Source organism: Scleropages formosus, chromosome 10 (assembly GCF_900964775.1).
Source record: "Scleropages formosus chromosome 10, fSclFor1.1, whole genome shotgun sequence".
In the NCBI taxonomy this organism is placed as follows: Eukaryota; Metazoa; Chordata; class Actinopteri; order Osteoglossiformes; family Osteoglossidae; genus Scleropages; species Scleropages formosus.
In genome coordinates, this window is record NC_041815.1 from 28138176 (window position 1) to 28210264 (window position 72089).

The following is a 72089-nucleotide window of genomic DNA, read 5'->3' on the forward strand; positions in this document are numbered from 1 at the left end:
CGCACCCGAAGTCCTCGTGCGGAAACAACCTACGTGGGTCGGGATGTTCGAAACATCAGCCTCCCGACAACCGGCCTAAAAACGGCCTACAAATACATCGATAGAACAGCTCCGAGATATCTACAAGACGAGATCATCCGCTACACCCCAACCAGACTGCTACGCTCTTCCACATCTGCCCGCTTGGTGGTCCCACCCACGAAAGGTAAAGAATGGAGGTTCTCGGTTCTGGCTCAACTGCGGTGGAACGACCTCCCCCTCTCACTCAGAACTGCTGAATCTCCATCCACATTTAAAAAGGGTCTGAAAACTCACCTCTTCCAGACCCACTTCGCCCATCATCTCTTAAGTTCACGTAAGGTATAAATGCTCATGGACCATACGTTTAAGATCATCCCCGGATCGATCCTTTACACAGCTACTCCTGTAACGTAACACAAATGTTAATATGTATCTCGAAAAAAAAGCTACTAGGAAGGTGATCAGGAATCGTAGATATTTTGAGTTCCATGCAGCTACTCGTGTGATGAACGTTGGTTCATACGGTGGAAAGAAACTAACCGCACTTGAGAATCACGCGTCTGCATCTGAGTGTCTCTTCCTGTTAATGTAACGAACACCTTGTATTTTCTATGAGATGTACGTCGCTTTGGGGAAAATCGTCTGGTAAATGAACACATGTAAACGTAACCGTAAAAGAACCACAACGATACCAAACCCTGCACAATATCTTATAAATATCTACAAATAAAGCATAAATTCTATTTTCATTCTTCCTTCCCACACTTTTTCTTCGCTTACACCCACCGAACACGAGGGGGGAAAAGCCATGTACGCCTCAGCGTTAGTCGGTTAAAATGTTTTCCAAATTATACTCGTTACAACCTTTGAGCAACACGCACGTTTATAAGCTTAACGGTTGCCTGTTATTCGAACGAGTGAGCGTGCGCCACATTGCATTAACGTTCTCCTTCCCAGGGTTCCCCAATCCATGACACCCATTAACGTGGTTTGTACGTGTAAATTTACCACCTGATGCGTGCTGTACGTTACCGCGGTTAGTTTCGGCAAATCGGGATGATCATTTGAGCAGATGATGGCTCTATGTAGAGAGCGTACGGTTACACACGTCGCTTTATTCGGCTATTTTGTCCATTATATCTCCATGTCCGGTGTCTCCAGTGTCTCAATGAATGGAGTAGAAAGGGAAGCTTCACAACATTTCAGTGCCTTCAAGTCCATGACGACTCTCATGGGCCAGATATGCAGAGTTCCTCCAAAATGCTGCGTCCTCCACACTGCGTCGGAAGCGTTTGAGTCCATCCGTCCGGTCGCTGCTCTTCTTCTTCTAGTTCCTCCAGCTTCTCCAATCATCCCCTTCTTTTCCAGAGAACCCAGTCTCCTCAAGACACGCCAAAGCGCGTCAACCTCGTTCTCATCGTTCCTTCAATTAGAGCTCCAACCCGATTTGATCCGACGTCCATCTTTTGCCTTTCCTGTGCATGGTGTCTCCAAAAGTCAAAACCAAAGGACCTGAGTAGAAGCATCTAAGATGCCGGGAGACCTTTGAAAAGAAGGTTCTTTTCATCAACTTCTTCCAGGCTGTGCAGTCAGTGTGCGTCACTTCGTTCCAGCAGTCCCCAGCAGACCCTACACACCTGTAATCCCGCACACCTATCGATTTTCAGCAAAGTATCGGCAAATAATTCATCGTTTTCTCACCACTGAATGCCATGAGGCAGCCTCTGAAACAGGGCCAGTGAAGCAGCGTTAGAAAACCATGAATAATGTAAAATGATGCGGCGCACGGAGGGGACGGGTCCACGTTTCCTGCCAGCTGTGGATCATCTCTAACCTTCTTGGGCTCCAAAAACAATACAGAGTCAGTTTTTACACATTAATTTTCACTCCTCATATCATCCCAGAAGGAACCGTCACACCAAAACCAACTCAAGTCTAAGAAGCCATGGGTCCTTCATGCACTCGTGGTACCAACAGTGCCTCGAGCTGTGACCTGGCACTCAAGGTCACAGGTTCGAATCCCACCTTCTACTATAGTACCTACGGTCAAGGTACTTACCCTGAATTGATACAATAAAAGGACTTAAATAGAGAACAGAATAAGACTTAAATGGAGAACAAACACACATGCCAAGTCTGAAACCGCTTGTCCCAAGGATGGAATAAACGCACACACACACACATTTTTGGAACCGCTTGTCCCATACGGGGTCACAGGGAACCGGAGCCCAACCCGGCAACCCAGGGCCAGAGGGGGAGGGGACACACCCAGGACGGGACGCCAGTCCGTCGCAAGGCACCCCAAGCGGGACTCGAACCCCAGACCCCTCAGAGAGCAGGACCCCCGTCCAACCCACTGCACCACCGCATCCCCAGGATGGAATATATACTTGAATAAATGACATATATTAAAAGATGTTTATTCAGAAAGTGCTAAAAAAGACAGAAAAACGGTCACGTTTTGCTGCCCAACGGGTTTGTTGACAGCGGTCGTTCTGATGGCGACCACCCAAGTATCAAAACAAATGTTTATTTCCATTTCTGTGCCATTGGAGAGTTGAACCCAGGGCTGAACGGTGAATATTCATAGGGTTTCGGTCCCCCTCGTGCTGCATAATGACGACGTGTCCAACATCAGAATCGCGAGTCCCAACACAAAGAACAACGTGTGAACCGCAGCCCACGGAGACCGTTACCCAGGTGCCGATGCAGCGCCTCGGTGGAACGCGATCGTCTTCAACTCCTCAACTCTCATCCCATGAGGGCAGGGAGGAGGGATTCTGGCAATGAGGCGCTCAGCTTCACCGCTTGGACCATTTCTTTGATTTATTCACGTGCGCAGAAGGTGTGTGAGACCACGAGGTCTTAGACGGCCCGCCAGAGCGACCCTAACCCAGGCGCAGCTGGTACTGTGGTGGTTACAGCTGCTGTTTTTGGACCTGAAGGTTGCAGGTTTGAATCCCACCTCCAGCTGTCGTACCCTTGAACAAGGTACTTACCACCAAAATTACCTCTCTGTACACACACACACACACATTGCCTGAAACCGCTTGTCCCATATGGGGTCGCGGGGAGCTGCAGCCTAACCTGGCAACACAGGGTGTAAGGCCGGAGGGGGAGGGGACACACCCAGGACGGGACGCCAGACCATCGCAAGGCACCCCAAATGGGACTCGAACCCCAGACCCACCAGAGAGCAGGACCTGGTCCAACCCACTGTGCCACCACAGGCCCCCCCTCTCTGTATAAATGGGTAAATAACTGTAATTTAAATGAATTGATGTCAACGTAACACCAGGCTCCTTGTCCCACAGCAGCGTCTGTTCACCTGCACTTTACCACGAAAGTGAGTACAAACATTGTGGGTGTAGAAAAGCGAAAGCGTCAGTGTCATTTCAGACCCGTCCGCTATTATGGAAACGCCCTCGGGGGGAATGTGGCTCCATGTAACGTTCCACCCAACTGTCGGTCACACCATAAAATCAAAGCAGGACACTTTTTTTTTAATGCCAAGCTATTTACATGTGATATTCTTATTTCGGAAAGAAATAAAACACGCAAGACGGCCAGGAAAGATCAATACTTGCAGTACAAAAAGGTAAATCTCAGACAAGCAGCTAAACATTGCAAGGCATCCTGGAGAAAATCATCAGTAATAAATATTTTTTATATTTTTTATTTATTTACGGGAGACGTTTCTCCGAAATGACATGATTTACCCATTTATACAGTTGGATCAATAGAATAATAATATAAAACATGAATAGAAAATAAAAAGCGCTGTGGTCGATATCCCCGTGACGTGACCGGGTTCCAGCTGATTCCTTCAGGGACGCAGCGCTGCGAGAGTGTGAAAAGGCCCATCGGCGGCAGCGGCATCGCGGCACTGCCGGTTCGAACCCAAGGCGGACAGCGGCGCAGAGCAGAGGACGCATCGAAACGGCACGGTCTTCATCGAACATCCAGCGGCCAGATTATCAAAACGGTTCTGAAGAAGAGCATCTGCCAAGAAAACTAACAGGAACTCTGAAAGGTCAGGAGGGTCGAACCCGGAAACGTGAGGCCGTCTCGGCGCTTTGGCACATTTGCCTATAGTCGATCTCCGTGAACCACCAAATTCCCTGCCCGCAAGCGCAGGGATCGTGCTAAATGGCACGAGGACGCCGAGAAGGAGAGCGCCGGGGGGGCGGGGCTACGTCCGTTCGACCTCTATTCGGGATGCCGACCTCCGGCGCGGCCTCAAAGTCACTTGCGCCCCAGGCGGAGCGAGCGGAGGCATCGCCTCCGACACATGTACGCAGGCTGTTAACGACGTGTCGCGGTCATTTTTTATTGAGATTAATTTTTCACGACCGGCGTGATATAATGAGGAGAACGAGGAACCGAGCGTTCGGGCAAAGTGCTCAGTAGAGGCTCGGGAAGTAACATTAACATTTAAACGCACCTTGCCATTGAAAAAACATAACGCAAACCTGCACAGGTAAAACCATGATGGCCAGCAGGTGGCGTAGTGGTTAGAACCGCTGCCTTGTACTTCAAGGACTTGGGTTCAAATCCCCCCTCCTGCTGTAGTATCCTTGAGCCAGGTAATGACTGTAAAGTGATACAGAAAAAAAATTTCCCAGCTGTATAAATATGTAAACCTGGTATTTAAATTTGGGTTTATATTTACCGCAATCAACGGTTGCGATTGGCCGACACAATCGGCGTCGTACGGACAAAGTAAACGTACAATAGTGGGGTTTTCGGTGGTTACAGCACCTCCTTGCGCTCAAAAGACTTGGGTTCAACTGCCACCTCCTGCTGTAGGACCCGTGTTCAAGATACTAACTCCAAAACGAAAAAGTAAAAATTACCCCGCTGTATAAATGGGTCATTTATATGTTACGGGTCGTTATAATCATTGTAAGTAGCCTAACGATGTATAGTGAAGTGTTATTAATTAGTTAAATTAACAAATAAATTAATAAACAAACGGGGAGTGGTTAGAGCCGCTGCCTTCGGATCCAAAGGTCGCAGGTTCGATTCCCACCTCTGCTGTAGTACCCTTGAGCAAGGTACTTACCCCAAATTACCCAGCTGTTTAAATGGGTAAATAATAGTAACCTTAACATCGCAAGTCAGCTAAACGACCAAATGTAGGTGTAAATGGAGCCCCCACAGAGGCAGAGACGTCCCCCGGTGCAGATCCATCCCCGCCGCAGGGCAAAGTCCCACCGGGTGTGACAACCCGCTGCCTCATGCCTGCGCTCCTCTCGCGACGCCATCCGCTCGACCCTTTCCCTGCGGCGCCCAGGCTGTTGAACCGCAGCCCAGGAACTTAAGCGCCGCGGCCAGACCGCGTTCCAGCTGGGTTCCTCTGCCGAGGAAAGCCGAGTATGAGTGGCACGGCGCCCTCCGCGTTCCATCTGGAGCTCCGCGCCCGGGTTCGGTCCTCCGACTTGGGCACGGTGCGTCCGCGCGCCGTCCAAACGCCCGGGGCGAACGCGGAAAGCGGTTACATCACCCGGCGTGCGCACACGAGCGGCACGAGTGTGGCCTCTTCATGCTAATCGCCGCCAGCTGCGGGCGATTACGTGGCATCCGCACGCGCGGGGGCATCTTGTCGGACTGTTTCTACCGCAGTAAAGCACCCCTTTGTTTCCCAGGCCGAAAAGGTGTTTGTGTTTAAACTCAAAGTGAAGCGAAGACCTTCCTTACATCGGTTTGCACCGCGTGCCGCGTGGCGCGAATGAGGAAACCGGGCCCCGATCGCTCCCTGGCGCGACACCGTATCATTCCCATCGAGTGAAAAAAAACAGGAGTCCACTTTAGCAGCGGAAATTTCCCACAATTAAAGCTGCGATTGTTTCGTTCTTTACCGCCAACAATTCGCACCGTTCTGTTTTGGCAGAGGGAGTCCAGCGGTTATTAAAAATGATACACGCTCCCTGGGGTGGCGTTTGGGTAAATTAGCACACGCTCGGGGATGGCGTTTTGAACACGGTGGAGGTCCAGGTGAATTTGAGCACGGCGCCGATCCAGGTTCAAACCCCTCACTATGCTGACCATCTGTTGGGGGGAGACCAGGGACCACAGGCTGGACCGCATTCCCTTCGGTGGAGTCCAGGGACCACAGAGTGGTTTCCTTCGGTAGAGTCCAGGGACCACGGAGTGGACCGCGTTCCCTTCGGTGGGCACCATGGCTGAAACCTTTTTGCCAATTAATTCACTGCGAGGCTGGAATTACTATCACAATTTTTCATTTATCTCACACTTTCCACCAAGGTGACTTACAGCATGAGGTTTCTACACTAAGCTATTTACACTCATTTACCTATTTATACAGTGAGGTCATTTTTACTGTATCAATTCAGGGTAAGTACCTTGATCAAGGGTACTGCAGCAGGAGGTTGTAATTAACACAACGCACTTTGTCCGACTTTCCCCACCACCTTTTCAGCTCTACCTGTGGTCACATGACCGCTGTCCCCAACACGGTCTCCCACATATGATGGCCTCATACACCACGAACGCACTGTGGTTACCGCCCACAAGACAGCCAAAAGACCTGCCCCCTCCCTACGCCCCAGTAGGAGCACTGTGCTCCTCTACCTGTGGCCTCTTGGTGGTCCCAGGTTCTCAGTTTTGACTCTGATGTGGTGGATGGAGCTCCCCGTGTCCCTCAGAGCTGCTGAATCCCTGTCATTATTCAAGCATTTCCTGATCTCCTGACAGGTGGTGAAACAGCATCGCAGCATCTGCCACGATCAGCTCTGTGTTTCCTAGGTACTAACGATAAATTAATAAAGTAAAAATTACCCGTTTATACAGCGGGGGAACCGTGTATTTCTATCCTACATTGTGTAATGTACACCGGTAAAAACAGAGGTGCCGGACAAACCGACAGCTTCCAGAATCATCCGTCTGTATCAAAGCTTTGTCTCCCGCCAAACACGCTCGAGTTCACTCTCAGCCGCGTGCGGTTTTGGAGGAACGGCACCGCTAAACGGATAAATGTGAGCGTAAACGAGGTGACCGCGGCGCTGCAAACCACGGTCCAGCTGAGCGAACACGGCCGCGTGGTTGTCCTTCGCCGCAGCGTGAACAGCGCGGGCGCCCCCCCGCTAGTGCGCGGCAGACGGCCTACTCCGGCGTCAAGCGCGCGTGCGCCTCCGCCCTCCCGCCTGCCGTACCGTCGGGTGTCGCCCTCAAAAGGGACTCCTACGCAACTCCGAACACAGCGCGACCCGTTCGCCCCGAGCGGAGCGTACCACGCTGCCACCTCCGCTCAGCCTCGCCTTGCTCTTCACCTCCGCCGTTCGCCTACTCGACGCGCGCCCCCAAAGGTCGGGCGGGGGAGGGGCCCTCGGTGCCAACACAAAGAGCGGGAACCGGGAGGCGACGGCATACGTTCGGCTGACTTTCCCTTCTTCTCGAACCCAAAAGCGGCAGCATAAGGGAGACATTGTTCCGCACGGCGGGGAAGGATTACGATACGGGTCACATACCGCGGTCCCGCATACATCTGGACCTTGTTTGAGTCCCCGCAATTCACAAAACCCGATGGAGAACGATTTAAGTTGGAGAAGAGCGCCTCTACAAACTTCTCCATTTCCATGAGAAAGGAAAACGCCAGAGCGGCGAACGGCAAAGCCCAACGTTCGCATCCCGACCGGCAGCTGTTCGGAAATCAAACGCGCGCTCGGCGCCTTGCTGGCGTTAAAGCCAAGTCGGGCTGCTCCTCAGGGGACAGTTTCCATGGTTACGCCGTACTTAACCTTACGGCAGGGCACCGAATTAAGAGCAGCCTGACGGCCCCGCATATATTTGTAGCCGAACAGGTACAGTCCTTCTGACACATAGGTGCACGGTAAATTAAGGTAAAATGTTAAAGTCAATGTGAAATGATGACGGTCGTAATAAACTGTGACGTTACTAATTGCCACCAATTATTGCTAATCGTATATATGAATTGCCAAATCATCTCCATTTTCATTTCAAAATCATTTTCTCGCAATGGTCAAAAATAAAGCGCCAGCTGTTGCAGCAGTTCACTGTTTTTATTCCAGCATAACTAACTCGTAAATGCCGATTCTGTTCTTTATACCGTTATCGATTTTTTTCGCGGTTTAACCGACTGCTTTGTTGTTTTCTGTCGTATCTGCTGTCGTATCGAGCTGCTGTGTGTGAATTTCCCGGCAGGGATTCATCAAGTATTTTTACTATTTTGGGCGATTTCTCTATGCTGAAGCCCTTCGGTAAGAGCGCTTCCTCTCCCGGGAGGCCCCGACCACCTCGATTTCAATACCATTAAAAACATGTGAACAACAAATGTTTGTGTTCAGTTCCTGCCCATTAAACGACACTTTTAAACTTGGACAGTCACTCGTTTTTTGCCTTTTTCCGATATTTTCCAAAATTTGACAGCACATTTATTTATTTAGCAGACGCTTTTCTCCAAAGCGACTTCCGATGAACTCTATGTAGTGTTATGAGCCCGCACACCTTATTCACCGCGGTGATTTACACTACTTACACTGGGTCACTCATCCATACATCAGTGGAACACACACACACACACACACACACACACACTCTCTCTCTCTCTCTATCACTCACACACTATGGGTGAACCTGAACAGCATGTCTGGAGTATGGGAGGAAACCAGAGCACCCAAAGACTTACACTGCTAGATACACTACTTACACTGGGTCACTCATCCACACAAGAATGGAACACACTCTCTCTCTCTCTCTCTCTCTATCACTCACACACTGTGGGTGAACCTGAACAGCATGTCTGGAGTGTGGGAGGAAACCAGAGCACCCGGAGGAGTTTGCATGTTCTCCCCGTGTCTGCGTGGGTTTTCTCCAGGCTACTCGCCGTGTCACCGTGCCGACAGGACAGGTAAATTATTAAACGGGCCCTGCCTTGCTAGGGGGGAGAAGCTCATCTCGGCAAACGACCTCGACGCCGTTACTTTCCCTCCTTTTCGAAGACTCGACTCCGAGCGAACGGCGCCGTGTCTCGAGGCAGCGACCTCGCCGCTCGTCAAGCCGCCGTTGTTCACAAAACTCGGCCGAACTTGAGGGGAAACGAGGGGAGGGCTTGGAAAAAAAATAGGAGGGAAAGAAAGGAAAAGAAAACCACTTTGTAAATGTGCAATTTTTGAAAAGATCAACGATGCCGGGAAAACGTCGCACAGCCGAGACGTAACGACCCCGTTTGAGGCTCCGCAGAAGAAAGGCCATCATTGTCTCTCCGCAGTGGCGCTTCTTACATCGGGGAACAGTGTTTACCTTGGCAGCGCGGTAATAACACGAGTTTACGGCGCAAATGTTGACCTCAGGCCGCGCAACAACTCCAGAAACTCCCGGCAAATGGAAGGGAAAAAATTACGCGCTACGACTTCCGAGAGATTAAATTGATGTTGTATTTTCAGCATCACTTTTACCGCCAAAAAATAATATGTATTTTCCACGAGCGAACAGAAAGGATACGGCCGCTTTAGCAAAACACCGGACGCCCGCCGAGGTGTATTTACGGTACCTTTCCCAAAATTTAGCGAATGGCAGAAATTTGCATTTAAATTAAAATAATTCTGACAGCAATGAGAAGCATTTTCAACCTTTAATTAAATATTACGCGAAAAGAATGTTAAAAAGGAAGCTGTCACTATGCATTTCTTTAACATTGCTTTAGTCCACAGCTCGGTTTTTTTTTTTTTAATACCTAAACCACCACATGAATTTGGTTTCTGCAAATATTAATGGAGTGACCATGTGACATTTAAACACGCTGTAGAGGTGAGAACGAGCGGAGGATTGTTGGAGAGGACAGCGATAGCACGCTTTCCGAAGCCCTTGAAAGGCATTCACGCGCCTACTTGGGGTTGGGGTCATAGGTTTGCATCCCAAACAAAGGACGCCATTCTTACCCAGAAACAAAGACATCATCACACACACACACACACACACACACACACACACACACACACACGATCTGAACCACCTGTCCCATGCGGGGTCACGGTGAGCCAGAGCCTAACCCGGCAACACAGGGCGTAAGGCTGGAGGGGGAGAGGACACACCCAGAATGGGACGCCAGTTCGTCGCAAGGCACCCCAAGCGGGACTCGAACCCCAGACCCACCGGAGAGCAGGATGAGGGCCAACCCACTGCGCCCCCCCGGAAACAAAGACTTTCTTTATAAACTTGGAGACCAAAGGAAGAAATTGAGTTATGCAACAGATTTACCAACAGATTAAAAATCACTATGATCTCAACTATCATAATCAGAGTTATTATTACGTTCATAAATGGGCGTTGGGGTTCCAGTGGAGAGGCCATGCTTGTTTACTGAAGATGAGGCAGCGGAAAAGACTCACACCTCAATCTGTATACATATAAATAGTTGGAGATGAGTAGACATATAAGCATCTGCATTAAAAATGCTTTTAAAGGCTGAAAAATGTCATCTGGATTACATCCTATAAAGCAGCCAGGGGATCCGCACCCTGATTCCTACAGGTGCCGATCACTCCCTACACCCCAGCGAGACTGTCGTGCTCCCCCACATCTGGCTGCTTGATGGTCTCATACCCGAAAGGTTCAAATCCAAAAGTCTTTAAATTCTTGGTTTTGGCCCTCGGAGCTGCTGAATCCCTCCTACATTCCAAAAGGGTCTCAAACCCATCTCTTGGAAAGCCACTTCTACACCCATCTCCTGATAGCTACATAAATGAGTCCAAAACCATCTGCTGTGATTACGTACGTTAGTGATATCCGAACGTCACTTATACAGTACTGTGCAAAAGTTTTCGGCACCTGGTTGAGGAAAAAACAGCTATAAAGTGAGAATGCTTCCAGAAATAACACTCTTAATTAATAAACTTCCTACAAAGCCTAGTCACCATCCGTCGTCAACAACCGCCTTTCCCGAGCGGGGTCGCGGCAGGCTTGGCTCGGTCCCACTCTCCGGCAGGTCTGGGGTTCGAGTCCCGCTTGGGGTGCCTTGCGTTGGACTGGGGTGTCCGGTTCACTGCGACCCCACTCGGGACAAGCGGTCTCAGACTGTGCGTGCATACATTAAATAACCGTCTAAAACAAATATTTCTGTGAAACATCTAAGCGCCTAAGACTTTTGCACAGCACTGTAGCTACTGTAGGGATGTGAACCAGCAACATGGCGGTGTCAGACAGACGAGCTGTGTCCATAATCCAGCGTCCGCGTCTAAAGCTTTTCATCTGTTGCTGGAGATCTCATTTACTCTGAGTTATACCTCACTTTGGACCTTGCTAAATGAATAAATGCAAGTTGTAAATTGCTGAGTAAAAGGGAGGGGGCTGAGCCCCTGCACACTTGAACAGGGTGCAAAACGGGGGGCAGGGCAACTTGCGGTTTATTGCAGTGGACAAAAGTGTCTGCTCAGCAAATTAATAATTTAAGTTGCTCCCAATTTGAATGCCACTTAAATTGGGTTACATGCTCAATACACAGAATAGGGAGACAATGCAGATGCGAATTGCATTCGGGAAGCGTGACAGGACCGCATCCCGGGTCCCGCTCGCGAGATCGGACGGCACGGCGATGGGACGGAGCTCCTCGAACCGAGACGGAGCGGGTCGCGCGATTTCCCGGTGAAGCTCGTCGAAACAGTTCCGGTGCCGTTAGAGATCCCAGCGCTGGGTCCGCGTCGCCCGCGACTCCCGCCCCTAACAGCTGCGCCTTCGGAAGAAGGACGGTCGCTTGCGGAAAGGCACGGACCCAAGTGCGATTTCCCGACAAACGAGAGCCTCGATGGCTCGGTTCCGGCCCCGGGTGCAACGTCAAACGTGCAAGAGCCATGTAATGGGCCAGGGAAGTGCCCTGGCGCGTCTGGGAGAAGGGCCATCGGCACCCCAGCACATCAATATTGAATGAAACAGAGTTAAAACGGCAGCTGGCCCGGTCAGAACCTGCTTCCAAGAGTGGGACGTCCCACGGCTCCGTGGCACCTCGCATGTCGGGGGCGCAGGAGGAGCCTCGGTGCCTCGGTCATCAACCCACAAATCAACACTTACGGGACTAACACGCGCTCTTCCCTCACAAGATGGTATCCATGGAAACGGGGAAAAGTGCAACTGAACACAGCTCATGGAGATAAACACCATTTTTACATATTTATCGGACACTTTTCTCCAACGCGACTTCCGATGATCTCCACGTAGTGTTATGAGCCCACACACCTTATTCACCGCGGTGACTTACACTACTTACACTGGGTCACTCATCCATACATCAGTGGAACACACACACACTCTCTCTCTGTCACTCACACACTATGGGTGAACCTGAACAGCATGTCTTTGGAGTGTGGGAGGAAACCAGAGCACCCGAAGAAAACCCACACAGACACAGGGAGAACATGCAAACTCCACACAGACTGGGGATCGAACCCATGTCCTCTCGCACCACCCAGGTGCCATGAGACAGCAACGCTACTTGCTGTATCAGCATGCTGCCCATTTTTTTATACAACAGGTGTATTATTCAGTACAAGGGCATTTTTTTCCCAGTAACATGGTAATTTCACACCCACAACAGGTATTTCATTCACTGCCTACTGTGTGTTTCACTCGGAAAAAAATGCCGACGCCATGCCCAAAACCTGCTTCCTGCTTCCTACTTCCTGTCACATTGACGCTCTCAACCAATCACATGATCGATGACGGTAAACCTAATTCACTCAAACGCACATTCAACACCAACTTGTAGAAACAAAGAGTGTAAGCACTACCTCAAGTATTTCAGCCTTAAAAAAAACATTTTACAACAGGAGCGCATTATAAATAAAGTGTTTCTCTTGCGGTTCATGAGTTCCAGCCCAAATGTGACACTAATGGCCCAAATATGATTCACTCTCCCGCACAATTTGCGGTACCAGTTTAACATAATTTGGATAAAAAGTGATAGGATTCCATAAAGGTGTCACAAATAAAATATGCTGTAACTCTTGCTCTGCATTAAGATACATTCTTAATTTTTTTTTTTTAATTTAGAAGACAATTTTTTTCATCTAGGAAACAATTATTTTTTCCATTAGAAATAATGGTAATTCGACCCCCTCAAATCACATCTAATGTGACGACTTCACGTAAAGAATTACCGCGGTTGGGCGAGAGGTAGGTGTACGCGCACTTGGACAGATGGAGAAATCGTACAGTATGAATGTATATTTTATGTCTAGGTATAGTTTAGGAGCCTCTGCTCGTGATGGATCCTTAGAGTCCATCTCAGCAGGACTCGGGACACCTTTAAAAGCCCCTTTTTGGCAGCGTGGAGGCGGCAGATCGTTACACGCTGAAGCCAAGCAGATCTGAAGTGTCCGGCCCCGCGACACCTGCTCCCGCCATCTGCCAGCTACCCCGGCGGGATGTTGTGCGGACGGACCTCTTCCTTTTGCGTGCCCGCTTTGTGTGCACGGAACCAGCGGAGCCGTTAGCGGGTCACGCCGACCGGCCCGCTCTAATGCGAGACGGCGTCTCGGCCCTGTGCTGACGGAGACCCCGACGGCCCCCGTCGCTCTCTGGCGCGGCGAGGTCGCCGGGGGGCGGGCGGCGTACAAATTGCCGAGCTAACCTGGCCTCGGTTAAGAACTACACCTGTTCCAGCTGTCGCTACGCTACGGAGGTTCACGAAATCCACCCCCGGAGCGTTTCCACTCGCGTAAAAAGCCTCCAGATGCTCAAAGGTGGAAGAAAAGCAGCTTCTGCTAAACGCCAGACCCTTTCATGCAGGTTTGAACCATTCGCGTCCATGCCGGTGCGAGGACAGGGCAGCAGGTGGCGCAGCGGTTAGAGCCACTGTCTCCGAGCCCGAAAAACCCACATTTAAATCTCATCTTCTGCTGTAGGACTCTTGGTCAAGATACTTACCCTGAACCGATACTGCAAAAATCACCTTGCTTTATAAATGAGTAACTTCATTTCAAGTAGATCATCTAACACCGGGAGCCTTGGATAAAGACGGAGGGTAATTAACCTGTAGGGGGCAGAAGGTGGGTAATAAACACTGTTTATATTATAATTTACTGCTATTCATTAGTTAGACGTGTAACTGTACAGCTGTAGCCTTTTGATCTGAAGGACTCGGGTTCGAATCCCACCTCCGGCTGCTGTGCCCTTGATCGTGGTACTTACCTTGAACTGATACAGTAAAACTTATCCCGCTATATAAAAGGGTAAATCAGCGTAAAGCTGATTTTCCAGCACCGGCTCCTCGAACACTAAAGCTGGGAAAAAAGACTCCGATTTCGCCTCCAAGTCCCGCATCGTGTTCCGAGAAACTTTTCCCCCGTTTATATTTTCGTCGAAGGTGCTGTAGAGCAGCCCCCCGCGTATCGAAGCGTCCCTCTGCGTTCGTGTGAGAGCGAGCGGGTCGTCCCGGCGCATCTCGCACAGACAAATACAACAATTCAGGGACAACGGGACTAGAGGTTGTCCCTCAACGACGTCTGCTTGCGTTCCCCGACTTCCGCCGTGTTCTTACTTTCTTGCCATTTATTTCCTTGGCAGACAAGAGGCAGATGGGGTTTGCAGCGCATGAGATGTGGGGGGGGGAGGTGAGTGGGAGAAACGGCACTAATAGGGACTAACCAGCTTAAATTGCCTCCAACAGGCCGGACCGCACTGCAGTCAACGTCAAAACGGAAAATCGTGCTGACGCTCGAGGCCCGAACCCAACTGACGCGGGACGCGCGCACGCACACGCACGGCAGCGCGCGTGGATCCTCTGCGCCTAATTAAATCATCGAGAATAAACGGTTATAGCTTATGGCTCCGAGTAAAGAGGGAGATGGGACAAAGCGCCGCTGCCGTCCGAGAGGCACGTGAACGACGTGAAAGTCACGGAAGGGATGAAAACGGAACCTGAACACACACCCTTGCGTTTCCCGAAGCTGTGTTAGAACAGAAAGGAGCAGGAACTGCTTTCTGATTTCACGGACACTTTCTTTTTTTTTTTTTTTTTTTTTTTTTTTTTTTTTTTTTTAAACAGATGCTTCACTGATTTACCCATTTTTACTGTACCAGGTCCAGGTGAGTGACCAGATCAAGGGTACGACAGCAGGAGGTGAGATTCAAACCTTGGTCCGTCGGAGGCCAAGCGACAGCTCTGAACACTGCACCACCACGTACGTATCTGTCCGTTCATTTACTAGTGACATTTTTATTTCATTTAAAATTTTCATTTTATTCTAATTTCAACTTTTTAAACAAAAAAAAGTTTTTTTTTTTTTTTTTTCCCCAATTTACACAGTTTAGTAAGCGCACATTCCAGACCACAAGACCCTATTTGTGACATATTATGCAAAGACACTAATTGTGTGACACACACCTCCCATTTGAAGTTTAAATTATTACATATTTTGGTCTGTTGTGAAAAACACTTTTGTACACTCTTTTACATTGTTTTACCTGAGTTTTACGACGCTTTGGAGAAAAGTGTCAACTAAATGAATAATTGTAATAGTACATTTTTTACTTTACTAATATTTACCCTGATTGTTCCAAGCTGTACTGACTATGGTAAGGTTTTTTTTTTTTTTTTAAAGAAAATTTAACATTCTACATCACAATCTGTTTTAATTGACTTTACAATTATGAGACAAAAACCTGTCTGCAGGGAAAATTCAACTTACATCAGAACAAGTTTGAGGCACCCATTTTTAAGATCCCCCCCCCCCGAGCACTAATGGGTCAATGAATGTCGGTGGGCTGTCATGTGTGAACAACTGGGTTCATGACACCTGTGAGCTCCTCTGCCCCATGTGCTGACCTGACAATGATGTGCACCTTGCCCTGTCTCAAAGTGTCCATCCATCGGAGTAGAACCGCCATCTAAGAGGTGTTCACAAACCCCTCTTCTGAAGGAAGGGCCCCACCGACTAACTCTTAACCATCAGCAGCGTTAACAGGGTCTCCGAACAAATTAGGCATGATGGAACGTTGGGAGAGCGTGACCTGGCATGTGGGCGGTGTGATGACACAGCGAACAGCGTTGCTGTCTCACAGCACGTGGGTGGTGAAAGTGGACATGGGTTCGATCCCCGCTCAGTCTGTGTGCAGTTTGCATGTTCTCCTCGTGTCTGTGTGGGTTTCCTCTGGGTGCTCTGGTTTCCTCCCACACTCCAAAGACATGCTGTTCAGGTTCATCCATAGTGTGTGAGTGACAGGGAGTGTGAGTGTGTGTGTGTGTGTGTGTGTGTTCCACTGATGTATGGATGAGTGACCCATTGTAAGTAGTGTATCTAGCAGTGTAAGTCACCGCGGTGAATAAGGTGTGCGGGCTCATAACACTACATAGAGTTCATTGGAAGTTCCTTTGGACAAAAGCATCTGATAAATAAATGTAAATGTGACAAGCAACAGCCGAGGTCGCCACCCTGCAACCGCGGTAAAAAGCCAGCCAGCAGGAGAGGAGCCAGGGCCACAGACCCCATTAAGCCTCCGGATTGCCATAGGAAATACGGCTCATCTCCATAACTGGGTCCAATATTATTATTATCATTATGCTCAGAACTCAGCAATACCACTGCAAAGGTGGAAAAGGAGGGACAGACTGGTGTTGGAAAGTTCAACAGTCTACCATGTTATTATACATCTCTAGAAGGTCCTGGCCACTCGGCCCTGCGGGATTAGAAAACACGTCCACCCGCTGCTGAAGGCCCACACGCCCCAGGGTAAAGTCATCGGAGCACCGGAACGCCTTTCGAGTGCGGGGTCCACGCAACGCCTATTCGCAGAGATCACGGGTCATTCATAACCACGGGAAATGAAGTGAGAGACACAGTCATCGCTGTTTCGTAACGGTGTCACTGAGGATCCCGCTGTTCGGCGCTTCAGTCATAAATATTAATCCACACAGGAAATAACACAAAGTTAGAAAGAGCATTTAAAGACTGACGCTTATTCGTACCACAAATTAGACACTCAAAACGCGCTCTTTTTAATTACATTTAATTACCCACCGTCCGAATTTGGCACCAGGCTCAAACTGTGCTGAGTGGTGTGTTGTGTTAGAGGACAAAACAGCTGCACTTTCCTCTAATGGGACCCCCCCCACTCCCCCCACGCTAACAAAGGTTACAAGACAAATGTACCCTTACAAATCATCACCCGATGTTTTACCGTTCAGTAAAAATACAGTAAAAACATCAGCTCTTCCAGTCGTGTATACTTGAACCAAAAGTTTGTTCATAACTTGCTTTGTTCATAACTCCAAAGCCACTCTGACCAATAAGTCAGTCAATAAAAATTCATGAATAAAGAGGTCCCTAAATCAATTTTATAGTTTGTTACTTTTTTTTAAAAAACTTCAGGTACAATAAATTTAAAAAAAAAAAAAAACTTTAAAACTTTAACTAATTAAATTGAAATTTTTTAAAATTGAATCCATTTTATTCACTAAACATAATATTGTCTCTGCAAACTCCTATTCAATGAGACTGTTGATTAATTCCTCCCATAAGCAATGTTCCATCGTATAGTTTCTCCAGATAAAAGAAAACATGTTTATTAAAAAGCATTAGATGAACGACAGCCTTTTCCGCAATGTTATTTACCGCTTTTCTCGCTCAAGGACAAAACTGCACATCTTGACGTGGGATTTGAACCCGCGATCATCAGCGGACGAGCAGAGATCTCCGCGGCCTGCCGACACGATGCGCGAGATTTAGTCTGTATCCAAAGTGGCATCGTTACAATTATTTTGCATCATTCTCGGGAAAAAAATCCAAGATTCTAGTCTTTAATTAAATTAACTTAATTAAATTTATTACAGTTGATGAGGCCAGATATAAAAAGCCAAATTAAAGCCATTCATTATAAGGCTTTGCAACAGCTGGCGCTTGCAGCTATGGTGCGGTTCATCACCCGGCGAGATCATAATGTGCCGCATGTTACACGGCACACGCTCCGCACGCGTGACCGAGGGATGGGGGGGTGACCGTGGGTCCCGTGTCGGCCGAGATGGAAACCCATCCTCCATGTGCATCTTCTCCAACACCGACCGCAGGTGGGGCAGTGGATAGCGCTGTCCCTTTGCAATCAGAGGACCCGGGTTCGAATGCCACTCCTGCTGTAGTAGCCTTGATCAAGGTACTTACCCTAAATTGATGCAGTAAAATTTACCGTGCCGTATAACTGATCCTGACTCCTGGGATCCCTGTGCGTTCAGATTTTTTTTCTACTGTTATTATTATTATTTTTACTTTTACTAAAATATTGTCTCATTAAACCGGCTTCCTCAAGCTGCGGATCAAGCTGTGAAATTTTTGACACATCTTGACATTTCTGAGCTCTTCCTCGATTCCCCGCTGTGTGTTTGTACTGATTAAAAGATAAAACGGCTTTTTATTTTCTTTTTATGTGCACCTCTTAAATGAATAATTAAACTTTTAAAAAAAACATTACCAAATTATTACTTAATATTTCATATCCCTGAAAAAGTACTTTTCCGAAGGTCACAAATGAACAGAAGGGGGGGGGATAAAAATTAAAGCCAAAGTTAGGATTAAAAAATGAATAAAACCACACCTTTTACATGTAATGGGAATGAAGACTTTATTATTAATAGATGTCGCATTGATCTTTTTTTAAAGCTCGATTAAGTAAATTAAGTTTAATTATAAGAGGTTGGCTGAACAGGCCTTTTCAAGGACCAGAGAGTTTTTCGCTCAGACTCGACTAACTTTACCCTTTAGTGCCAGAGGGGGGAGAGAGGAGAAAAAAAAAAAAAAAAAAAAAAAAACAACCTTTAACTGCGCTTCGCACCAGACGTGTAAAAAGCCGCTCCTTTCCCTCAAAGTCGTTCTGAGAATCGCGCCGCTGAGGTTCCTGGAAACACGGGTTTGAAAGGAGAGCGGCACCGTAAAAAAAAGCCAATCACAGCCATTATGGTTTTACAGGTAGGTGGGTGGGGGGGTGGGTGTGTGTGTGTGTGTGTGTGTGTGAGCGCGCCGACTGTCTACAGACCAAAAAGCCACCAGGTCACCAAGAATCACGAAAGCTAATTATCCCGTTAAATATGATACATGTAGTGCAATTATTCCATTTTTTTTTCTAATTAAAACCATATTTATCGGCTACTTTAACGGAGACAACAAATTGGTTTCAAACCCTCTGCAATTTTGAAAAAACAATTAAGAAGCAGCCTTTAATAACACGCTGCCGCCTTGACCTTGTCCTTCTCAGAGGCCGTTTTTGTTCCGTGGGGATGAAGAAGAGGAGGAATGTTCCCAAATGTAACTACTGTTACTTCCTGCTGGGGGCAGCAGGGGGAGTAGCGGTCAGAGCTACTATCTCGCCTTTAAAACATGCAGGTTTGAGTGAGTGGGATTCAAACCCAAGTCCTTCGATTGCAAGGCGGCGACTCTAACCACTGTGCCACCTGCTCCTGCAACAGAAGAGGAAACAAAGTCCATCCTGACTTCTCACCGCAGGTCCAACAGCAGGACCCCGGGCTCAACGGACGCCCCTCCCCCCCAGCCCCACAGGGTCGGACCCCGTAATCGCCCGCTTTTCCCGTTTCGGCTCCGAGACGAATTAAGGGAACTCGGGAGCACCTGTCGTACCAAACGGCATCGATCTCATAAATAATATCACGTATTGACAACTGCCACAAAGAAAATATTTATTACCGCCCAAGGAGAACATGACACTTCAGTACCTGATTCAATTCATCCAAAGATAAAATGCCTTTCAGAGAAATATCTATATACATGTTTAAAAAAAAGCTGTTTTATGAACTTCACATCAATATTACAGAGCAGATAAATTCCCCTGCATTAAAATGAAGGGAACGCGGTAAATTGATTGGTACTGATGAGAGAAAAAAAGATGTGGGAGCGAGAGGAGCAGCAGCCCTGAGGGAGGCAGGAGGAGGAGGAGGACGGTGCTGCGCTCCGTCACATCGGGACCCGCTCGAGCGGTTCTGGGCAGCCGCCCATTTACCGCGGTAACGTGCAAACGAAAGGTTTCGGATCACACCGGACTGCGAGGACAGCAGAAGCGTGTGGTATCACAACCCGTCCAAAAAAAGACCACTGACAATCTCACCATTCATCACTTCTGTTAATTTGAAAACACTTCATTTAATAAAGTTCTGCGAATTTCAACACCCATGGAATAAAAATATACGAATACAGCTCACAGATGAATGTCTCGCGAGGGGTGCCTAATGAAATGCATTTGAGCATTGAGCAAATTTGTTTGGTGGTTTCCATAACAACCAAAGTACGGCGGTCAGCAAGGTTCACTGCGGTGACTGTCAAAGAGGGGTCTGTGCCATTGTTGCACCAGCCAGTAGGGGGCGACAGAGAAAGAACATCACACCAACCCTGGGGCGGTTAAATCCTCCCATTAGGCCAAAATGCCAAACGGCACACGCACACACACCCACATACAAACACAAACTCATAGAAAGGACACTTTATACACCCCATCGCTAAAATCTTGACCTGTCACTACAAACCCACTACAGCCCCAAAGAAGCCTGTGTGTGTGTGTGTGTGTGTTCATTAGACAGGGGGGCTGTCGACTTACAACAGTGTTCTGTCCCATTGACCTTAATGTGAGCCAACTTTGTCGACAGTCGCAAACCCCCTTATACTGTATTACATGAACAATAGGGATAAATAAATAACACAGAGGAATGCAGCATTATATAATCGGACTTTTTTATACTTTTTACATTTCACTATCTTCACACATTATTCATGTTAATATTAATATAACAATACACAGCACTGTATAGTATTTTTATGCCCCACTATATTTTTCACTTTCATTTCTAAATCTGTTTTCTTTTGCTTTTCCTTTTCTGCACCGCCAGCACACTCAGTTATTCCCTTTCTGGTCATTGTAAACAAAAAGTAACTTCAATGGAAATAAAACAACATTTTTGTCATTAAAACGCAGTCGCTCATTGAAAGACTGACGGAGTCCATAAGAAACATGGTGAAACGTGGTTCCTTATGGCAGCGCGACCCCTGTCGACAGTACGGTACAGCAGATGGAGCGGTCAGGGTTTGGGGTTACGACCGAACGTCGGGGCTCGTGACGTGACGTGACGCCGCCGTCATCCCTGTTCCGCAGAAGATCCTGGAAGTGGGATTTTGATCAATTGTGTTTGACCGGCTCTGCTTCCTTCGTGCCCACAACTCATTTAGCTGTTTACAAACACAGCTGAGACCCGTCTCACTCCTCCTGGCAGCAGGAAGCAGAACGAGGAGGGCCTTGCGTACCGCGGTAAATACACTTCAGCTGAGAGTTACTTAGGGGTTAGACCGGGGCGGGCTGGAGGCGCACAAGTAGGGGCACACACTCACAGGTAAGGTAACCAGGTACGGCAGTTACTCACAGGTGAGGGAGACGAGCAGGGTGCGGACGACGAGCTCACAGGGGCCCCTCCAGCGCTCCGGCAGCCGGGCCCTCAGCGGGGGCAGCAGGATCTCTGCCGGTACGAAGAACTGCAGGGCGTAGCTGATGAAGATGCCAAAGGAGTAGAGGATCTTCACCATCTGGTTGGTCCTGCGCAGAAGAACACGCGACACACGGTGAGGAACGAGACGACCTCTGGAGTTTACCGTGTTCTGCGGGACGCGCGGCTCATCAGCGCCACCGGGAACAAGCTTTCGGCGACAGAGGGGATTTGTCACGGCGACGGAAAGTGACGCGAGCGCGGCTCTAACGAGGCCCGATAACGCGGCCGGGATGAACGCTCGGGATCGGTCGCATTTTAATGATCCGACCGACGGGGGCGCACGGCGACCTCATGGGGCCAAGGCACGTGCACGGCATTGTGGGTAGAACAGGCGGCACCCGTGCGTGACGTACAGCGCGGTACATCTTAGATCCTGCGCAGCCGGGCTCCGCTGAACATTGCCGATGCTGACGGGGCTCGGCGGGAGGGGCTCGTACCTCACGCACCTGGAGTACCTTACAGATAGCTACAGGAAGGGTGGAAAGGCGTGCCGGGGGCATTTGGAGGGTAAATAAAAGTAAACATCCAAGGATCACCAGTAATACACAGTGATGAGAAAGCCAAGTGCCACACCGCTGAACCGGCCCAAGTCATTCCAAACAGAAACACAGAGCCCAGATCGGACCGTGGTCAATACAAACGTAACCACGCGGTCCGGACTGGACTGCGGTCACTACAAACCAAACTGCTGACTCACTGCCTGGTGGGGATTCGAACCAACTGGACTTGTTGGGTTGTCGTTTCCACTCTTCTGTGCCAGGTGCTCCACAGTCACGAAAAAATTAACTCGCTTTACAGCACTTAAGTGTCTCGGACGGACCGTTCCGTACAACACACCTCGCTGCGAAGTGCTCAGGGACACAAATCTGCAAAACACAATAAAATACGAAACCAAATTAAGTTCATAACCTCCACCGGGAGAGAGCGCCTCTGCAAGAAGCCGTCCCTCTCCGAGAGCACTCGGTCCAACACGACAAGCAGCACCACTGACATACAAAGATGAGTGGGACTGAACCCCTTCGTTGGTGGGGGGGATGGGGGACTGAACCCCGAGGGGTCCGGAAGGGACGACCGGCCAACCCTCGCTCGCCCAGTTGCAGCGCACCCCACGACACCGCTGGCGGCCGTGGGCGTGATGCATGGACCGTGCTTCTCTTTTCCATTCCACCGAACAAATAAATGTTTACAACCCGAAGCTCTGCCGGGGGGGGGCACAGATTTATCTTGTCCCGTTGCTGAAAACGGAACGGGGAAAAGCGGCGTTTTGTCAAAGTGGCCCAGAAATTCTAACAGCCTCGATCGAGCTGGAAACGATGTTCCAGCGAGAGGCGGAAGAAAGGCGGACCCGCTTTTACGCTGCGCATCTAGGACACGCGGGAATAAAACTGCGGTCTTCCTCATCCGGGACGGAACGGAGCTGCTCCAACACCTGTTCTGAGGAGGAAGGTGCACAATTTACAGGTACTCAGAGGGCACAGGTTTAAATCCCACCTCCTGCTGTTAAACGCCTGAGCCAGGTATTTAGCCAACATTGCTTCAGTAAAAATTTGCACAGCTGTATAAATGGGTAAATCACTGTAAGCAGCTTAGCATTACTAAGGTAATGAATAAAATGAATAAATGTATTGTTATCAAGGGTATTAGAGCAGGAGCGGGACTCAATCTGACAACCTTCAGGATGCAAAAGGCTACTGTGATCATTACGGTACCTACTGCCCTACTGCCGCTGTCTTTCCTGCTCATCCAAACGCTCAAAGGGGTGCTGGTCCATTTGGGCTATAGAACAAGAATCCTCATGGGTTCAGAACTCTGCACACACTTATTTTACCACATTTCCCTGTCCCCAGGAACCTCACCGCTCCAGATGCACACATGAGCCTTTCAGATGACCTTTTCTTTTTCTAAAAGATATTTTTTTGTGTGTGATTTCCATGCCCTTCTGTTAAAAGGGTGAGAAAATATGGGAACATAAGCACACGCTGCTAAAAAATCTTGCGCTTGCACACGCATGCACGTGCCGAGCCATCCCCTGGGGCTCAGATTATCACCCGGGACATAACAACTTGTTTGTATTCCATCTTTAAAAGAGCAAGAAGAGGGCAATTGGTTTCTTGTGTACCGAAACAAGATGCCGCTTTAACCGCGCTATCTAACGCACGTTCGGTGACACGCACAAGGGGCCAGATGCATTATGGAAACAGATTGCCTTTGCTCCCTCACGCTCTGTCCGCTGGAGCCCTACAGAGGTCCACAAATCAGTCATAATGGGATTCAGAAACCGCTCTCCAACACACATGTTGTCCCTGATACTCCCATTTACCGGCACGGAACGCCAGTCCAGGTGCCATAAATCAAAAACCTCCCACTTCTGCAACCTTTTGATTCCAACCTGATCCAGGGCGTTTCGAACCAGGGGAATGATGGGGAACGATGTGTGAATTACAATGGCAAAAAGCCCACTGCCTCTCAGCAGGTCTTGCAGGTCCAATAAAATCTATTTGTTTTTTTCTGTGTTTGGACATTTTCCACCAAAAAATAAGTTCATAAAAGTGAGTGCCATTATTCAAACCTTTGGTTTTTTCCTAAAGTCTGAAACAAAAAAATGAAATTTTTAATGCATAAACCCTAAGACCCATTTATCCAAGAGAAAGTCCCACTAGTTAGTTCTTTTGGCTGAAGAACGAACCATTCTTAAGAAGCACAGAGACCGCGTTTCAAATAGTCAGTGACCATTTCCTGCAACGTGTTGCCCTGCTACTTTACACAGAATTATTTTCACAAGTGCACTGCAAAAAGAGATTTTGCTGCATTTTGCACTTTTATACAAAAAAATTCTGCAGCGCTCCCCCGGGAAAGAACACACAATGTAGTACTTGTTTGATTAACAATTGATTGCTCTACAAAGAAACTCAGGTTATTAAACCCACAGAATCTGAGTTGTAGAAAAAGCCAAAGCGGTATAACAGTATTAAAAAAAGATCACTACGAATTTTTACTTTCTCTGTCACTCAAGAAAAACAAAGTGAGGATTGCACATTGGGATCGAAATCTTCCCCCACCCCATCGATAGGAGGAAGAAGACAAGAACGTTCTCCAGGTCTACCATCTTTTGATATCAAGCGTCCGGGGGTCATCAGATGTCCACAAAAAGCTTCAACGGCAAACCTAGTTACTCTACGGTTATTGGACTTGGACCAGAAAGTCTCTGTATGAGCACCGTGGAAAAAGAATAAGCTAGCAGACTGGGTCCATCGCAACTACCAAGGATCCTCAATCTCTTTTCTAATGGAGTTGCAAGCCTTTGTAGTTCAAGAAATGAGTCACCACAGGAAACCAGGTCATGCCATACATTCAAAAACAATCGAAGGAAGACATTGCTTCCCACAACGATGAACTTCAGAAACAGTTATTGAGTGCACTGAAGATCAGAGACACCTGACAGTATGTCTTTGAGGTTCCATTTCTGCGCGGTGGATATGGTGATTTACAAAGCCAGTTTCAGTTCCCGTGTCTGCATTATCGACTTGCCGATTCTCCAGGCCAGTTTCAATTCACGCGTATGCACTATGGACTTGCCGATTCTCCAGGCCAGTTTCAATTCATGATTATACACTATGGACTTGCCGATTCTCCAGGCCAGTTTCAATTCACGCGTATGCACTATGGACTTGCCGATTCTCCAGGCCAGTTTCAATTCATGATTATACACTATGGACTTGCCGATTCTCCAGGACTGTTTACTTTCCTGTATCTCCACTATGGACTTTCTGATTTGCCAGGCCTATCTGAGATCCTGTGTCTGCCCTATAATTTTATTGATTTTCCAGAATCAAATTGCATTGCAATCGCATTGCAGACTCACCAACTTACCATGCATTCTGAGGGAGGTTGAGGGTGATGCTGCCTTTAATGTTATCGCCAAAGTGGAGGTAACCCAGTGTCGCCAAAGCCACATAGAGGACGATGATGATGCCCATGCCGATGTTGAGCGCTTGGGGGAATCTCTTTGGCTCCTTCATCTGGTTCTCTAATGGGAGCACCTATATATCCCACACACAAAAAAAGAGAAAATGTGTTATATAATACACACACACACACACAAACAAAACAGCAGAGAATATAGTGAACTCGGAAGGATTTTCATAACACGTTCAGACATGCACCATGGCCAATAACATTTGATGGACCTGTCAAAATACAAAGTGGCTTAATGAGAAAGAACAGGAAGCATATGGTCGGGGGAAATTCAGGAAAATATAACGTTGGCATTTGGATGATTTGTAAAAGTTTCCATTCCTGCAGCTTTCATTACCACAGCTACTTTAGCTGAACTAAAACCATCTGCCAAACATGCTGGGTCTACAGGGATAACTGCAAGTTAAAGACAGGCACCGAATCCCTCCCCCCACCCCTAAATCTGCAGGTTTCACCATCAGCTGCGCAGCATTTAATTAGCGTGGAGTTGGATGAGTGCTCGGCGCAGCCCTCGCACACCCCGAGGAGATGCCGGGAAACAGCACAGAGAATTACACATCAAATCCAATCCGGCAGGTCTCTGCGGCTGCATGACATCGTGGCGACTTGTTAAAGGAACGAGCGCCGCCCTCGAAACCTCCCATTCACCGAGTCATTGTATCGCACCCTTTTTTGCTGACTGACTGCAGACACGGGACTTTCAGCAAAGCCATTAAGATAGTCGTGCGTCGGGACAGAGGGGCAGCGTGACGGACCGCTGGGTCATGGTTCTGCCGCCAGGGCTGCACGTAGCCCACTTAAAACATTCTGCAGTCGGATGCACTCGGGTCTCGGCGTAGAAAGAAGCAACTAACTTCCTAGATTTTTTTTTTTTTTTTTTTATCAATCTCCCTCAGACATGGGACAATGTTCTTGCTTCCTTCTCACTTTTCTGAAAGTGCTTTAAGGGAGCGAAGGGTGACGCTATTTGTTTAATTTCCCAGAGGCCTCAGTAAGCAGGAGGACGTACCGCACTGCTGTCACATTCGGAGATAAAGGAGGGGGCCGGCAGATGCCATAGGTACTAAGTAAAGCTCCCAGACCACCGCTGTTTCTCAGTCCAAAAGCACGACGCCGCCACGCGAGCCCATGAGGAGCCTTTAATGATCGTCATTCATCAGCCACAGCACCGCGATGAGGGCCCAACGGGCGCCGACTCCGTTTCTTACCTCGATAAATACGGGGGCTCTCTAGCGTCAGTAAACAATATTTTCTTTTCAATATATTTAATAGAAGCGACTGAAGTGGTATGAATATTCATAGGTTCTTCTGCAGCGGCCTTGACTACGCAAAGGAGCCCCCGGGGCCACGCCTCGTCAGCCGTGTCGGAAATGACGTCGTCTCTGAAAACGGTGGGCGAGGGCCACGCAAGGACCCCCCCCCCCCCCCCAAACAAAAGACAGCATCCTGCCGATAACCGATTCCATTTCGACGCTGCAGTTTGAAGACTGTCAAAAGTTTGAAATTTTAAGACATATGGCACCGGTTTCTCACTCTTGAAGTCGTTGCAACTGTGTTGAGCGCTCCTTATTCCGCTGAGGAATAGCAATGACGAGTGGGAGGATATTTAGTAACATGCGCAATGGCATTTGCATGCATTAAGTGCCAGAGAAGAGAGGATCTTCAGCAAGGCCTTCATGTATATGTAAATAACCTTAATACATATGTAATGGTGGGCGTTTTGACAACGACCCAGGAAAATCTGGGAGGTTGTAATGCAAATTAAGACTTAATGAGATTTATCAAGAAGGTTGGACAACTATGTGGGACATAATTGTGCAGCTATTTTATCACACTTAAAATAAGTGTTAGTATGGCCCTTGGTTAGAATGAATATGAAAATATTATTCAGCAATCCAGTTTTGACGCTCTATCTGTTTTTTCAGATCATGAATGTGCAGTGAATCCAACCATACTGAGAGATTCAGAACTTCGCCGTCATGTTCCACGAAAAAAATACCTTTAATATTTTACTATTGCACAAAACGCATCCAACATAAATAATGAATACTTCCACATACTGACTATTAACTCAGACAGAAGGCAATTTGAAATCTACCCTTACGTTTACACTTGTATTTCGGACAGAAAATCTTGGTGCATTTAGGCATTACGTTAACATTTATTTATTTAGCAGATGCATTTCTCCAAAGCAACTTCCAATGAACTCTATGTAGTGTCATCAGCCAGCACACCTTATTCACCGCGGTGACTTACACTGCTACATACACTACTTCCAATGGGTCACTCATCCATACATCAGTGAAACACACACACTCTCTCTGTCACTCACAAACTATGGGGGAACCTCAACAGCATGTCTTTGGAGTGTGGGAGGAAACCAGAGCACCCAGAGGAAACCCACGCAGACACGAGGAGAACATGCAAACTCCACACAGACTGAGCGGGGATCGAACCCACGTCCTCCTGTACCACCCAGACGCTGTGAGACAGCAGCGCTACTTGCTGTGGCACCGTTCTGCCACCAGGCAGCAAAGCGAGCCTTAGAAAATCTCACATGCAGAAGCACCAAAAGAGTAAAATAAATGACAATCACCATTCAGTGTCAAGAAAGTGAGAAATGAATCCATAGACAGAGACACATCTATTCTTCATTAAGGAAAACATTTTTCAAAAGGGACCAGAACATGAGAGGAAACACAAATTACAAGTGCCATTTTAAAGCTGCTTAGGGTTTTCTGGTTTATAAAGCGGTCCCTAAATCTCTTTTTAGAAGCAGCGGGTTTCGGAGCGGAACGTCACCCTTTCACCGTGACTGAGAGCAGAGCGCCCGAGCCCCCGACAACCTTTTAGTGGAGTGCCTGAATAGGGCAAGAGATTAAGCCTTAACTCATAGTTCCAGGCAGAATTTCGATGCCTGTAATTACATCGCTTCTATCCGGCCCATTCACTCATCTATTAGGTTAAATTGTCCTCAATTAAAGGTTAATTGATGGCAATTTAACAAGCAATGCGACGGAATGATCCAGAGCACAGGGCTGTGGACGGAAGAAGAAACATGCCTTTAGATTCGAGGGCGACCTATGCCGTCTGACCAATCCCTCACCTTGTGTTCTCAGGGGGTGGAGCTAAACTTGGGGAAAAATCACGAGCGTTTATTAGCATCTGCTGAAAAAAGGGCTGCAAAACACACTATGTCTGGAACACATGCGTACACGTGCCGGATATTACATTAAAACTCGCTTGAGGAGCAACGGAAGCCGGAGCAGCCGGGGGGTCATTACGCATGCGAGCGAGCGAGCGAATGCATAATTAAGTAACGTGGTCAATGTTCTGAATGGCGCTGGCACTGCCACAGAGAATACAGTGACTCCGCTAAGATGATGGGCCAGGAGGGGCAGCGGTCAGGTCGGGGACGGACAGAAAACATAACAACGGTGACATCAGGCCGGATGGCGGACCCCAGAGAGACTGATTTGAAGGGATTTTCCATCTCATGGATGACGTATGGAGGAATATTGAAACTGCCACGTTCTGTGCATCTCAGAAGACTGAAGTCCACACTGGGGATCGCTGTGAAATTTGTCGCCCACACAAATTGTTGTATAGTATAGCTTGCGAGTAGATGGAGACAGAACACCTATACAACATCTATTAGCTGAGAGGTAAAAGCCCCGCCTCCAAAGAAGTGGAGGCGGGGCTTTTACCTTTCAGCCAATCAGCCTGCAGCAGAGGTGGGTCCAAGTCCCCTAACGAGTGACCAAAATCAGCTCTTCAAGAGCACGGTCCCCTGTGTCGAACCCGAGCGGCTGACTACAGGATATGGAATACGAGCGAGGATACGAGCGCATCTGCCGCAGGCCTCCGGGGGAACCTGAGGCCAGGACGTCTGGGAGAGCCGGGAGCTGAGCTGGTGGTTAAAGTGTTCATCTGTCAATTTAATGTCTCCTCCACCTGAGTTCACTGTGGCCGTTTAGTCCCAGTACAACAGGAATGCACAGCAGTGGAGGAACAAATCTCTCTCTCTCTCTCACACACACACACACACACACACACACACACACACACACACACACACACACACACACACCATATCCAGACGCACCTTCGCCATACAGGAACGGAGGGAGACGTGTCTCCTGCTCTCAGTGAGACCAGAACCCCCTTCACAGCGCTGCTTGCCTCTCTGGGAACATCCCGGCAGCAGTAACGCGGTAAAGGGTAAAGGTGGAAAAAATGAAAAGGGTATCTTTCCCTTTTCACTTTGGGCTTGTAGTAACCAGTTACATCAACATAAAGAGAAACAGCATCTCTCTCACACTCACACGCACAGAACCTATATTACACACTCTTGGAAATGTGTTTGTCAGGCAAAAAATTGGTAAATCAAGGTGATAAACACCACCGTTATCAAACTCATTCCAAGCAGGACTCAAGGTCGCCCAAAAATCACATAAATCCCAAATATAATAAAAGATCTTTTATCTTTTTGCTTCTTAAAGATTGCGTTCGATGCTGACCGCTGCGTTCGCATTACCCCTCTTGAGTCGGCCCCACTGCGCCCCCCGGAGGCGACGCCGACCCATTAGCGGGCCGGGAAGCTGGAGAGCAACGGCTCCCGATGCCCTTTCCGCTACGCCAGCAGGTGGCGCTAGGGCCAGAGCTCAAAGGCGCCAAACCTTATTGCTGCCCGGCTCCACAAAGAGCACCGCGGCAAAAAGTAAAAAATGTGACATGAAAGGTTCCTCGCACTGCTCTACCTTTCCCTTCCTGCAGCGCTTCCTCCCCCAGCCGGCGGGCAAACGTGAACAAATTCGCCATGAAAGCTGCTCGCCTAGAGCCAAAACGGCCCCGCAAATTCCTTGATGGGAAGCGAAGGCAGAAAAGAAACACTCGTTGCAGAACTGGACTCAAATACGGCGGAATCAAGCGGCCAACGAGACTCGCCGAGCGACCGATCGGCCCCCTTTTCGTTTTTTTTTCTGGTTTGTTCCATTTGCCCTCATTAGCAAAGCCGACTCAGCCCGAGTTTGTCGTCTAACCGGGAACGTTACGCACGACCTGATACGTTTTACGAAGAGATTCCATACCTGATCAGCTAATACCCCTGAGGAAGAGCACTGCGCTCCTCCACCTTTGGCCAATAAATCAAATGTCCTTCAGTTTGTGGTTTTTGGCCCCGATGTGGTGAAAACACTTCCTGTGTCCCTCAGAGCTGCTGAATCCCTCCCACATTCCAGAAGGTTCTCAGACCCATCCCTTCAAGAGCCATCTCTCTCCTGACAGCTCCATAAATGAGTCCAACACCACCTGCTATGATTACCTGTGTATTTGCTATTTAAATGTCACTTCTACAGGAGCTACTTGAGGGATGTGAACCCATAGCATGTTGGTGTCAAACACACAACCTGTGTGTCATTAATTCAGTGTTTGTGTCTAAAGGGCTTCATCTGTTGCTGATGCACTTGGAGTCACTCTGAGTTGTACAGCTGGTAGTGTAGCGATCAGAGCTACTGCCTTTGGCCCCAAAGGTTGCAGGTTTGAATCCCACCTCAAGCTATAGTACCCTTGAGCGAGGTACTTACCCTAAACTGCTCCAGTAAAATTACCTGACTCTATAAACGGATAAGTAAACTGGAAAAAAGCTTCACATAAATGTACGTAATTTTGGAGAGGAGATACTGTGCTTTACCTGGATACCAGTGTAACAGAAGACCTGCACCTGCGGTCATTAATACCACAGAGAGAATATTCACGGTCGCGGCAGAGCCGTAAACACTCTCACGGCACCCGAAGGTGAGCGAGCGGGAGCTTCCCTTCAAACCATACTGTCGTCTTGTTTTTTTAACCGCCTTCGCACCTCGGTCTGCGGGCCGCCGTCCTCATCGGCAAATCGGTTGAGCTCGAGACATCTGTTCCTGGGACCAAAGAAAGGGATCCGCTCGCCTCCTATAGCGGATAATCGCGCCGTCAATTTGAATGAGGGAATCAATACGGCTTCAGATGTGTTGCACAATGAGTCTCGGGATAAAGAGGGATTGGAAGCGAACGGCAAACAGCGGCGACCGCAGCCTCCGTCTGCCTCCCGCTCCCGTCTCCACCTCCCTCCCGCTCGGAAGGCGACGCTGCTTCTAGACAATTAAAAGTAAGACGTGCTCAATGGATTCGGAAATAAGAGCGGCGCCTAACGCCAGCCGCCGTCCCACGCCGCACTTATCGCTTTACCGCGGTAAAAAGGCCCGTTTTGGGCCTCCCGCAGATGCGATGCGCGAAGCGCCGCTCCGGAAAGCGTCTTTGTCTGGATGTGGCAGCGGGGCGTCTGAGCGTAAACGTGGAACGGCGAGAACTGGAGCTGAAGACCATCCGGAACTTTCTATTGTCCCTTCCAGCTGATGCCCAGGGGAAGACAACAGGAACGGTGGCGTAAAAACCCAACGGTCTGAGTCACCTCGGGACTGCTGACAAATAAAGAATAAAACACGGGTAGCGAAGTCTGTGGGTCGTGACGGTCCCAGGTTTGAATCCCACCTCCTGCTGCAGTTCCCTTGATCAAGGTACTCCTGACAAACTGTAAAGACTGTACATTACAGATTATCCTGCTGTACACATGGGCAAATCTGTGTTCATCTGAATATCCAACATTGTAAATGAGTCATAAATAATAATAATAATAATAATAATAATAATAATAATAATAATAATAATAAATAGCACTGTTGCCTCACTTCTGCTAGTCTGTAGGTTCAGACATGGGTTCGAATCAGGCCCAGTTTGTGTGAAGTTCACCCTGTGTTCATGTAGGTTTCCTCCAGGTGCTCTGGTTTCTTCCTACAGTCCAAAGACGGGGTATTTATGGATAACATGGAAGGGACAGCAGGTGGCGTAGGGGTTAGAGCCACTGCTTTTGAAGTCATTGAACTGGGTTCGAATCCCACCCACTTTCTACTGCTGTACCCTTGATCAGAGCATTTTTACTCATACAGTAGAAATTACCACCCTGTACGAATGGGTATGAATGGGTAAATCAGAGTAAGCAGCTAACAGTTTATGTGACTTTGGAAAAAAACACAGGACACACACGTATGAAAGTGTAAATGTAAGTGGAGAACAAGTGGTGCTGGTTGGCGGAGAGGAGGCCCATCTGCCTCTGGCGGTTTACCGCGCCTCCTCTCTGTCCTCTGCCGTGACACCCTGGGACTCCTCAATCTCCCGCTGATTAATCGTCCCGCGCCACTGAGCGAAGACTTCTGTACTTCTAAATCAATACGTTAAAGCGGCGTCTCGTAAATCATCCTGTCCGGGGGCCGGGGGGTAGGGCGGCGGCTTATCTGCGGCTCCCGGATCGAATCGGACCCCATCGTCGCGGCGAGCCCTCGGCACTCACCACGCCAATCCCCTCGAAGGCGAATATGGCCGTGCCGAAGAAGAAGGGGAACTTCCTCCAGCTGGCTGTCGAAGGGAGTCTGTGCGGCGACCCCACGTCCTGCAGAAGAGATGGAGAGAGGAGGATACGGTTCAGGAAGGACGATGGACGTCACGAACAACGCACTCTGTAAAGCGAGGGAAGGACATTGTTATTCCCCCCCAAGTGGGCCCCTAATGAAGAGGGAGGGGGGCAAGGTGCAGGGGTCCTCACCATCTCCCCATCTCTCTCACAGATCTAAAACCCCAAAGTGGCAGAATAAACTCCCTCGGTCCCTCAGAACTGCTGAATCCCCCCAGCATTCCCCTCCTTTCAAGGTTTATTGTAAAAATTGTGTCCGCAAAGGGGGATTGATCGCCAAATCGATCCCTTTAAAATGCAACTGATGAGTCTGATAAGGAAGGTTTAGAAAGTGGCCCCCCAGACCCCCCAATGAGGGGCCCCCCAGTTAACACCATGAAATTTTCTACCTAAAAGACTTTGGCGATTAATGCAAGAAATTAATAATAAAAACTCCCTGCTAGTTTCTGATAACTGGTGAAGGGGAAGCAGAAGGTGTAGTGATTTTGAGCCGCTGACTTTGGACTCGGGTTCGAATCCCACTGTTTGCTGTGATGTTCTCGATCAAGGGACTTATGGGTAAACTGCTTAGTATACTAACCTGCTACTATACATCAATTTGGAGAAAAACACCAGATAACTTAAAAAAAAAAGTAAATGCACATCACGGGTGGCATTGCAAAGGACACTGGAAAAAAAATGAGTGAAAAGTTAAAAATCTGATCTTCTCTCTCATAACTGGTGCAAGAGCAAGGAAACGAGTCCTGAATATAAAAGCAAGTGGGACTTTGACTCAAGAACAATTAGTGATCATGTCATGAAGATATTTATTTATTTCTCTGACACTTTTCTCCAAAGCACTTAATATGTTGAACTATTTACACTGATTTACCCATTTATACAGCTTGGTCATTTTACTGGTGTAATTTAGAGTAAGAATCTCATTACAGGGTACAACAGCTTGGGATTTGACCCTGTGACATTTGGGTCCAAAGCCAGTGGCTCTAACCATTACGCTACAAACTGCTCCACTGACACACTGGCTGTAAGCTCAGAGAAGGTGACAGAAACAGTACATTACCCTACATTTACATTGCTTCAATTATCTGTCACTTCTCTCCAAAGTGACTCACACTGATTTGCCCTTTTAGACAGCAGGTTAACTTTTACTGTATTAGTTCAGGGTAAGTACCATGATCTAGTGTACTGCACCATGAGGTGGGATTCGAACCTGTGTCTTTCGAGTGCAAGGTGGCAGCTCTAACCGCTAAGGCACCTGCTGCCCCTTAGCGCTCTTATCCCTCCCCGTGGGAGGGTGTTGGGTTGAGGACATCTGGATCCTGGCCTCAGGGCTGGAACTGCTGTCAGAACACAAAGAATGTTCTGGAAACAAAAGCACGATAATCTAAGCGAAGGGCATGACGCTCTTACACTCAGGATGTACTGGAAGATGACGACGAGGCTGACAGCCATGCACAGGTTGGCCAAGAAAGACAGCACCGCCATGTTCTTCAGGTCCCTGATGAAGACGAGCAGGACGAGGAAGGGTAGGAAGAAGAGCATGTAGAGGCGCAGGTCGAGACCCCAACTCTCCACAGGGGTCCCGGGGCTCATCTCTGCGGTGACGTTGCCAGCAGCACCGGGGGCCTCCGTCCTGTTCCCCCAGTAGCCTTTGACCACCTTCAGATTGGAGGGGGGGGATTGGGGGGGGAGAGAGAGGGGGGATGACTGACAGCTCACACATCCCCCTTCGAGGTCTCAATCCCAAGCAGTTATGGTGCTCGACGGCGCCCCCCGGAGCCGCAGCAAAACAAGAAAGACCCCTATGGGAAGAGAATGCATTTACATTTATTAATTCAGAAGACGATTTTTCCAAAGATACGTAGAACTGAGAGTAAACAAAAGAGCATCAAAAACAGACAAAGAGCTTTAGACACAGACACTAGATCGTGTGTCTGACACCACCACACTGCGGGTTCACATCTCTTCAGTAGCTCCGATAGAAGTGACATTCAAATAGCAAATACATCGATAATCGGAGCAGGTGGTTTTGGACTCATTTATGTACTGTAAGGAATCAGGAAAGAAGTGGCTCTGAAAGAGATGGGTTCGAGACCCTTCTGGAATTCCGAGAGGGATTCAGCAGCTCTGAGGGACACGGAGTTTGTTCCATCGCAACGGGGAGAAAACCGACAACAGACGGACTTCTGATTCTGGACCCCCAACGGCGCCCTTGAAGGTGTAAATGTTCATGTACTGTGACTTTATGATCATGCCCAGATAAGCCTTTACACGGCCGCCACTCCTGTACTGCATGTAAATGTTTGTGTACCTTTGAATAAAAATTTTTGCAAAAATTTTGTAGGAAGGTGATCGGGAATCGTCTATCCTGAGTTTCGTGCACCTACTTGAGCGATGAACATCGGTGCATAAAGTGGAAAGAAACAAACTGGGTTTACTTAAGAATCACATGCCTGCAACTATGTCTCTTTCTCTTAATGTAATGAACACATTGTATTTCTCTGAGATGCACATCGCTTTGGAGAAAAGCATCTGCTACATGAATGAATGTAAATGTAATGTACTGAGCAATCGGGTCCTATAGGTGAAAGGATCTGCACCCCGATTTCATACAATACGGGTAGAGAACGCACGATGTGCCTTTCGCTCTAAACCGGTTGAACTTTCGTCAAAGTCACGGGGATCCGGCGAAAGTCGAACGAAAGACTCCGCTGCAGGGAGACGACCGTGCAAACTAATCCACGACCGAAGGAATGGACCCCACCTCTGATTAGGAGGACTTCTGCGCTAATTCAGGACAGATCCCCTCATCACCAAGGGATCATCGCTGCAGATATGAAGATACAGCGATGACTTAGAACAAAAAATAGTGTTTCTTCAATAAAAAAAAAGGAGGTTCGAGTCAAAAGGGACAGTGAAGGACAGGGAGCGAGGACAGGGGGGTATGGGTTCGGAGCACCGCCTCGCCACGCGACGCACTGCTCTCTAATATTAAACTGCCACTTAACATTTCAAAATCAATGTGTCAAACAGATGAATTAATACCTAGAATAAAGGTCCCGATTTGGCAGGCGGCAATTAAACGGCCGCCGCGTCACTCCTCGCCGAAGAATGCAATTTGTGGCTTATCGCGAAGGCGCAGTCGTGGCGGATTTGTCGTTCGGTCGCCGATAAGCGGCTCCCCAAAACTTTTCATAAAGAAATAACTATCAGTGAGGAACATACAATGGAGAGGGGAGGGGCTGATGATCTCATCTTGGGGGGGGGGGGCGGCGTTGGGGACGGTCCTCCCCCACGTGGTCGAACCTGCTCCGGGTTCCCGCCGCTCGCGCTTCCAGGACGGCCTCAGGTTAGGAGATGAGCGCCAGGTGAGACGCTGCAGTAAAACCCTGGTACTCATCTCCTGGTGCGGTAAAATCTGGACATCTGTGTTTCTAACCCATTTTTCTTGGGGGTGGGTGTCAGAACGCAGCCTCAATTACCTGGTTTTCACCACAGCAACGTTTTCATGTGATTTCTCCTCAAAGGGTTACGAGGCATCAACCCAACTTGTTGTCAATAACTGTTTATCCACTACAAGACTGGGAGGTCCAGAGTTGACCCCAGAAGGTATGAGGTAATGTACACGTAGGGTACGCCAGTGTCTTTCATGGTTTACAACCCCATTTACACAGCCGGGAATTTTATGGTAAGCACCTTGCTCAAGGATTCGATAGCAGTAGGTGAGATTTGAACCAACAACCTGTGAGCCCATAGCCACCAGCTCCAGCCACTATGCTACCAGCTGCCATGGATGGATGGATGGATGGAGCTGCGTTCACAAACACACCGCTTTCTTGAGGGATGGAGAGAATTTGGCGGAAAACACAAGGACCAAATGCGGTGCCGGCTGGAACAGTCGCAGGCTGTGGTTTGGCACACAGTCACCATCCGACGCAAGGGACTCCGGCAAACTCTGCACAGAATCATGGGCATCACGGCGTTTTCATGGGGTTGTTACCGTGTTAATAGGCACACGGCCCCAGCCCCCCCCGGTGAGCAGCACAACAGCTGGAAATTAATAACATAGTAATGAAAAACCATGAAAGAGACTTCAGCACATGAAGGTCTGAATCTTCAACTGTACTGTTTGGAAATAAAAATACAGTAAGTGGGTATTAAGCAATAGTTAATATCAAAGTTATGACAAAATACACTGGTGTGATCATGTTATTACTTGTTATGTTTTATTCTGGTGTTCGTCCAGCGAGACTCACAATTTTTGTGCCGTGGGTTCGAATCCGACAGTCTCTGCAGAGGTCGTTTGTTTCCTCTGTGTTTGTGTGGGTTTTCTGAAGGTGCTCTGGTTTCCGCCCACATTCTAAAGATGGGTATGTCGGGTGGACTGATGACTCTAAATTGGCCGTTGTGTGTGTGTGTGTGTGTGTGTGTGTGTGTGTGTGTGTGTGTGTGTGAGAGAGAGAGAGAGAGATTGCCCTAAGATAGATGGAGTCCCTTCCAAGGTGTACCAAGGCTCAAGCCCTACTTTTCCAAGACAGACTCTGGACCACTTTCAACAGTGAGCACAACACACGTTTGTTGCCCCCATGAGAAATGATCGTTTTACTCCCACGCTACGGTCCACAGAACCAATTAGGCCCGTCAGGGGATCAAAAAGCCGACACGGTCAGACAGGAAAGAGCAGCTTGTTAAAAAGTCACAGCAAATACTCTGCGGAGGACCTCAGCGAGAGCTCCTCGTTTCGGCTGGAGCGACGAGGCGCCATCGCTTCAGTCACGGGGTTCAGAACCCAGCAGGATAATCAAAGCGCCGTTACACCGTGCTGTGTTCTTTTATTATTGTTACATTTACATTTATTTAGCACACTCTTTTCTCCAAAGCGACTTCCAATGAACTCTATGTAGTGTTATGAGCCCACACACCTTATTCACCGTGGTGACTTACACTACTTACACTGGGTCACTCATCCATACATCAGTGGAACACACTCTCTCTGTAACTCGCACACTATGGGGGAACCTGAACAGCATGTTTTTGGAGTGTGGGAGGAAACCAGAGCACCCGGAGGAAACCCACACAGACACAGAACACGCAAACTTCACACAGACTGAGCGGGGATCGAACCCACGTCCTCTCGCACCACCCAGGCGCTGTGCCACCGTGCCACCCCATTCTTCACAACGTTCCTTATTAAGGAACCTAATTAAATTGAAACATAACAGAAACGCTGCTGCTTAATGGAAAAAACTTTAAAGACAAACGCAAAAGCATCAGATTTTCCGCCGCCGGTTCATATTCGCGATAAGTAACTGGGCAGAATGTTATTACTGAGCAGTGCGTTTAACAGTCGTACGCCGCTCCCCCGGTGCACTCTGGGTACCAGTGAGCGATAAGAGGCTTTAATCGGCTTTTGACAAATAAAAGCCATAGTGTGCCGTGGCCTGATCAATACCGCTGTGGGACAGAGGTCATTAGCATAACACAGAAACGCAGCGGGAACGTGGCGCACTCACGCGCTGCGGCCACACGCACACGCAGCCGCGGGCCAAATACCGCGCGTTGATATACAGCATCTCACGCTTATCACGTGCTGAGAGATAGGAAGTTCACGTCAACGTGCGCTGGCGGAGCGAGCTGAGCGCCGGCTTCCCGAACCCGAGGGCGAGGGGAGAGGATTCCAAAGAGAACCACCAGCACCTCCTAGGGGTCACATCGTGTCATTACAACAGAGGAAAAAGGCGCACAACTGCACAAGTGAACGCGAAAAAGTAACAGTTACATTTATCTGATGCTTTTCTCCAAAGCAACATACGGTGTTAAACTGCTTACAATTATTTATCCATTTACACGGCTGGGTAATTTTACTGGAGCAATTTAGGGTAAGTACCTTGCTCGAGGCTACTACGGCTGGAGGTGGGATTCGAGCCTGCGACCTTTGCGTCCAAAGGCTGCAGCTGCAACCGCTACGCTACGAAAATACATCAAACGCAGTTGCGGACGTGGTCGTTGTAGTGAACTTCCTTCCTGTCCGGCACGCGGGTCCAGCGGGAGGGTACCTGCTTCACGTTCTCCGCCAGGAACACGAAGTAGACGCTGCAGAAGCCCAGCTGCGTCAACACGAGGAAGAAGCTGACCAGGTGCCTGTAGGGACGGCAAAGAGATGCCGTTTCAGAGCGGCAGGAGGCGCCCACGAGGTCCTCGGAACGTCGCCCTTCCATCCTCCTCCATCACCTGCCGAGCGCGGCTCTGAACTTGTAAACTGAAGCAAAGCGCTGCAAAGAACAGACTGAAAAAATGCATTTATTGCCGTTATTTGGTCTCCCAACACGCAGCTTTTCACTCATGCCGTTTGCAGTTATTAATATCGCTTATTGCTAACCAAACTGGATTTTCAATTATCTAATTTATTTTTATATTATATTTATTATTTCGTTTCCAGTTACCTGGTCTGAGACTTTCAGTCCGGCGTGATGAACTTTGACCGCAACGGAAAATTTTTGCGCGACGGCTGCGCGAGAGACTGAGCCGCACTGCATTGTGGGAACGGTGTACCCACGCTGTCGGCCGCATTCTGGCCCTCACGTGTTTGTGTCGCATCCTCCGTTCTGAACCACTGTGCTTTAATTTTCAAATTATTCATTTATTCATATGTGATTTTGTCTTCCTCAAGCCAGGTCGCACACACTGTCACAGTAAGATTGCTTTACAAAACCATTTTTTTTATATAAAGTTATCATTTTTTATTCATTTTAACGTGTTACAACATTAAAATAAAGTGGGTAATTGACAACTTCATATATGAAATAAATTTAAAATTCCTGTTTTATTTCACAAAATCTTTTTTTTTAAATTTTATATATGAAGTTATCATTTTAATCCATTTTAACATGTTACAACCCTAAAATAAAGTGGATAATTGACAAGCCCATAAAGGAAATAAATTAAAAAAACATTTCCCGTTTTTATTTAATAAAATCATTATTTTAAATTTCATTCATGTATGACGTTACCAGTTGATACCCATTTTAATTTGTTAAAATAAAATTGGTAACAATAATAACTTTATAAACCAAATGAGTAAAAGAAGGACTTTCTTTGCTATATTACGCATCATTAGGGTGATTTTGGGGTGAACTTGGAGCTAATTGGAAATTAATGGAATAAGCAATTCTGTTACTGGGTTTTTCAATATTCCGTCCATTTTCAGGAACTTATTAGGACCAGATTATGTGGGGAAAATTGTGCAGTTAATAAAGGAAGTTGAAAGCGACCAGAAGCCGACAAACACTGCGGATGCTTAAGGGACGAATCGGTCGGCACCGAATAGGAGGTTGCGGAGATGACATTTTTTTCAGCAATTCTAAATTAATTTTAATGTTGTTTGAAGTAAATAATTAAATAATCCTTAGGGAGAATGTCTATTTATTTTGGCTTTATCGAAGGTTTTTAACCTACCGTAACCAGGGAATAAATGGAGGGACATCAGCATTACTAACTTTTTACTGATGGTGAATAAGTTACGAATTAACTACCGGTTCCAGTTGTGCTTCCAGATTGATGAACAATTGTGTGTGTGTGTGTGTGTGTGTGTGTGTGTGTGTGTGTGTGTTTTGAGGCACAGCACGCAGATAATTTATTTCTAGCTTCTTTTATTTGCTGTCCAAACAGAGCAAATGTAACAGCTCTCGAGCGCAGCGATAAAATGGTGATAGACTGCAGAAACACACACACACACACACACACACACACACACACACCGTGTACAAACAGATATTCACCGTGGAGATAACAGTGCGGCGCAACGGCGGGAGAGAGCGAAACGGCAGCAACGCAACACCTCATACATCAAGGTTTCTGGAGGAGAGGCGCACAGACGGAGATGGAATTAGTCCGACGGGGGGCACCGTGGTAAAACGAGGGAGGATCGCATTAGAGGATACGCCACCGATCTGTTCTAATACGTCGGATTTATGGGTACGACGTCGCAAGAAGTCCACCGGCTCTGGGTAAGGCAAGAAATAAGAGATTATTAATATTATTATTTTTAGTTAATAATCACTGTACTCTGCCTTGGAGAAAAGCATCTGATAAATTAAGTGTAAATGTATTATTGTTTATTATTATTACTACTATAATAAGAAGAACAACTTGTCCCTTCTGTTGCTGTTTAATTAATGCTTCTTTGAAAAGCAGGTGTAGTACAGGTTAAAAATGCTGCCTCGAGATCGAAAGCCCTGGATCTGAATCTGTGCCCCTGCTCTAATGCTCCTGATCAAGGTACGTACCCTGAATTAATACAGTAAAAATTACCCAGCTGCATAAATGGATGAATCACTGTATGTAGTATGAAGTGGATAAAGGCGACATCATAAACGATTCAGGAGAAAAGCGTCAAAGTACGAATAAGTAATAAAAACTTTTCTCAAAGGTACAAGAGCCGGACCCCACCTGGGAAATGAACCTGGACCTTTCCGGGGACAGGTGAGAATTCCCAAGTACTACGTTCACTCTGTCCCGGAACCCCTCCGACGGGCGTCTCACCTGCCGAAGGCGGCGCCCTTTCGGACGCACCTGTGCGAGCTGTTCTCCATGGCCAAGGCCACCGTCTCGCTGTACCCCATCGGGGGTCTTTTCAACCTGGAGCACGTGAGCAAGAGACAGCGGTTGAGGAACAGGTGCTGCAGGCCACAGGATTAATAACCGTTAGAGCTGGCATTGATTTACATCCCCCTCGCGCCCCTCTGCCCCTCTGCCCCCCAGCCGCTGCTGGTCGCCCACCGAACACACAGCGGTGACTCGTTTTCCGCAGATGAACTGCTTCCTTGAATCCGTTGTGGTGCAATGACCTCCCCCTCTCACTCAGAACTGCTGAATCCCTGATCACACTTAAAAAGGGTCTTAAAAGTCACCTCTTCCACACTCACTTCGCCCATCATCTCTTAAGTTCATGTAAGGTGTAAATGTCGATGCTCTATAACTTTATGATCATGCCCGGATAAACCTTCCCACACCTACTCGAGTAACGTAATGTAAATGTATATATGTATTTTCAAAAAAAAAAATTACTAGGGAGGTGATCGGGAATCGAAGATATTCGGATAAAATTTTATGCCGCTGCTCGTGTGATGAACGTTGGTTCATATGGTGGAAAGAAACTAACTGCACTTAAGAATCACACATCTGAATCTAAGTGTCTCCTCCTGCTCGTATAACGGACACACTGTATTTCCTATGAGATGTTTGTCGCTCTGGAAAAAAAGCGTCCGTTAAATAAATAATAAATGTAAATATAAACCACTCCAACGATCGACCCGCTTCGCTGAACTGCGAAATTTCTGCATCCGGAGTCCATGACAAATTACTTTAATAATGCAACAAACGGGCAGCCGAACGGCGCCAGCTGGTACCCCAAACGGGCAGGTGTGCGCGGCGCGCCGTGTACGGCGGGGGCACGAAAGCAGACGAACCGCAAACCGCTTCCGCCGCAGCCCTCGACGTGAACCGACGATGAATTATTCATTATTTCATTTTCGCACGAGATTACAGATGAGAGGAAATGTAAAGAAATGAAGTGATTATACAGTGTCCTTCTGTGCCGTTTGCTGTTTGCAGTGATGGGCAAACACACTGAAAGAGCCCATTAGGATGTAAATGTGATAGGTTGCGCTCAATGTTATCTGCTCGCGGCACAGCGGGAGCCAACGCGCATCACATGGACTTGGACACAATGCAAAGTAAATAAGCAATAATGAGGAATAAACCGCGGCGCTCACATATTCATATGCCGGCAGAAATAAATCCGCCGTTGCGAAGGGGGTTGTGGGGGGGGGGGTGCTTTTGGAGGTGTGGCGGAAGCGGCGAACGGGTGGAGTTTGGATCCCGCTGTTTCGGGAAGGCCCTTAACCACGTTTTACGTCTCAGGCCTGGGTGTTTACGTCCCGTTCCCCTGTGGAAATTACTAAAAAAATGCGTCATCTTATTAAACGAGACGCCTCAGAATCCCGCAGGGGCTCTGCGAGACGGGTTCGAGGGGGGGCCCCCCCGCCAAGGAAGCGTTTAAAGTAATTCTATCGGTGCGCAATGAATCGAAAGGAGGCGAAACAGGGACTCGGGGCACCAAGGGATGGGGAATCCTGCATGGGAAATGGAAACAGCGCCTCCTGTAGGTCAATCGCTGTGCAGGACTGAGCAAAAAGAAAGAACAAAAAATGTCTAGAGAGACATTTACGTTCATTCGTTCAGCTGACACTTTTCTCCAAAGCAACTTACAATTATTTGCCCCTTTATACAGCTGGGTAATTTTACTGGAGCAATTTAGGCTAAGCACCTTGCTCAAAGGTACGGTTGTTGGAGGTGGGATTTGAACCTGTGACCTCTGGGTGCAAAAGCACGAACTCTAAGCACAATTTATTTAATTACCAGATGTTCCAAAATTACTTACAACAATTTACCCATTTATACAGCTAGGTAATATTTACTGTATCAGTAGCGGAAATACTTCAATCAAGGGGGGATTTGAACCTGGGACCCTCAATCGCCACCACGCCACCTGCTGTCAGTTGACCACATCCGAGTCTCTGACCATGCACGCTGGAATTAAGGCGTGTCCGATGAGGTCTGACAACATCCGACATGCCCTTGTTTTTATACTGGTGTAACACAGCCCCCCCCCCCCATAATTCTCTGAACAGGGATTCAAACAAAAGGTCTGAAAAGCACTCAAGAGCTCAGAAGATCTCGTTTTGTTAAGTGCTTTTAGGGCACGAAAAGTCTCCGTCTACGAGCCCTACAATTAACCCCGTTCGGGTGGCTCCGTCACTTTACGGCGCGGAAGGAAGGCGGGAGGATAAATCACAGTCCATACAGGTGCCGTGAAGACAAACCGATGCTGGGCGACGTTTTATTTGCACTGTGATGTATAACATGCCCCTAATAAGCATCCTATTACGAGAGAAGAGATTTGTCCACCTCCTCCAGCTCCCATCTAAGGGGATCACGCCGCACCGTACCGTAGTGAATCACGGTGCGCCTGACATGTCGTACTGCATGGTCATTAAGTGTGAGATTTACACCCTCGCTTTGAGGCGCGGCGTCCACACAGCCACCATGCTATGGAAGCTAACGGTGGGACCGCAGGCGAATTTGTCTTTCTTGGAATCGTTCTGACTGAGACCGGGCAGCAGGTGGAGTAGCGGTTAGCGCTGCCGCCTTGCACTTAAGGACTGGGGTTCGAATCCCATCTCGGGCTGCTGTACCCTTGATGAAGGGTACTTACCCTGAACTGCTACAGTAAAAACTACCCAGCTGTATAAATGGATAAATCAGGGTAAAAATCCGTTAACCCTGTTAAACTGTCTTGCAGAAGCGCCAGATAAACGAGTTTTAAAAACATTTAAATAAACGGAGGGTGTGGCTTTACCTTTCGGAAAGGTGGTGGCTGCAGGCGACGAGGATGTGCATGCAGTGAACACACACCACTCCCATCAGCATGAGGCAAACGGGACCCACCTGGAAAACGCACACACACACAGAAAGCAGACGGTCAGACCCACACACCCAGTGCTGCAATACAGCCAATCACATGCAGCGATCCCACACGCTAAAGGTGCCCTTCATCAGTGAGGAAGTAACACTATTCTACTTTCAGTTGCATCGTATGAACTTTTCATGACCATTTTCATTTCCGTAAACTGGGCCCACCAGTGTGGTTTTTTTTTTTTTTTTTGATTGAATTACCATAGTAAAATACATTTACTCATCCTGCGTTATTTGGTTTGCCGATACCCAGTTTTACACCTATACAGTTTCTGATTTTTATTGGTTGTTTATCTTTCCAGATTTACCCTTATGCCATGCGTGACACCTGGTCCAAACCTGCGACATTCTGAGACTAGACAATTGCGCCAATTTCCAGCGCGAGAGAGACTGAGACGCACTGCATTGTGGGAACTGCGTACCCACGCTCTCGGCTGCGTCCCGACACTCCGCGCCCTCCCTTCCGTAGTCGCGTATTTGTGTTTGCAAATCAGCCCAACCACACACTCGCTGTAAGTTAACTTTATTAAATCATCTTCTTTACATATATATTTCATATATAATGTTATTACTGGTTATTCTTTCCATTTGATTGTGTTACACAACTTTTCCTTATAATAAAAGGCATTATTTTAGCGTGATTTTGGAGAGGAACCTGGGAAGGGCTTGGAACTAACTGGAATTTTTTCCTGTTAGAAAAAATGAAACAAGTAATTTCATTGTCCAGTTCATTAATATTCTTTCCACGTACAGGAACAATGTATTATTTTATTTACTATTATAACAATTTATTGCTACTATGTTATATTATTATAACAAGTTATTAATTTTTAATTAATACTTGATCCACATTCAGGAAATTTGTTTTATTTACTACTACAACAATTTATTACTATATATTACTGTAATTTAATTATTAATTAATATTCGGTCCACATTCAGGAACAATTTAGGACCAGATAATAGGAGAGAAGTGTATTGTATGATACTACACAGTATCAACAGTTTAGAACCTAGCGAGAGCGTGTAGGAACTCGGCCCAAGTGGGCCACTTGGAGTCGGCGCGTGCGGCACATGGGCCTCCCCGTCGCCGTGACTGACAGGTCTTTCCACACCCGGGAAACTGTGCTCCTTTAAAACAATCGTGGACAGAACAAGGGTACGTGATGAGCAAAAGCCTGGAAAAACATCAGTTCTCAAACCCCGTCTGGTTGTATTCTAAAAATGAAATATCGACTTTGTATCGACCCACGATGCATTCTGGTTCGCTGAATTTTGATACCATTTTTCCCTGCAGACCCCCGGACTGCAGATATAAGATCCTCTCAAATGTGCACCACGGCACACATTTCAGACGTCGGCGAGATTTAAAGGTTCCTAGAAACCATGTTTCACTCCGCAGGAAAGAAAAAAAAAAAAAAGTTTGTGTTTTATGCCGTGTTCAAAAAGGTGGTTTACTACAGTACAAGCACGGTACGGTGCTGCTGGGGACTGAATGCGCTTCTTCTGCGAAGACGAACCAAGTTGAAGAAAAACTGACCAAAACGAGAATATAAAAAGAGGCAGTAGGGGGCATAGTGGTTAGTGCCACCAACACAGACTCAAAGGACTTCAGTCGCGGCTCCTGCTGTAGTACCTTGGATCGAGATACTTACCCTGGGTTGACAGTGTAAAAATTACCCTGCTGTGTAAATGGGTAAATCATTGCAAGTAATTCTATGTACAAACCTCACTTTGTTAGTCAGCTTGGAGAAAACATCAGAAAAATTAATAAATGCTAAACAAATTTACTCCTCTGCTTACAAACACAATTGGGGCGAAAACTCTGTTTGTACCTCGTTTTGTTCAGAAATCAAAAGTCACTTTTACTAAGTGACAATATGTGAAATCATAAGAATACTGTGGCTTCCCCATTCATTTCCACCCTAGCTGCTGTACAAAAAAAAAAACTACACTTATAATGAATAAAAAATAGGCTGTATGTATTTTAACTCAACTTTTGAGTTACGTTAAATTACTGAGAAGTAATGTAACTAATTGTAACTGTAACATGAGCGAAAACGGAAATTCGCGGAGCAGTTCACCCCATAAATGAGTAACGTTCCTCATCACCGACGTCCACGAAGAACAGAAATGAGCTGTAAACACCGCAAAAGTGAGTTGAATAAGACGGTGCCACACTCCTGTCCCGTTTCTGTGCTCTTTACTGCCACCTATCTGTTCGGAGGGGAAGCGCGGCTCACGTTCGCTCCGCTACGAATGACGATTTTCGGAGGCGCATAAATTAACGAGATGCAACTGCAAATGAATAAATGGAAAAAAATTGCATCCTCAAAAAATGTGCAATTCAACTGTTGGTAGCAGGAGGAGCGGGGCTGGTTCGATCCGCGTTTTCCCCTAGATCCGTTTCGCAAACGACCCGTTCCGAACGCTCCGACAGCTTTGTGAAATTGCCCCCCGGGCACTCGCCCGCGCCCTGTGATTCACCACCGTTTTTCACACACTCTGTTAAAAACGGCATCGAGAGCCATTCCGAAGCTCTCGCCGGACACTCGCCGCTCAAGAGGCTCTTTGTTTGGACAGCACCCGTTGTCCAAAATACACAATCACCGGCTGCCCGCTTACGAGGAACGTTTTATTGTAGGACTGATGCGAGCGCCACCCAGCCCCGCAGCGAGTCAGGGCGGGTTACAGCCAATATACACCGCGCAAAAATGGTTAGCGCGCTCAGGTCCTCGACCCCGATCCCGTTCGCAAATTGTTTCGTTTCATAAGCCGCCGCGTTTCAAGGACGTCACCGACATAGGAGGTCAACTCGGCCCAAGGGGAAAAAACAACACTGACAGCGATGAGGGTCGCGACCACAGATCCACATGCACTAAAGCCAGGGGTCTAAGCTACGGAAGCCACTTATAGCGGCACAGAGAAGCACGGAACCGACATTGTAGTGGGGACAGAGCCGTCCGAAGGACAGGCCACCGCGCCCGCGTCCTCCGTACAGGTCACGGGACGAGCGGAAGCGCGAGTCCATCTGGACGACACCTGCATGGCCTCAACTGGACAGGAGAGCAAACACAAGGCAACAGGTGTCCTGCATCCCTGAGAGACGGAGCAGAGGAGCTGGAACGACCCGCAGCTTCACGTCTTGAAGAAACTTGTGCGACCGAAACTGGTTTCCTGCAAGCGTATCCACGCTTTACACCGGTACAGAAGGTAGAATCCAGCTCCTCGCCGACTGCTTTCTGAAACAGAGGACTCGTTACAAGTCACACGCGAGCAGCACACTTTGTTTTGACAGGGGTGTAAACACACAAAGCGCCGGTGCCGTTGTGTGCGGGAGGATCGCGGGGCCCCGCTCCCACGGAGCATTGCTCCGCCCCACGAGCGGCTCCTTCCCGCAAGGTGTTTCGTTTTTCATGCCGTCACTTCTTTTTTTCAATATGAAAGTGCAGCGAAACTTTTTTTAGCAGCACGAAACAGAAGATGTTGATATGAAGAATTTCATTTCCTGGACTGACACAGTTCTGCTGATACCATTTAATGCAGTTTTACATTAAAAATAATACTTAACTGTTTAATTATATACTTAACTGTCAAATTACATTTTGTTATATCATTTTTAAACATTATTAGTTTTTTGCACTTTTATTACTACATTTATTATTGTTGTTATTATTATAATAAGGTGGCACAGTGGCAGAGATGGTAGTGCCACCATCTCACAGCTGAGTTCAGACAAGGGTCCAATAATGAACTGGTGAACAAATTCAAAGCAGTGAATAATACTAGGTTGGTGTGTCTACAAAACACAACTGGTATCATATAAAATATAATATTACCCACCCGTAAAAAATTGATAATACATGCTTAATAATTGGGGGCGCGGTGGCGCAGTGGGTTGGACCACGGTCCTGCTCTCTGGTGGGTCTGGGGTTCGAGTCCCGCTTGGGGTGCCTTGCGACGGACTGGCGTCCCATCCTGGGTGTGTCCCCTCCCCCTCCGGCCTTATGCCCTGTGATACCGGGTAGGCTCCGGTTCCCCGTGACCCTGTATGGGACGAGCGGTTCTGAAAATGTGTGTGCGCTTAATAATTTACAATGTTCAGCTATTTATTTTACATTATTTACCCATTTATACTGCAATACCATTTTTACGTACCAATTCAGGTTAAGTACCTTGCTCAAGCATGGTACAGCAGGGGGTGGGATTCGAACTTGAGACCTCCAGGTGTCAAGCCGAGTTCAAACCACTACAACACCTAGTGTCCAGCCTTCATTGTGATCTTTGCGCTACGGACATTCAGCCCTGAGGGCACGATGACCCTCATTGACAATAAATGGACGGGTGGAGAGATACAGCCTATATATCTTTCTCCTCACTATAAAGTGTTTTCTGAAGCTATAGGAAATAAAGTTTATTATTAATATTTTCATAAGCCCAGGGGACCATGACGGAGCGGTATTTTCCGTCACCGGCCTACAGGGCGGCAGCAGAGCTCCACTTACGACGATGCCTGCGTTCTTCACAGCCAGCGGGAGGCCCAGGAGACCCGTCCCAATGTTGCCCTTCAGCAAGTGGATGAGGGTTTGAGGAAACCTGCAAAGAGAACGCAGGACAAACATCTCTTTGCTTTTTATTTCACTCGAGCGCCGGGGGGGGGGGGGGCAAACGGCCCTTCGGATGTCACAGCCCTCGTACCCTCACTAGCGAAACGTGGCCAACCACCGAAAGTGAACCATGAAGCACTTTGAATCAAAAAGAGCACTTCATTTACATGCAGGTCCTTGAACACGAACATGTTTCAGGTAAAATACTCTGTTTTACCCTCACACGACCACATATTTACACCTTCATTCGCATCTCATTTATATCTTCATACCATTTAAGGGCAAACGGTAGTCCAGTGGTTAGAGCAGCTGCCTTTCTACCCAAAGGTCGCAGGTTCAAATCCCACCTCCAGCTGTAGAACCGTTGAGCAAGGTACTTATCCTAAATTACTCCAGTAAAATTACCAGCTGTATAAATGGGTAAATAACTGTCGCTTAACATTCTTAGCTGCTTTGCAGAAAAGCATCAGCCGAGCAAATAAATGCAAATGTAATCTTAACAGACCCCTATTCATGAGTTCTGCTTAACCTCCTTCAGTCTTTTAAGTTATTTGACATTTAGATATGCGCTGATGACTTTGTTCTCTCATGTTGACCACGTTTTGATGGTTATTTCCAACTCAAGTCCATGAAAAAGGCTGGAAATCCTCTTTTCAAACATGCAGAATTAACCACAAAGTCAACGGAGGTACTTACGTGATGCCCTGGAGGCTCCTCAGCTCATAATGTCTCTGTACCGGAACTAATTCGGGGTCGTGGTCCTCCTCAGAGGTCTCCTCGGAACAAGGCCCCGAGTCCTCCATGAGGGGAGTCATCACCTCCATATCTGCAAGGACAAGACATGAGCGAGGCCTGGGCACGGACCCCGGGGAAGCAGGCATGGTCTCTCCCGAGATTCCTCCCGCTGGAACATCGTCTCCTATCACCAGTGGGTCAGGATCCAGGATGAGGGGTTCAGAAGAGCGAAAAAAAGGTTTTGGAAAAACATCTGACTTCAGCGTATAGCTTAAGGCTTCTGCTGACTTTTTAAACGAAATCTTCAAAGTGTGTGTGATTCACTGCGCTTCCCCGTCTTTTCAAAACGCAACTAAGACAAATCACGCGCGAGCCTGTTCGTCGCATATTTTATTACGACGATTTTCTGAAATGTACCGCACTCGTGCCCTTTGCCCGCTTTTTTCGTGTACAGGAGGAGCTCAAGCTGTGCTTTAATAATCACGTGTTTGTATGTAAAGCTCTTCATCTGTTCTTGATGCACTTTTGCATTTGTCACTTTGGAAAAAATTATTTGATAAATGCAATACGGGCAGTTTCCGAGTTACGAACGTCTGACTTACGAACAACCCGTAGTTACGAACCGCTCCCCTTAAAGGCTATTATATTAAAAAATTCAGTTACGTACAATGGTTCTGAATAACAAACGGCGCTACTTTGTAACACACATCAAACATTGTGCGTCTAAAGCAGTTTGTCGGATCGTGAACCCGAGGCAGGGCTAAGACTTCGTTCTTTTCAGTCAAACCAGGTTGCTGTTAACCGCGTCTCGTGCGTTACTGTATTTGGATTTCACTTTTTTGTTTTTTCCCTCCTAACCATGGCACCAAAGCGTAAATGTGATGCAAGTGATGGTGACGCATCAAAGAAAAGGAAAACGATCACGATCGAAACTAAAAAGTGGAAATAATAAAGCGACCGGAAAAACGTGAAACGCCAACGAACGTTGGAAAAAGGTTCGGCTACAGTCACTCAACGATCGGGACAATTTTAAAGGACAAAGAGAAAAAAATGGAAGGTGTAAAAGGCTCCGTCCCGATGTCTCTCTCTCTCTCTCTCTGTTATAAATACTGTAGTTACACTTATTATTACTGTATTGTTATATTAAAGATGTTTTAGTGTATCCAGAAGTGTTTCTTCAACGTTTTTTATGCATAGAAAGGTACATGATACACTATATACTGCGACAAACATTTGATTAACGGATGTCAGATACGAACTGTACCGAACTGTTCCGACTTACGTACAAATCCGACTTAAAGACAGCTTGAGGAACGGAACTCGTTCGTAATCCGGGGACTGTCTCTAAACGTAAGCGTCCCTATCGACTCTATTGGTCTCTTAAACTGTAGTTTTACCCCACATTTAAAGCATCGCCCCTGAGTTCTGCAGGTACCTATGTGCTCCGCCGAGCCCATTTTCCCGAGCGGCTCCCCTCGGTCCCGCGGCCCAGATCCGCGGCTCTGGAGTCGGAGCGGCCCACGCAACACAGGCAGCTGTCGACAGAAGAAAACGACCACGGGTCGGTCAGTCACATTCATTCACTTCAAACAAGAACCGCTTGTCCAGCACAGGGTTGAGGTGGTCCACAGCCTATCCCAGAAGTGCAGGGGCAAGGCAGGGTACACGCTCTCCAAGGATACAAGTAAGACGGCGTTCGGCGACTGAGCTCATTCGGAACAATCAGCAGTCCTGTGCGTGGTGCCCAGAAACGTGACCGCAGTATGACCGTAGCGTCCACATGTCCATCCCTTATTAATAACGTCTAGTGCAGGATCACAGCGCCCTGGAGCGCATCCTGGAAACAGGTGGAGAGGCAGGGGATGCCCTACAGGCGGGACGCGATCCATCTCAGCAAGTGTCACAAAGTCACTCCGAGCGTAACAATGTAACCGCAACTTAAGAACACTTTGTAGTGTAACTGCAAGTGTAGTTTCACTGCAGTAATGTAATGAGAACAGGGTGAATGAAACAGGGTAAATAGAACAGAGTAAATGAAACAGGGTAAATAGAACAGAGAGTAAATGAGAGTGTAACTAGAACAGGGTAAATGAACCAGGTCCAGAGTGTCAAACACACAACACCGTTGTGTCCTTTGAACGAACACACATACACACACAGTAGTCTCGATGCTGCGATCATCATCTCGATCATGCTCGGCACGAGCTGTCACTCACAGCTATCGTAACAATTGATCTTTATGGAGTGATCAGATCAGCTGATCGATACGGTACGTAACAGTCACAGTGTATCGATCGATCGATCTCACTGGATCGGACCGCCGTACCGGACGGACGACGTGTGTCTCGTCCACTCCTGTCCTGCTGGTCTGCCTGCCTGCCTGTCCTGCAGCTTCTGGTCCTGCTTCTGCTGACGGAGCCGAGCGACCGAGATCCGCCTCTACTACTACTGTACTGGTCTGGTCTGGTCTGGTCACTCTTCCGACCTCATCAATCATGTAACGTCACAACATCAACAACATCATCATCATCATCATCATCATCATCATCTCCCCTTACAAAGCTCACGACCACAAACTGAAACTTTAAAACCACATTTGTGGAAACGTGTCTGTCCGGCCGGATCAAGCGCGAGCTTCTAATTCCCCGGATTACAAGGCGAAGGACCCGGGTTCGTTTCTCCAGCGCGGACACGTTCGACGGTGACGTCACGCGCTCTTAAAGGAGACGCGCCCCAATTGTGCGCACGTTCGCGCGACGCCGCGTGTTAATCTCGACATGAAAAACATCAGTTTTTATACTCGTGCGGATTGAAGTGTATGAATGAGCCAATAATTCAGCAAATGAGATATCTTAATTTTGGCCTCCGAGTAGCAAGTTTATTATAAAAATAACTAGTAAAAATTTCCACTTCTGTTTTGTGTTGGATTCTCAGCTCATCATTGTTTAACTGTGTTTTTTGGGCACTGCACTCCTTCCCTTTTGCGGATTTAATAGCTCGTAGCTCGTGTATTAGTCTTGATTTAGTAAAAAGTTAACATCCATATGACTCCTGCACCTCCAACAAATGTGCCAGATAAGGATCCTCAGTCAGAACCGGTTTCTACTTCTGCTTTGCAAACACAGCAAGTGTGTGTGTGTGTGTTTCCAAAGGTGCTCTTTGTGGGCCGTTTTGACCCCTGCCCACTTGAATTAGTTTTCTGCCTCTACGTTTATTTACATTTATTCATTTAGCAGACGCTTTTCTCCAAAGCGACGTACATCTGAGCAAAAATACAGTTTGTACATTACATTATGAGAAAGAGACATGGGTGCAGACATGTGACTCTTGAGTAAACCTAGTTTGTTACCTTCCGCTTGATGCACCGATGTTCATCGCTCGAGTAGGTGTGTAAAACGCAGGACAGATGAATCCTGATCACCTACCAATTTTTTTTATAAGATACACAAACAATTACATACAGTGCCGCAGTAGGCGGCAATAAAGGCTTATCTGCGGATGCTCATGAAGTTATGGTGCGTGAACATTTACACCGTACATGAGCTGGAGAGATCTTGGGTGAAATGGGTCTGGAAAAGGTGAGTTTTCAGACCCTTCTTGAATGTAGACAGAGTTTCCGCAGTTCTGAGTGGAACGGAGTCAGAAACGAGAACCTCCGTGCTTTACCTTTCGTGTGTGGAACCACCAAGCGGGCAGATGTGGAAGAGCGTAGCAGTCTGGTTGGGGTGTAGCAGTTGATCGAGTCTTGTAGATATCTGGGAGCAGTTCTATTGATGCATCTGTAGACAGTAACCAGGGTCTTGAATTTGATTCGGGCAGATACAGGAAGCCAGTGCAGAGAAACGAGTAGAGGAGATACGTGGGAACGCTTCGGCAAGTCAAACACAACTCTTGTAGCAGCAGCGTTCTGTATCGGCTGCAGAGGTTTGATGGCAGTAGCGGGAAGGCCACACAGGAGAGAGTTGCAGTATCCAGACAGGATGTCATCATGGCCTGGACAGGTAGTTGGGAAGAGTCAGTTGTGAGGTTAGGACGGATCTTGGGGATATCGTGCAGGATGTAGCTGCAGGTCCGGGTTGTGGCTTCCATGTGCCGAGAGAAAGACAGACTTGAGTCAATCGTCACTCCCAGACTCTTAGCCGAGGAGGTCGGCAAAATAAGCGAGTTGTCCAGTTTGATCGTGACAGGAGGACCGGCCAGCCTGGAGGTGCAGGATTTCTGTTTTGGAGAGGTTGAGTTGGAGGTGGCGATCAGACATCCATGAAGAGATGTCCAACAGGCAGGCAGCGATGTGCGCAGAGATGTCTGATGCTCCAGGTGGAAAGGAGAGAAAGAGCTGGATATCATCAGCGTTGCAGTGGTATTTGAATCCATGGGAGCCTATGACCAGACCGAGGGAGGAGGTGTAGATCGAGAAGAGAAGAGGACCCAATACTGAGCCCTGCAGGACACCGGCTGAGAGAGGCAGAAGAGAAGAACGGGAGCTCCGTCAGACCACTTCAAGGATTCAAACCAAACTGCTACTGAGTGGCTATCTCACAGCACCTGGGTGGTGCAAAAGGACGTGGGTTCAGTCCCAGTCAGTCTGTGTGGAGTTTGCATGTTCTCCCTGTGTCTGTGTGGGTTCTCCCTGGGTGCTCTGGTTTCCTCCCACACTCCAAAGACATGCTGTTCAGGTTTCCCCATAGTGTGTGAGTGACACAGACGGAGTGTGTTTTCCACTGATGAATGGATGAGTGACCCAGGGTAAGTAGTGTATCTAGCAGTGTAAGTCACTGCGGTGAAGCAGGTGTGTGGGCTGATAACACTACATAGAGTTCATTGGAAGTCACTTTGCAGAAAGTGTCTCATAAATAAATAAATGTAAATGTAAGGGAGCAGATCTGTTTCAGTGCGGAGGGGAGAAAAGGAATATTCATTAGTGTCAAAACCGAGAATTAAATTTCACGGGAGTTTCCTGCAGCGGGGCCACGCTGTGGCGCAGGAACTATTAGGAGACACCTGTGTAAATTGAATTTCATTTTTGATTAACTTAAAATAAGCTTTAATTAAAACTGCAATGGGCCAAATGGCACTCATTGCATTACCGTCGCTGGAGACAATTCTGAACGCCGAGTCGGCATCCCCAGATTCAGGACCGGCCCCCTTCCCCTCCTATTTATTTCCAATTTGTCAGGCCTTAACGAGCTCATGAGTTACTTTTCAAGGACGGGCGAGAAAAAGGTGACCCGCTACCCTGGACACCAGTTAACACTACATGGATACAACTCCAGAGTGTGAAGTCCAAGCTTTGATACAACTCGAGGAGGGCGGCACAGCAGGTAGCGCTGGTGCCTCTCAGCTCTTGGGAGTCTGTGTGGAGTTTGAGTGTTCTGTGCATTCCTGTGCGGGTTTCCCTGCGGTGCTCTGGTTTCCTCCCTCAGTCAGTGTTGAGTGAGTGAGTGAGTGAGTGAGTGAGTGAGTGAGTGAGTGAGTGTGAATGTCCTGCAATGGACTGGGGTCCTGTACAGGGTGCACCCTGCCTCACACCCAGTGCTTCCAGGACAGATACTGGACCACCTGCTATCTAGCACATTTTGCTTTATCCAAAGTCCAAAGTTTAAGACATTTTGTGCGGATGATGTTTCCATGGAAAAGTTAAAAAGGCCAAAAAATATAGTGTGCACAACATGCTATTTTAAGCTTTGCCTCCTGTCCACCCAACCCTAACCCTAAGCCAGCACTAACCGTAACCCCTAACACTAACCCCTACCCTTCCTCATCTCTGGCCTCCAGGCTTCCAGGCCCCTGGACCGTTATCTACACCCATCCAGTAGCATCTAAATCCACTTCCCGGAAAAAGCTGTTACTGCTACTACAAACTTCTTTTTTCATTTACATTACATTTATTTATTTATTTTCCTATTCTTCAGCATGATGCTCCAGCAGGCCGTCCAAGACCTTAATGACCATGATGGCATTTACATTATGGAACGGCTGATCCGGGAGCGTCCGTTTGCTGATGACGCTGCCCTGGTTGCTCACGCCGAACCAGCCTTGCAGCGAATACCATGCTGCTTTCGAGAGGCTGCCCAGCTCTTCGGACTGGAGGTCAACCTCGAAAGACAGACGTTTTCCATCAGCCCGCACCCAAAGAAGAGTATAAGCCCCCCAGCATCTTCATCGGGCAGACAGAGCTAAAATCAGCCCAAAAGTACTGCTACCTGTGGTGTGTGATATCCTCTGATGCAAAAATCGACAAAGAGGTGGACAACAGATTGGCCAAAGCCAACAGTGCTTTTGGCCGACTCTCCAGATGTGTCCGGAACAACAAAAACCTGAAAGCAGACACGAAAGTCAGGGTGTGCAAAGCCATCGTTCTCACCATCCTTTTGTACGGCGCCGAGTCTTGGGTCACCTACCGTCGCCACCTACAACTTCTTGAGCGCTTTCACTAACGCTGTCTCCGCGCCATTCTCGACATCCATTGGATGGACCATGTCACCAACATCGAAGTCCTTCAAGGAGCAGAGTGCACTAGCATAGAGGCCACATGCTCCTCAGGATAGAGCCGGGAAGGGCAGGGTTTGTCTCCAGGATGGATAACCAGCGCCTGTCCAAGATTCTACTCTATGGCAAATTGTCCACGGGTTATCGTGACCAAGGGGCACCACGGAAGCGAGAGAAGGACACTCTGAAAAAGTCCCTCATGTTCTATGGTACACAGTACCCTTGGTGACTTACACTGCTAGATACACTATTTACAATGGGTCACTCATCCATACATCAGTGGAACACACAAACTCTCTCTGTCACTCACACACTATGGGGGAAACCTGAACAGCATGTCTCTGGACTGTGGGAGGAAACCAGAGCACCCAAAGACTTACACCGCTAGATACACTACTTACACTGGGTCACTCATCCATACATCAGTGGAACACACACTCCCTCTGTGTCACTCACACACTATGGGGAAACCTGAACGGCATGTCATTAGACTGTGGGAGGAAACCAGAGCACCAAGAGGAAGCCCATGCAGACATGGGGAGAACATGCGAACTCCACACAGACTGAGTGGGGATCAGACCCACGTCCTCTTGCACCACCCAGGTGCTGTGAGACACCAGCGCTACTCGCTGTGCCACCGTGCCCCTTTTTAAATAAAGTGTGTGTTATAAATGGTGCGTTACCATTCTTACACATTCTTCAACACACCTGGACACCTGTGAACACACCTGTGTCTCATGTCCTCCAACATACGTGAACATTTATGAAAGAGCTGCGTGATATTCCATGTCGGCAACGTGGAGGTAATTTTCATTTATGAGGAGAGGTGTTGCCGTGCGCAATTTGAGCGTCTGATATATTTTAAAAAGTTGCCCTATTTCTATTTCATTTTACATTAAACATTGCATTTCTCATACACATACATATTTAGAAGAATAAAAATACATTATGGAATGTGTGCATTACGACTAAAACTAACAATTATAATCTCCAAACTCAACGACAGGGTAATGAAACGGTCTTTCATAAATGGCTCCAGTCCCGGTACATTTCAAATTAAAGTGATTGATTACAAAATTACAAAATGAGACATTATATCACAATTCATGAAACTTCTCATTCATCTCTTGTGCTCCATTGGGTCTCCACGCGGAAAATGAGTGGCGAAACTTAATATGAAGAAATGGGTAACAAACAAAAAACCTGCAGGAGCAGGATAAGATGAGACAGTTGAAGGTGTCGGGACCCTTTTGCGGAGCTTTTCATTTGCTGGTGTCTCAGTCCTGCCGTGTCTCCGACGAAGAGCCGCTCAAGGCGGAAAGAGAAAAGATTGGCTCCCGAGATGACAGATGACTTGTTTTCGCTCTTATTCGTCTTTATTACTTAAGCCGAAGAAAGTGGCTCAGATTCCCTCAGTGAGTTTTGCGCTCACACTTGTTTCGAGAGATGTCATGTGATGCTTTTTTCTGCGGTTTTGGCATTTGTCTAAAGCGAGCCCCCCCCCAACACACAACAGCACGAGTGCTGCGGCCCTCCACTCGAGGCCGCTTGGCGGTTCCTCTCGCAAGTGTCGTGGAATCGAGTCCCTCTGCTCCTCGGAGCTGCCGAATCCCTCCGTGCTGCTGAATTTGCTATGTGAATCTGCTGTTGATGCGCTTCTGTGGATTGCCGCGAGTCGCTTTGGAGAAAAGTGTCTGCAAAACGAATAAATGTCTGTAAGTTCTGAAGAGAAGACGCAAGCGGACGGGTCCACGTGGGATCGTCCACGAGGAGATGCTCAACCCGGGTTCCTCATGCTGGAGTTTATTGGCCACGGCTTTCAGCAGAAGACAAGTGAGAGGGACTGTCGAAGAAAAAGAGTCTAACCGGTACAGTATATGTACAGATCTTAGTGCGATTAACTGAGCTCTAACCAGCTGCAACCCGGGTACGAGACAGCGTTTCCTTGGGTCCAACCGGGACAGGGTCTAGAACGGTCCTCAGAGGTTGTGTTCAGACCAAGTCCTTTTCTGCTGATTTGCTCAAATTACTCTTGGGCAGAGAGTCCTTTCCTGCTCTGTTCCTCAGAACTGCTGAATCCTTGTGAACGTTCAAGAAGGGTTTTAGAAACGAACCTCTTTCGGAGCCACTTCTCTCCTGACCTCCTGTCTGCTCCATAAAACTGCACTACATTAACTGCTAAAAAACTGTATTCCACGTCACTTCTGCAAGCACAGTACAACACAGTGACCGTACACAGTACATAGTTATATGTCGGCTTGGAGACGAACGAACACACGAGTACAACGTAAGTGTAAATGTAAGCAGGACAGATGTAAGCCGCCCGCAGAACAGGGCTCACAGGGGACCCCACGTGGCGGCCCGCGCGCTGCTGTAATTGTCGCCTTCTTTCATTCGGCGCCCTTTGAAGAGGTGTGAAGATAACGGCGTTTCTCCGGGACGACCGGAGGTTGGGGGGGGGGTTGGGTAAAGGGGGCCGCAACAGGGGGTAAGGGAAGGCCGGGAAGGCCGGGAAGGCATCGAACCCTCGCGCACGGTTCCACGCGAGCCCGCGCGATCCCTTTGAAGTGCGATTTGCTTTAAACTCCATGCACGCGCAAGGCGATCTGCGAATATTGCAGAGCGGGAAACATCAACCCGCGTAAATTATTCGCATTTTCAATGGGAGGTGGGGAGGGGAAAAGGGGGGGGGGGGGGGGGAGACACGTTCCCCGGAAATATCCATTAATTTCTACTTCAAAGCAAATGAAACGTGGTGCCGCCGATGCAGGAGGGGTGTTTACCTTCAAAGGTTCCGCCTGGAAGGGTTATTTTAGATATGATTATACTATATAAGAAAAAAGTAACATTCAAATTAATAAAAAGAACATTCTTTGATCAGTCCGAATGAGGCTGCCGCCAAGTTCCCATTCAGCTCGTGAAAATATCCGGCAAATTCCTTCTTTCAAAGGGAAGATTAAACTGTAAAAGAACGGAGCGGCACGCGCGCAGTCACAAAAGGCAATTTTCCGAGCTAAAAACTTCTGGTGAACCTTTTGCATATGACATGTTTTTTTTTTTTTTTTTAAAAAATATAATAAAATAAAATAAAATAAACAAATAAAGCGAAAAGTAGCCCTCATTCCGAGACGTGGAAAGGAGTGTCTCGTGGGCGACCCTTAACTAACAGCGCTCCCTTCGGTCCGCTTTCCCACGAGGGGCGGCGCGCGCACTTCCGCCTCCGAAGAGACGCGCTTAAAATTCGGGCTGAACTCAGCAGATCGGAGGCTTTCTAGAAAATGCAGAAACCTGCCCGTTTTTGGAGAACTTCTCGCAATCGGACTCGTTCGTGCAGCTGGTAGAATTTCTCTTATTTCGTTTATTTCGCCACTTTACAGACACGCACTTTGTTAGGAGCCGCGCAGTAACATCGTTGCCAGTTTGTGTCCTAAAGGTATCAGCTGGGTGTGAAACTTATGATGTATTTATTTTATTCATCTCACACTTTTCTATCAAACAACTGCAGTGTTAGGGTTGTACCCGAAGCTACTTGCAGTGATTTACCTATTAATACAGCAGGGTAATTTTTTTGCGCTAATTGAGGATAAGTAAGTACCTGGATGGCAGTGCAGTAGAAATGGGGATTTGAACCAAAGGCCTTATGATTGCAAGGAAATGGCTGCAACCACGGCACCGCTTGCTGCCCCTGCGTAGGAGTGTGTGATGTAAGACCTTTTTCCTGGTGGTGTAACAGCAGAGCTCCTTCGGAAACCTGTAAGAAGGGTTCCTTAAGCATTGCGCCACCTTCTGGCCCACTCGTGTGTGACGTTAAGCGGAAGCCGCCATACCTGGAAGCAGATGACGCACAGATCTGGGTGGAACCCGTGACACTCGTAGAGGAACTGGCACTCGGTCCCCCCCTCACACACCCACACACGCACAATCTGATGCTAAATTACCCAGAGGAAAGTGTCACACTCTTATTTGAACTCACATACAAATGAGTGATTTTTTTTTTTTTTTCTAAATCGTATTAAAAAATATGAGCACGTGGTGCCCAAGTGGGACGGTCGACACGTCAGGTTCTCACAGCTGATATGTTTTTCCGCTCATTTTTACACCGCTGAGCTGGAGCATAATGGCTCCGGGGAGTTTTGCCCTTTTCATACCAGTGATTTGACCCTCTTTTGTAAAATGCTTGAGCGATTATGTTCATTATTCCTAACGTTCATTATGAGTGTCTTCTGAGAGGCCTCTGATCTTGACCTCAGAGCCCTTGATGGAGCGCGGGTTCCAGACCCTTCCTGCTGAAGGCCCCTGAGCAGCAACGTGATGGAGTAGAAGTGGCGGTGGGATTGCTTTTATGGGTAATTTTATAACTTCTTTGACAATATGAGTAGTTATTGACCCCGGTGACGGTTGTCACGTCCACGCCCGCAACTCAATCGACAGCACCCGACTCCAGTTCAGCGCCTACCCTTTAAAAGACACACCGCAACTCCCAGACCTTTGCGGAATCTCGTCAGGGACACCCGCCCTTCCTTGTGACTCTTCGTTCACAAGCCTCTTTAGCTCTTCGTTCACGTCCTCCGGTTTTTGACTCTTCTCTTCGTTTCCCGACCACGTCCACAGATTGTTGTTCCTATCCTGTTCGCCGTTTGACCGACCCTTCGCTAAGTCCCCTGACCTCGCCTATGGATCTTCACCCTGACCCCGACCGCCGATCGACCGACCCTTCGCCTTTCCCCGACACCGAGAACTTGCCTCATCCTTCGTCTCCGGACGAACGACGCTGCACTTGGGTCCAGCCGTCCCAGGCCACTATGTTTCGTGTGACAAAGGTCGGCAGGGGACACACATTTGTAGCAGCAACTTGGCAGCTGGTAGCGTGTATGAAGCAGCTATCTTTGCTCCTGAAGGTTGTTGGTTTGAATCCCGCCCATTGCTGTAGTACCCTTGAGCAAGGTACTTACCCTAAATTGCTCCAGTAAAAAACTCAGCTGCATAAACGGGTAAATAATTGTAAGCAGCTTTGGAGAGAAGTGTCAAATAAATGAATTAATATAACAAAATACATTAATTCATCTGATGCTTTTCTCCAAAGCGATTTACAGGTGTTGAGCTACTTTCACTGATTTACCCACACAATTTTTATACAGCAGGGTAATTTATACTCTTATTTCAGGGTACCATGATGATCAAGGGTACAAGAGCAGGAAGTGATATTCGAACCTGTGTCGTTTGAAAGCAATAAGGCAGCTCAGAGCTATATGCCTGTTGCTGCCCCTAATAATAATACACACACACACACACATTTTCAGAACCGCTTGTCCCATACGGGGTCACGGGGAACCGGAGCCTACCCGGTAACACAGGGCGTAAGGCCGGAGGGGGAGGGGACACACCCAGGACAGGACGCCAGTCCATCGCAAGGCACCCCAAGCGGGACACGAACCCCAGACCCACCGGAGAGCAGGACTGCGGTCCAACCCACCCCCCCTAATAATAATAATAATAATAATAATAATAATAATAATAATAATAATAATCAAATTTCAGTCGCCTCTTCTGGAAGCATTGAGCGTAAAGCCGGGGTGGGGGGTAGTTTCACACTGGACTGGACGCCAGTCCATCGCAGGATGAAGAGAAAATACAAGAAAAACAAACAGGGAAAGGAAAAGGAGCACAAAGCAGCGCCCCTCATCCTCACTCACTGCTGTCATTCGGACACGAATAAGAGTCTGAGATTTTGAACACTAAAATATTCCTTTTTAATCTAATTAAATATAATGTTAATCGAACAATAAAATATTAATTATGTATTGGAGCTTCCAGAGCTTGTGGCGCCGCTCACTGAGCGTAAAGCTGCGCGCGCAGCGCCCCCTACCGACCGTACGATAAATGTGTCCAGAGTAGAGTATCGAGCAAGATCCGCGCTGTCGTGTCCCTGATTTAATTAAAATCAATTTTCTCGTACATTCCGCGGACAGGCAGTGTCCTCAGCGGCAGCTGTTTTCTCACGTTGAAATTAAAAAGAAGCGCGATAATAAAACGAAACATGTGCTTTTGTGCAAATTTCACCAAAGAGAGGGAGGGGAAAAGAGACACATTTTGAGCGCGGCAGCTGAGTGCGGTGTGTCCACAGGTAGCGGGTAACAGGTGAAGAGATGGCTCACACTCTGAATAAACAACTGATTTTTTAAAAAAGTAATAATAATTAAAGTTAAACAGCATCAGGATACTGTTCTGGACATGAGGTTATCGCCAGATAAGGGTGAAATAATAATAATGATGATTTATTATTGGCCGATGGGTCTGGTCCCCCCTTCGGCCTTACGCCCTGCGTTGCCGGGTTAGGCTCCGGCTCACCGAGACCCCGCTCAGGACAAGCGGCTGTGGACATTGTGTGTGTGTGTGTGTGTGTCTGAACCACTTGTCCCATAGAGGGTCGTGGGGAGCCAGAGCGTAACCCGGCAACGCAGGGCATAGGGCCAAGGGGAGGGGACACACCCAGGACGGGACGCCAGTCCATCTCAAGGCACCCCAAGTGGGACTCGAACCCCAGGCCCAACGGAGAGCAGGACCCGGTGCAACCCGCTGCGCCACCGCGCCCCCCGGATTATTATTATGTAATGCTATAATTATTACATTACACCTACAGCGTTTTTTTAGAGATTTTTAAAATCACTTTCATTTTCATTTTTTCCTTGTTCAGCTCTTTCCTCTGTTAAAAGGACGTGGCACCAAAGCGCGGTCCCAATGCGCCAAAGCGCGGTCCCGTGGCACTAGACACGCAGGTGTCTCGAGGGTCAAGGTTAGAAATGACTGTTTTTACAGGATTTTACCGTTAATACAGTTATTAGTTACACGTGCAGCACTTACCATAGTATTCAGTTGTGAATAATTGCTACCCTTGTTACTTAACACAGGGGTGTGTGTGTGTGTGTGTGTGTGTGTGGTGAGAGGCAGCTCTGTCACCTGTGTGTCACCTGTCCTCGTTGAGACGCTGCCGTCCCGATCTGAGGGATGAAGAAGCTGGACTTTGGTTGATATTTCCCTCTGGAGACACATACACTGTTTACTGATGTGTGTGTACAGTAAACATTACTGTCTTATTGAATGTAATCGAATTGAATTGAATTGAATTGAATTGAACTGAAGAATTTACTGTCATTGCACTGCTGTGCAACACAACGAAATTATAGCGGTACTTCCTGAGTTCTTTCGACAATATAAAACACAACACTTAAGTATTAAAATCAAACTGTTTAAACAGGTAACACAGTAAATAAATAGATAATACAATAAAAATCAGTGTGTGTTCAGCTGTTTCACAGCTCTGGGGAAGAAGCTGTTTTTCATCCTCGTGGTGTGTGACTGAACTGTCCTGTAACACCTTGCAGAGGGGAGCAGTTTGAAGAGGTGGTGTGCAGGGTGAGCGGAGTCCCTCATCATTTTGGAGCCTCTGCTCTGACAGCCGGACAGATAAATGTCCTCGACTGCCAGTAGCTGTGCGCCGATGATGTTCTGAGCCGTTGCAAAGCCTTCTGCTCTTCTCTTGTACAGCTGGCATACCGTGCTGTAATGTAGTACGTCAGTACACTCTACAGCGGTAAAAATTCATTGACATTTCTTTATTTATCAGATGCTTTTGTCCAAAGTGACTTCCAATGAACTCTATGTAGTGTTACCAGCCCACACACCTTATTCACCATGGTGATTTACACTGCTAGATACACTGCTTACACTGGGTCACTCATCCATACATCAGTGGAACACACACACTCTCTCTGTCACTCACACACTATGGGTGAACTTCAACAGCATGTCTTTGGAGTGTGGGAGGAAACCAGAGCACCCGGAGGAAACCCACACAGACACAGGAGAACATGCAAACTCCACACAGACTGAGCAGGGATCGAACCCACGTCCTCTCACACCACCCAGGCGCTGTGAGACAGCAGCGGTACTCGCCGTGGCACCGTGCTGAGAAGATCCCGGGGCGGTGTCGCTCTCCTCAGTCTTCTCAGGAAACAGAGGCGTCGTCGTGCCTTTCCAATGACAGTAGATGTGTGTGGCCCAAGAGACGTCTTGGGTGATGTTCACGCCCAGGAATTTGAAACTGGGGACTCTCTCCACAGCCTCGCTATGTATGAGCACAGGACTGAGGACAGTTCTCCTTTTCTTCCTCAAGTCCACCACGATCTCATCAAGAATGAGATTGTTGGCGGAGCACCAGGCTGTCAGGTTTCGTACCTCGACCCTGTACGCGGTCTCATCGTTGTTTGCGATCGAACCGACGGCTGTCGTATCATCTTCGAACTTCGCGACGGCGTTTGTCGCGTGGGCAGGTAGGCAGTCATGGGCGGAGAGTGCATACAGCAGAGGACTCAACACACATCCTTGCGGAACACCGGCGTTCAGGGTGAGAGTGGAGGATGTTTGCTTCCCTAATCTAACGTTCTGGGGACGGTCGGTCGGGAAGTCCGGAGTCCACCTACGGACGGCCGCGCTTTGGCCTGGATTCTGGAGTTTGGACAGCGGTATGTTGGGGATGACCGTGTTAAAGGCCCAACTGGAGTCAGCGAAGAGCATCTTGAGATATGCGTTCAGCCCATCCGGGTGCTCCGGGGCAGCGCGGAGGACGAGGCCGACTGCATCATCTGTTCATCTGCCGTTCTGATCCAGAGCGGCAGGGATGATGTTTTTAATATGTGACGGAATCAGCTTCTCGAAGCACTTGGATGCCAGGGGCGTAAGTGCAATCGATCGACGGTCCTTCGGGCAACTCGCAGTTTGCTGTTCGAGAACGGGCACCTTCGTTGTAGTTTCGAGGCAGGTGGCGACGACGGCGCTGGTCAAGGAGAGAAAGCTCGTAGCCCCGCTCTCTCCCCTCGCTTCTGCTTCCGTTCCCTTCGCCGCCGCCGCCACCGCTGGACCAGTAGCCCAAGCTGATCCCGGTGGCGTGTCGACCTCCGCCGGTATTGGTTTACGGCCGAGCTCCAGGTGATTGCATGTAGTTCCGATACTTAGAAGATCGAGACGACTATACGCCGAGCGTGCCGCAACTTTACCGTCCAAAATAAAGAACAGAAAAGCAGGGAACTTTTACGGGAGCACCGAGCCGCCGCGTCAACGTGCGCCGCCACGGAAATTGCGTGTTATACCTGTAGCTCGTGTCACGTGTGCTCCGTTTCTCGCCGTTTGCTCCAAAGCAACATGCAGCACTGAGCTGCTTTGCCCATTTACACAGCAGAGTAATTTTGCTATACCAGTTCAGGGTAAATACTGCAATCGGGGCTTTAGACCTCAGCAGGAGGGGGGATTCAAACCCGGGACCTTGGAGTGGATGGAAGGAGCTTTAACCGCAACACCACCTGCTGTCTCTGTCTGCACCTTACATTCAATTTATTTTTCTTTTTTTTTGCACATTTTTTACAATCGCAGACAGTTTTGCACAAAGCCGTCGGTACTTACATGTATTATTATACACTGCTCAGTAAATTAAAGGAACACTTTTTAATCAGAGTATAGCATCAAGTCAATTAAACTCCTGGGATATTGATCTGGTCAGTTAAGTAGCAGAGGGGGTTGTTCATCAGTTTCAGCTGCTTTGGTGTTAATGAAATTAACAACAGGTGCACTAGAGGGGCAACAATGAGACGACCCCCAAAACAGGAATGGTTTTACAGGCGGAGGCCACTGACATTTTTTCCCTCCTCATCTTTTCTGACTCTTTTTCACTAGTTTTGCATTTGGCTAAGGTCAGTGGCACTACTGGTAGCACGAGGCGATACCTGGACCCTACAGAGGTTGCACAGGCAGTCCAACTCTTCCAGGGTGGCACATCAATACGTGCCATTGCCAGAAGGTTTGCCGTGCCTCCCAGCACAGTCTCAAGAGCATGGAGGAGATTCCAGGAGACAGGCAGTTACTCTAGGAGAGCCGGACAGGGCCGTAGAAGGTCCTTAACCCATCGGCAGGACCGGCGTCTGCTCCTTTGTGCAAGGAGGAACAGGATGAGCGCTGCCAGAGCCCTACAAAATGACCTCCAGCAGGCCACTGGTGTGAATGTCTCTGACCAAACAATCAGAAACAGACTTCGTGAGGGTGCCCTGAGGGCCCGACGTCCTCCGGTGGGCCCTGCGCTCGCTGCCCGGCACCGTGGAGCTCGATCGGCATTTGCCGTAGAACACCAGAATCGGCAGGTCCGCCACTGGCGCCCTGTGCTTCTCACAGATGAGAGCAGGTTCACCCTGAGCACACGTGACGGACGCGAAAGGGTCCGGAGAAGCCGTGGAAAACGTCATGCTGCCTGTAACATCGTTCGGCACGACCGGTTTGGTGGTGGGTCAGTGATGGTCTGGGGAGGCATATCCATGGAGGGACACAAAGACGTCTACAGGCTAGACAATGGCACCCTGACTGCCATTAGGTATCGGGATGAAATCCTTGGACCCGTTGTCAGACCCTGCGCTGGTGCAGTGGGTCCTGGGTTCCTCCTGGTGCGCGACAATGCCCGGCCTCATGTGGCGAGAGCATGCAGGCGGTTCCTGGAGGATGAAGGAATTGATACCATTGAATGGTCCCCACGCTCGCCTGACCTAAATCCAATAGAACACCTCTGGGACGTTATGTTTCGGTCCATCCGACGCCGCCGGGTTGCACCTCGGACCGTCCAGGAGCTCGGTGATGCCCTGGTCCAGATCCGGGAGGGAACACCCCGGGACGCCATCCGTCGTCTCATTAGGAGCACGCCCCGACGTTGTCAGGCATGCGTAGAAGCACGTGGGGGCCATACAAACTACTGAGTACCATCCTGAGTTGCTGCAATGAAATTTCAGCAAAATGGACTAGCCTGCCGCATCATTTTTTCCACCTTGATTTTCGGGGTGTCCTTGAATTCAGCCCTCTGTAGGTTGATCATTTTCATTTCCGTCAAACGATGTGGCATCCTTTCGTTCCTAACGCATTACCCACTCCATATCAGTATAGACATCCAGCATGATTTTTTTCCCCGTTGAGATCTGATGTGTTTTCAAAGTGTTCCTTTAGTTTTTTTGAGCAGTGTATAATGTTATTAAATTACTATTGATTACTATTTTCTTAGAGCTACTTACACATATGATATCTGCTCACACAACATAGCAGTATAATACTCACACACGTCTATGGACTGAGGCAGGGTACTCCCTGGACAGGATGCTAGTCCATTACACACACACTTACTTACACACACACACACACACACACACACACACACACACACAGAGTCTGAAACCACTTGTCCCATATGGGGTCGCAGGGAGCCAGAGCCCAACCTGGCAACACAGGGCATAAGGCTGGAGGGGGGAGGGGACACACCCTGGATGGGACGCCAGTCCGTTACACACACACACAAGTTCCTTAATTTTATTGTGTTTCTTTTGTCTCTCTCCTTTTTTGTGTTCTCTGTTGAGCTCCGGCAGGAAACCTTTTGAGAAATAAGCTGAACTCAGTTTTAGTGTAAATTAAATGAAGGGAAAATATCCACAAATTATTTTGTGCTGATATGAGTACAGTACAGTCAGGCCATCTACCTCATGAACAGCTAAATGCCCCCTAGGGAGTAAACTGGGGCAATAAACAACGCTATTTATATTTATATTTATTTTTCACATCACATCTCTTATTTACTTTCCCTTGCATTGTATATAACATACCTTTACAAACATATAATGTCTAGTGTCTATTTTGTATATTGGGTACTTTATACTCTCTCTATATATATATATTATATATATATGCATACATACATATATATTTTTTCTTAATCTTTTATCAGCCCACTCTACTTTTATTCTCTGTCTTGTCACTGTCATTCTGTCTGTGCTGTGGAAGTTTCCAAGTCACCAAGACGAATTCCTTGTATGTGTGAACATATTTGGCAATAAAGCTCATTCATTCATTCATTCATTCATTCATTCATTCAGTCGTTTCTTATCGCCTATGGTATTTTCTCTCGAGGTGGAAGTGAGAGGCCGCTGCAATGCCGCGCTCGGACGCCAGGGGGCGCCACAAGCACAGTAAATCGGAGTCGCCGCGTTCCCGTTCGGTCGCGCACGCGCAGTGAGTGTTACGCGTCGCCGACTGACGGCGAATAAGCGACAAAGGACAGTAAGTTACAGTGTGACGTCGCGCGACACACTGAGAACCGTGAGAATTCTGGGTTAAAGTTGAACGAAATCTTAGTTTTACTAAGTAACATAAATCAAGATTGATTTTCTTGCCATGTATGAGCATCACTAAGAAGACACTGAAGGTGAGATGATGAGGCAAACACCCTGAGTGTTACCATGGTACAAAACCGGCGTGCATCCTCCAGGCGTCGCAGTGGCTCAGCGGGTCACCCTGGTGTCCGGACTGGGGCTCTGGACATGGGTTCGAATCTCGCTCGGTCAGTGCGGAGTCTGCGTGTGCTTTCCATGTGCTGTAGGCCCCCTCTGGGTGCTCTGGTTTCCTCCCGAAGACATGTTGCGGATGCACTCTCGACTTATTCCGATTCATGCTGCAGGGCGAGTTCTACCCTGTGAGTGCAGAGTAAGTCCTGTGACCAAGGGCACTGCAGCAGGAGGTGGGATTCAAACCCAGTCTCTTGATCGCAAGGTGACGGATCCAAGCACCGCGCCGCCCGCCGCCCGGTTACAAAACCGCAGCGTACACCGTCCCTGTTCTCGCGCACGCAGGCAGCTGCAGCGCGATGGAGCACAAATAATTCATTGGGCCCACAGCTCATTAATCTTCGTTACACCGACAGAGGGACGCGTGTTAAAGCAGCCTGGTGCTCAGCGTCCCTCATTTGCTTCTGCGGCGCGGATTTAAGGGCTTCTCTTCTTCCATGCCCTCCCCGCAGGTGGACGGTCCACGTGGAGACGCCGGCAGACAGCGGCGTCCCCGAGTGCGGCGTCTCCAGGTGAACTGTCACCGTCACTCTCCACTCACTCAGACTCATTTGAATAATTGCGTGTCTTAACTGTGACGAGTACACCAGAGAACATGACCCATTTCTCAGCACTCTCTCTAATAACAACAATAATACTAAGAATAGTTATTTTTATTATTATTATCATCAAAGGGTGGCATAGTGGTGCAGTGGGTTTGACCAGGTCCTGCTCTCCGGTGGGTCTGGGGTTCGAATCCCGCTTGGGGTGCCTTGCGACAGACCGGTGTCCCATCCTGGGTGCGTCCCCTCCCCCCTCCAGCCTTACACCCTGTCTTGCCGGGTTAGGCTCCGGTTTACCGCGACCCCACTGGGGACAGGCAGCTTCAGTCTGCGTGTGTGTAATAAAATAATAATTTAAATGCCAATAATAATTTTATTAAACTATTATTATTGTACATAATTGTGATTATAATTTATAATAATTTGTCTTACACTTTTCCACAAAGTGACTTGCAATGTTAAGCTGATTACACTGATTTCTCCTTTTATACAGCAAGGTAATTTTACCGCATCAACTGAGCGTACAGACCCCGCACCGTTTCTGTTCCACTCCCATAATCCCGCTGTCCTTTGATTGGGCGACCCCTGCAGGTCCGGGCTGTGCAGCCCCCAGGAGCCCCCAGGAGCCCCAGGTGAGCACCTGTACCGCGGTACCAGTCCACTCCCACCATCACTGCAGCTGGAGACCCCGAGGGAGAGGTAGGAGAGGGCGGCACAAGAGAAGCTGGAGGTGCAGGGATACGTCAGCAAAGTGTAACTGATATTGATATTTTCATCACTGGGTCGAATTGATTTGAAACACACACACACACACACACACACACACACACAGCATCAGATTACTCGGCAACTGTACTTTTTGACAATTTCTTACACGACATTTTGAAAACTTTATGATTATAACTTGTCAACATTCGTAAAATATCATGAATAAAAAACAGGAGGTGTAGCTGCAAAGATCAAAAAGGCTGCAGATGGTCCTGGGCAGCAGGCGGCGCAGTGATTAGCGCTGCTGTCTTTCAATCAAGATATCATGGGTTTGAATCCCACCTCCTGCTGTGGTACCCTTGACGCTGCCATCATTTAACAGAGTAAAAATTGCCCTCCTGTATAAATGGGTAAATCAGTGTAAGTACCTTAAAGTATAGTGGCTCCCTATTTTACAGACAAAGTTGGGACTAGAATTCTGTTCTTAACTCAAGTTGTTTGTAACTCAGACGTCACTGTTATCCTCTAAGTCACGATGAATAAACCCTGAATGATAAAGACGGTTAAGGGTTAGTGTCCGTTTGCAATGGACTGGAGACCCATCCAGGGTGTACCTTCCGTGTCCTGGCACCGTATCCTTCTGGGATAGGGTCCAGATCTCCATGACCCTGACTGGGAACAAACAGTTAACGAAAGTGAGTGTGGAAGTCTCGGGATAACGCTATAATAAAAATAACATAAAACGTATAATAAAATGCTCTTAATATTTTTGTTTCCTTCAGACTACATTAAATTTAAAACTAATTTAAACTGAGAGAATATAAAAATATGCCGTCTCCCTGAACTTCTGTTCGTTCACCATTGCTGAACGTTGACTGAATCGTCCCATAAACGTGTGCGTCGTTCCTCGTATTGTTACCGATCGCCGGCGCTCAGGAGCACCAAACACGGGATGTAAACACTGTGGGAGTGAGTTGGATTAAGACGGCTCCCGCACTCCTGTTCTCGGGAGAGCGCGGGTCAGGTTCCCTGCTGGGGGCTGAAATATTACGAAACAATAAATGGAAAAGCAATTTAAAATAACCTTAAAAGAACTGGAGAACAAACGTTGCCTTCGAAAATCCATAACTCTGTTTCTTAACATAATGTGGGGAACCAGGCGGCCCCCGAAGCTTCTTCAGCGGCGTTCCATTAATGCCTGGGGTGTTCAAAGGTGCGGTCGTCGCGACCGATTATGGTCATCACCGGAGACGTGATTAAGTGTCCTCCTCGCAGATGACGTGCGGTTGATGTTTCTAAAGACTGTGTACAAAACAACCTTGATGATTTTAATTGTTTGTACCACTCTGGCCTTTTTTTCCCTAAAGATGACTGAGTTCTTATATTCATCCCTGCGGTCGGCTGAGTCATCCTGCCTCGCTTTGCGCTGAGGGCCCATCCCAGAGATGCTCTTTCTTTCTATATGACTCAGAGGCTTGGTACAAATAGTGTACCCCCCTCCCCCCCCGACACACATACATCCACCCCCGCCTTAGGGGGCATGGTGCCTTTTAACCCTTGGTGGTCCTGCTCTCCTCCTGTGTGTGAACGCTGCTCCGCCTCTCTTCCGGGAGACCCGCTGGAAGTCCAGGGAGTGAACAAAAAAGGTGAACGAAAGTGCGTCGACAACAGACGAGCTTTAGACACGCACGCTGGATTGTGTGTCGGACACCAGCATGTTGCCGGTTCACATCCCTCGTGTAGTTCCTGTAGAAGTGGAAAGTACATCAGAGCAGATGGTGTTGGACTCATTTATGGAGCTGTCGGGAGACCGGGAGCGAAGTGGCTCTCAAGGAGACGGGTTCGAGACCCTTATGGAATGTGGGAGGGCTTCAGCAGCTCTGAGGGGTAGAGGGAGCTCATTCCACCACATCGGGGCCCAAGCCAAATATCTGCAGGCTTTTGATTTCAGACAGCTAGCGAGAAGTGGTGGAGCACAGTACTGTCGCTGAGCTGTAGGAAGCGATGGGGTCCTGTAGGTGTCGGTGTCGAACCCACTTCGGCCGGTTC

General features: G+C 48.0%; 1 protein-coding gene across 2 annotated transcripts; it reads right to left on the bottom strand.

Annotated features, from left to right (window-relative positions):
• Positions 1-20222: 20222 nt before the first annotated feature.
• Positions 20223-52639, bottom strand: slc36a4 (solute carrier family 36 member 4). 2 transcript variants are annotated; one of them, XM_029255715.1, is made up of 12 exons: positions 52209-52639; positions 51318-51417; positions 49844-49973; positions 49046-49136; positions 44425-44513; positions 41547-41642; positions 39062-39146; positions 34416-34664; positions 32886-32984; positions 25397-25566; positions 21404-21573; positions 20223-21144 (listed from the first exon to the last, which is right to left on the bottom strand). In XM_029255715.1, coding segments are annotated over exons 1-12 (1452 nt in total). In that variant the 5' UTR covers positions 52380-52639; the 3' UTR covers positions 20223-21142. The 2 variants fall into 2 exon arrangements, with proteins under 2 accessions (XP_029111548.1, XP_029111547.1); XM_029255714.1 differs by having other exon boundaries at positions 20223-21573.
• Positions 52640-72089: the final 19450 nt, after the last annotated feature.

Bases quoted from the DNA above. Each gene is read 5' to 3' on its own strand.
- slc36a4 (XM_029255714.1), bottom strand. From the start codon at position 52,379: ATGATTGATGAGGTCGGAAGAGTGACCAGACCAGACCAGACCAGTACA. The intron at 49,974-51,317 runs GTACCTGCAGAA...TTGTCCTTGCAG, and splicing joins GGGCTCGGCGGAGCACATAG to ATATGGAGGTGATGACTCCC. The intron at 34,665-39,061 runs GTACCCTCCCGC...TCCAATCTGAAG, and splicing joins TGGCGGAGAACGTGAAGCAG to GTGGTCAAAGGCTACTGGGG.